Source organism: Coturnix japonica, chromosome Z (genome assembly GCF_001577835.2).
Source record: "Coturnix japonica isolate 7356 chromosome Z, Coturnix japonica 2.1, whole genome shotgun sequence".
NCBI classification, from domain to species: domain Eukaryota; kingdom Metazoa; phylum Chordata; class Aves; order Galliformes; family Phasianidae; genus Coturnix; species Coturnix japonica.
In genome coordinates, this window is record NC_029547.1 from 16,348,120 (window position 1) to 16,420,208 (window position 72,089).

General features: G+C 39.9%; 2 protein-coding genes across 4 annotated transcripts in view; one reads left to right on the forward strand and one right to left on the reverse strand.

Moving 5' to 3' along the window:
* Positions 1-5,005: 5,005 nt before the first annotated feature.
* Positions 5,006-27,715, reverse strand: EMB (embigin). 2 transcript variants are annotated; one of them, XM_015848686.2, is made up of 11 exons: positions 27,153-27,715; positions 23,642-23,725; positions 21,518-21,604; positions 20,296-20,367; positions 17,437-17,608; positions 16,751-16,839; positions 13,305-13,432; positions 11,728-12,010; positions 10,896-10,929; positions 8,738-8,811; positions 5,006-7,305 (listed from the first exon to the last, which is right to left on the reverse strand). In XM_015848686.2, the coding sequence occupies exons 1-10, from the start codon at positions 27,238-27,240 to the stop codon at positions 8,754-8,756; spliced, it is 1,095 nt and encodes a 364-aa protein (XP_015704172.1). In that variant the 5' UTR covers positions 27,241-27,715; the 3' UTR covers positions 5,006-7,305; positions 8,738-8,753. The 2 variants fall into 2 exon arrangements, with proteins under 2 accessions (XP_015704172.1, XP_032297224.1); XM_032441333.1 differs by lacking the exon at positions 27,153-27,715 and adding an exon at positions 26,870-27,026.
* Positions 27,716-62,163: 34,448 nt separating this feature from the next.
* PARP8 (poly(ADP-ribose) polymerase family member 8) overlaps positions 62,164-72,089 on the forward strand; it is a 114,031-nt gene continuing 104,105 nt past the window's right edge. For both annotated transcript variants that reach the window (XM_015848681.2, XM_015848682.2), the window contains exons 1-2: positions 62,164-62,549; positions 63,281-63,335. In XM_015848681.2, the coding sequence (XP_015704167.1) occupies positions 62,459-62,549; positions 63,281-63,335 (146 nt within the window). In that variant the 5' untranslated portion in view covers positions 62,164-62,458. The remainder of the gene's footprint in view (positions 62,550-63,280; positions 63,336-72,089) is intronic.

Here is a 72,089-nt window from a genome sequence, read left to right on the forward strand (position 1 = left end):
TTAAATCTATCCAGTGATATAAAGGGAATCAAGGAGTTCTACAGGTATACCAGAGATAAAAAGAAGGCGAGGGAAAACACGAGCCCTCTCCAGAGGAAAACTGGAGATCTGGTCACAAGGGATATGTAGAAAGCTGAGGTACTCAGTGACTTCTTTGCCTCAGTCTTCTCCAACAAGGGCTCTGGCTACACCATCCAAGCTGCAGGAAGCAAAATTAGGAACAGGGAGCACGAAGATCTGCCCGCTGTAAGTGAAGATCAGGTTTGAGACCATCCAAATAATCCGAAGGTGGACTTGCGCTGGGACTGGACAAGATCCATCCACAGGCAGATGATGCTGTCTCTCTACACTGCTTTCATGAGACCCCACCTGAGTACTGTGTCCAGTTCTGGGGCCCCCAACACAAGAAAGACATCAAACTGTTGGAACGGGTCCAGAGTCCACCTCCCTTATGAGGACAGACTGGGAGAGCTGAGGCTCTTCAGCCTGGAGAAGGCTCTGGAAGGACCTTATAGTGGCCTTCTATTACCTCAAGGCTGCCTACAGGAAAGATGGAGATAGACTTTTTGTCAGGGCAGGTAGTGACAGGACAAGGGGAAGTAGTTTTAAACTACTGTGGGTAGGTTTAGTGGGTAGGTTTAGACTAGATATTAGGAAGAAATTCCTTACTGTGATGGTGGTGAGACAATGGAACAGGTTGCCCAATGAGCTTGTGGATGCTCAGTCCCCGGAAGCATTCAAGGCCAGGCTGGATGGGGGGGCTTTGAGCAACCTGGTCTAGTGGCAGGCATCCCTGCCTATAGCAGGAAGATTGGAACTAAAAGGTCTTAAGGGTCCTTTCCAACCCAAACCATTCTGTAATTCTATGATTTAGACTTTTTATCTTCATATATATATATATATATATATATATATATAAAAACACTGAAAATGTTGAAGTGAATATTGAGTGAGTAAAATACATTGCTTGATAAGGCACGCTGATGCTAGATGGCATTTTTCACTGGGGAAAATTAAAATTGGGAAAACTGTGCCTTAGATTCCTACCTTTAAAAAAATAAAAATAAAATCAGTATTGTTGAACTGCAATTATTGCCGTATTTATGCATTCAAAAATTAAAAGAACCAGAAGTCATAATGTTTTTGCTAGAAGCCCTTTACAGATCACCAGAAGACAGACAGAAGACAGAGCGAGAGCATAGCAGGCACACGGGGATATGCTTCAGGAATACCCACCAGTTTGAACCATCCTTGGATTAGACTTGTCTTGAAGGCAAGGCTTTAATCCATAGTTGATATTGGCAGACCTTTCTTTCTGAATTTACACAATTGCTTCTCACGCTTGTATAAACTTTGACATACATGATGTGCTGCAGTAGTTAGTTCTCAGTTTAACGTCATTTTATGAGAAAACTACAAGATAACAATAGGTACTGTTTTATTAACCTTTGTTATCTACCACTTAACCTTGTTTAAATTGTTCCTCCTGTACGTTCCTAAGAACTCACTGCCACGTTCATAGTTTACTATTTTAGACAGACTTTCTAATTTCACTAAGAACCCTTCATGCCTTCATGAGTACATTGAACAGCGTTGATCTGAGCATCGATCCCTCTCTGTGCTTTTAAATCTGAAGATTATTCCTCATCTTTTCTTGCAAAAGCACTGTTCATCTGTAACAGTTACCAGGTTCAATGGGGCTCTGGGCAGACTGATCTACTAAAGAAAGTGTTCAAATTCACCAGCAAGGTCCACATTTGTCATTCATCTCCCTGTAAATATAATGAGCACCCTCCAGTTCTTTGACACACTGCTTTGTCTATGCCTGTGCTCACAGGTTCTTCTTCTTGCCACCGTGTTACTTCTACCCCTCTGCTTGCTGTCTACTTGTATGTCCTGATGTGCGATGGGTAAACATTAAAGGCAGTATTTTCCACACCTTCTCTGGGGGAAGATATGTCTCTAGGAGGACAACAGCAAAGGCACATTATCCAGCATTCACAGAGGTTATCTGCGGTCATGCAAAAGAAAAGCTAAGAATATCCGGATTCAAAGGAAAGATCAAATGATCTGCTGTTATTTTTTCTTTTCACTCAAGACTCATACAGACTGCAATCAATATCTTAGAAAATAAATTTGAAAAAGCTGATAGACCTTTTCCTAATGTTCTAATTGTTGCAGTGTATAGGATAGGGGGGAAAATTATTAGTCTCATTCACCAAGTCTGACATCTATTTCGTTATCATTAAGTGGAGGCATATTGTCCACAGCAAAACTTTGCAGATGATTTCTGCACAGAACCCAGGAGGAAACTTCCTTTGCTTCCCTTCTTCTCTGTGAATCAATAATTCTCCTTCCTCTCCCTAACCATTTTATTATTAAATATATAAAAACATATGAAATGTGTGCATATATGTGTATATAATGTAAACATAAAATGTATGTATATAAAATGTATATTGTGTATATACAATACATTATATATGTGTATGTAAATTAGAAAATAATGTTATCTTTTATTAGGCCAAATGTACACCTTTTCCATTATGAGCTGGAATAGCATCTGATGCTGTTCTTTCTAAAATGCGCATTAGCAGACAGCTGGCTCTCTGCTCTGCAAAACATCAAAGCTACACAACTACCAAACAGCCACGAGCCATAGAGCTCCTCCAAGGCTGTGGAGTACCAAAGGCAGTTATAGAAAGTGACAGTCATTAATTCACACACAACACTGTTGCCGAGTATGGCTTAGTACAAGTGGAAATACCTGAACAATGTTTAACCACAGTATCTTATTTCCTCATTATGGCATTTGGGGATGCTGTAGACACTTGCACTTTGGGAAGCTAATTTTCCCAAGTTAACTGGACTAACATAAATGCTTTTACGAAGGCTACTGCAAGAGTAATGCCTACTACTTTATGATGTTGGCCTACAACATTAGAGGCAGATGGTGGTGGTACGGCAGTAGAGAATGAAAATTCCCACCAATATTCCATTGCATTTTGTTGCTGTGTGACAGATAGAAGCAGAAGGGCAGTCTGGTAAAATGGCATGCAGGCTCTTGTTCATCACTGGAGAAAACACACAGCTTACAGCGATAAGCATGTTGAACAAGTGTTCTGTAGCTGCAAATTTGCTCTATCAAATAGTGCTATTACGCTGTTTGCATCTGTTGCAGTTTCTGTTGAAATAAATAGGAGGCAGAACTTTCAGAGCAACCTACATATTTACTTCTCCAGCAGCACACTATCAAGCTATTTAGAAATAATATATATATATTCTTGGATAGAAAAAGGCCAGCAGGAACTTTACATACACTCTTCCTGTCTGAATTATTGGCTATGTTTCTTGGGATTCCGTTCTTCAAAGCGTTTCCAATTCTGATTCCTTCATTTCTGTGCCACAGAAGTCAGAAATGAGCATGGGCACCCACTGATGAAGAACACACACCACCTGAGCCTACAGTGAGCCGAGCAAGTCCTGACTGTGCAACTACTTGTGAAGTAATTCCCAAATTCCATAGTATATGCATGGACTTTTTGGCCTTAACTTGGAGCTGAGGATAACAGTGTAGGTGTGCATGTGTCAAGTAAAATTAAGACTAATGCAATCTAAAAATCCTTGACAACTATCCTCAGTCATCACAAAAACAACTGCATTACAGGGATTAAGCTTACATTGCTAGACAGTATTGCAAAGCTATTCTATTTTACTTGTACAGGAAATTATTTCTAAGTCCACTGAATGTAACTGAACAGACAACTTTTATATGGTATTATTTTACATATTTCTTTCAGAATTAAAAAAGACCAACCCCTATAACCATCAGCAGTAGAGAGGAGAGGAATATTAGGATTCATATCCCAAAAGAACTCCCATCTTTGTCTCCTCGGGCTGTTCCTGTAACTTTTAATGCCTTTTACATTTCTGAATCAGATTTTTCAAAACACAGTAAAAAAGCACTTTGCACTGCAAGTCTGAAGCTTCACTCTTCTGTTACCCAGCAGTGAGCTGTTTGCTCAAGCGTCCTCTGATTAGCTATGCTGCACATACCCCACCTGCTCAGGATGCAACAGACTTATTGGTAGCAGACAGCTGTATTTCTGCCACTTAGAACTTCTTGCACACAAGTTCTAGTCTGGGAAAAAAGTATTAAGGATGAACAATAATGGAGTACTCCATCCTCACTCAACTCTGCCTGCCATTTTAGTATCCTGTGTCAGGGAGAAGCAGAGGTGCCAGAAGATTAAAAAAAATGACAAAAAGTATAAAATTTTACTTTGCAGACCCTCTTATCTGTTTTGCCTCAGCCAAACTCTGCAGGCAAACAGGGCCATCAGCAAGGGTAATATGTGTTACTAAGCACTAGTGTGATTAAAGCAAAGATACATTCTTAATGCGTACTACAAAAACATTGTACTGTACCACTTCGAGAGCATATCAGAAAGAAATATAGTGATATAAACAATGTTACGTCTTTTAATTCGGTCAGAGAGCACGAGTTAGTCTTTATTTCCAAGTGATTTGTAGAGATTTTTCTTTATAGGAAGACTGACACCATCTTAAATGCATTCTGACACCTCATCACAGAATCACAGATTGACAGCCTCAGATGCTGAGATTCACCTGCATAACTCTCGACTCCACTTAGGTAGTTTTCCAGAAGACAGAAATAAACACCACTATTTTGTCCTCTTGATCAACACAGGAAACAACAGAGGTTCCTAATCTGCAAATTTAGATGCCTACATTAGAAAGTATTAATCTGTGTCAGATGCAGTATAAGCATTTAGAAAGGAATCACCTGGACATCACTTTCCCTTTGCAATTTCTACCTAGTTGTTTTTTTAAGAGCTTACAAGAGGCAGTTTGGTGCTCAATCAGATGAGGTCAGAAGAACTCTCGAGTGTTTCTTGTGAAATGTGCACAGACAACGAAAAGAGGAAATGAAGTCAAATTTCACTTTACCCGTGTGATAGGGATAAATAAACTCTCAACATTATGCATTCTTTTTCAAGTTTATTTGAGCAATTTCTAAGTACAATAATGCAACTTCATACAACTCATAACTACTCTATTACCTACACAGCAAACACACAGAAGATATTCCATTACATGTATACATCTTTCTGCCCAAGCAAAAAATAAAAAAGTCAAAGAAGCACTGTATAAAATCGGAATATAAAATAAGGCAAGTGTGATAAAAGCATTAGGCTCAGTACTTCCACTAGAAAAATAGATTTCACTGTTAAGTTTCAGAGAAAACTCTTCAACATACTGCACAAGAGAAAGATTAACTTAACCATGCTTAAGACAAACTGCTTCCTTCAAGGCACTGTTACAGAGCTTTTAATGTCAACTTGAAAATAATTCAGCAAGTCAGATGATGTAAATACTGCTCTAATGATGAAAAATACAATCTTTGAAGGAAAGCATGAATGGATGAAAAAAATCACACAAAACATTTTGGCTAAGATGGGACAAACATTACAAGTTTGAAACCTTTTAACATTCAACAAGAGGCTCTATCAGTCATGAACATCTTTAAATTTAGGCAATTTAAAGATGTAATGTGAAGTTCTTCTAATTTTAACTGTTTATCAGTCAGTACTCTCATACTTGGGTTTGGGACTGCTTCGGCTCTTATTTGATGTCTTTGGCAGAGAAAGGAGGAACAGACCTATTTGCCAACTGAAACAGAAGTACCAATTCCCTTGAAGGCACAGCAATTAGAGCACACTGGAGGCAGGTCAAGATCAAACTAACGTATCAGCAGCCAATTTCACCAAAATTACTGCAGTCCTTATAGGAGGAACTCATAATACATCTAAAATACATGCTTATTTCAGGGTTCTCTGGTTCCTGCCTGCTTTTACTGCAGCCCTTTATGACTAACAACAGAAAAAATATTACCCTCCACACAACTCACATACAGGTGGCCAAGACCTCACACCACGGTTTTGAGATTGAGTAGGAATGCTCAAAAAAGGCAGAAGTTGCACGCAAAAAGCAACAGACTTGTGGTACTGTTTCAAAGGACCAATATAAAGTAGTATTAACCTGAAAAAATATACTTTTTATAGCAAAAATAAAAATAAAGCTGTAATAAGAAAGTTGTATAAAAAACCTACAAAAGTTATTTTTTTTCTTTTTAATAATGCATATGAACTCTAAGGCAAAATACAGTAAACACAGTACCTCTGCAGGGAAATCTTTATCAGTGTTCAGCCCTCACATTCTACTGTTTCATGGTTATATTCCTCCCACTGTTTTTATTTGGGCTGTAATTTAGAGATGTCAAACCTGCTAATTGTACACAATAAACAAAGAAGCCAAAAAAAAAAAAAGCACAGATCAGACTGTATTTTGTCCACATAGCCTAGCATTGGCCGTTTTATTTTGTGATATCTTCACTTATAGGAACAGTGAAACGGTTTTAATTCCTTCCCTCTTATTTGTTTCCTTTTTATTTTTTCCAATTACTTTCTTCTGGTTTCAAAAAAAACCAACAACTTGAGGAAATGCAATTCGATTTTGTTTCATTTACTTTGTCTTTTCCTTACATTTTTTATAAGGAAGAAAACCTTCAAAATAATACCAAAGTTTCTAATCTGCACAGCATTCAGCTTGTTGTCTATTCAGAATGTTCAGCCTATTTGGAAATACAACATGGTATCACAGCCATATGGGAGGAAATGCCATGGAAATTAAGTATCCAGAACATACTTTATTTCCTTCTAACTACATGAAGCTAAGCAAAAAGTTAGAATTAAGATATTTTACTGTTCGTTATGAGTGCAAAACAACTGATCTTCTACTTAAATCATGATAAATATTTCCCTTTGAACATTTCTTTGGTTAAAAGTGTCTCTATATCACATTTTCTTTATTTGCCAGTAAAAGGCATTTTCTTTGGTGGAAGTACATTTTTTTAAACTCACAAGTCCGGTTTTATAAGTATTTAAAATTCCATTTTTGATAATGGTCCCTTTCTGTATTACCTACTCGTTCAGTAAATGCAAGATTAATTTTGTCTTAAGTTGGAACTAAATAGTCAATACAACAATATGAAATCTAACCAGCCTTTTAGCAGTAACATGACAAATACAAGTCTTACAGACAGCAAGAGTCAAAATACAGTATATCAGGATATATTATTTGTAAAGACTTTAAGACTTAAACTTTAAGAGCATTTTATTTCTTACAACTATAGAGGAGCTTATATAGGAGCATAGTTGATGTTCGAAAGGCAGAGCTGCATGCTTCTTAGTGATGATTTCCACTTCTGTAGCCTTGGCTTCCCTAATTAAAGAAGAAAACACATCTTTATTAAATCAATTCTATTATTTTTCTGTGTATTATTTTTCCACATTTGTCTGAAATTAAGCTTTGTTCCAACAGTTTATATTTTACAAAATATTTGAGCAGTCCCATTTGAGTAGCTTGAGTACATACTGAAACTCAGTTTGAGAACGTGAACCCTTACTGATTCAGCGAGAGCCATATGCCACAATGACTTCATGAAAATAGGTGCTTAGATCTAAAATAGGCTACAACAAGCATTAGAAACATGCAAGAAACAGAGGAGATGCCATGCTCTTGGAAAGTACTTGTTTTAGATTGTTTTCCAATTAATTCTTCTGTTCATACAAGTTTCACTGCACAGTGTTCTCGCCCTGGTCTTTAAAAGAAAGGGTACTGAGATGTTCTTCCTTCAGACAGATGGCATGAGAAAATAAAGAAACAACAGTACCAGTAGTGACAAACACAAAGAGATTCACACCTCTCATCTTAAAGATGGATCACAGTGACAGATGCGGAGGAATGTTGAGGGGAAGGAGCTACAGTGTGCAGGATTGGTCCTCACTAAAGACCAACCTCTGACAAGCATTTCCAGCTGGCCTAACTAAAGGCTTGTAATGAGACTGCAAAGAGGAGAGAATCCAAAGCTCACTGCAGAGCTTTCACAGGGATACGCAACATGTGCTTTTATCTGACACAAATTTCTTCAACCATCTATGAAACCCTATCTTTCCTAGACTCCTATAATTTACTGTTTCACATCTCTGGTACTTCCAGCGATCTCCATTTTGGATTCTATTCATGCTACCGCACTTGTAACCTTCCTCAATTAGCCTCACTCAGTATCTAATACTACAGCCTGAAAGAACAGGATTCAGATTCATTGAGCATCCTTCTACATCTCAGCACCTACCCTGATATCACAGCGATGCTTCATGATGAGGAACTGAAGAATTAAAGAGGTTAATCTAGTTTCTATTTTAAAGGTGAACAGAACCACAATGACAGCATTCAGTTAGACAGATTCAGACTCACTGTCTTGCTCCTATCAAGTCATTAATGATGATATATTAGCGTCATCAAAACATACAAACATGTTTTCACCAGATTAAAAACAACCAAAAAAAACCAGAATGGGATGTGGGATGACACTGGATATATATATATATATATATACATATATATATATATCCATTTTTTTATTTTTTTATTTTTTTCTGACTAGTAAGAAAGGTCCAGGATTTGGAAGGCACCAGATGGTGGCACTAGTCTTTCACTTCTAGCAATTCTGAGTCATGCAGTGAAACATAAGAANATATATATATATATATATATATATATTTTTACTTTTTTTTAAAATTTTTCTTGTTATGATAGTAGGCTACTCAAGGAAGAAGTAAGCTTTAGTATCTACATTTCATCCTTTACTTACCTTTTTAGGAACCAGACTAAACTCTTCTGTGCCTTGTATTACTGCTTTCCACACCATTGCTTTCATCAAATTTACTGCAAGAAAGAGAGGATAAATTCCCAAATTCAATTCTGAAATGCAGGATGAGCACTGTCATGCCTCCAGAATGCATCTATGATGTATTTGGGTTTCTCACTTTGGCATATAAGGTTGAATGAAAAAGTAATATTAAATATCAGTGTAGTAACCAAAGTGGAAGTAGGATCAACTCAATCGTTCTCAGAATGTACGAAGATCCGTGTATAAGTCATAACAGTGATAATATTCCCAGAACTGATTGCTATGCTATCATTTCATTTAGTTGTTATAATACGCACATAAAGTGAATGCCTGAATAAACAAGATATGAACAATATGCAGGTCAACATCCTCAAAACACGGACTAAAACACTCCTATCACTACTTCTTTTGGAGTACCTACAAATAACTGTTGTGTTCATCACAATCAAAATTTAGCCTAGAACTGAATATAAATAATGTAAAAAAATATTTTTTTAAGCAAAGGAATTATAACTTCATCAGCCAAACTCAGCTATATATTATATATCACTTGACACAACAGACTAGAAGCATTCCCTTAGAGTCATTGGCTCTGGTACACAAATTTATCTTCTGAACAGTTCAAACAGGCAGTGTTAGAATCATTTCTAACTAGTTTGGAAATGCATAGGCAAGAAACAGTTTAATATTCTCCTTACTTATGTTTATCTAACAACGTAGAGAATTGAAGACCACGCACTTAATCAAAATTATGACATCAGAAACATCCCCCATTTCATCAACCATGAACACTTATTACTATAGTACACTGTACTATGTTACAATCCTATTATAAAATATGCTGAAACTGTATTACAAGAATTACAGCTGTGCAAAGGCATTTATTCAATTTCAACCCAAGACATATCCCCAAACACTCAGCATTAAAACAGCATACTGTATTTCCAAGACAAATCCTCACTTCATGGTATAATTGAATTACAGCTTTAAAGCTGTTTTGAGAAGAGGAAAAGCACTAAGATGTATTTTCAGCTGGCAAGAATAACAAACAGGAGGGTGAACACAGCACACAGAAACAAAGAAGGTCACTGCAGCAAGAAACTCAAGAAAGTAAAGGCAGGAAGTACTCAGAAAGATAAGAAGGAAATCAAAATAGGAATATATATGTAAAGGGAAAAGAAACCACTAAGATGCATATTAAACAAAATGGGAAAATTAGAAGGCCAAGTAAATGGGCTTCAGGAGGTGGAGGCAAGGAGTGAGTTTATGTCAACAAGCCTTTAAAAGTGCATCTTTCGAAGGAAAGGTTAACCGGCATGGCTGCATCAACCCTTTGACAGTAGAATGGCAGTAGAATTGTCTGTAGCTGCTCTAACTAACATGGGGAAATGGTTTTAAGTTAAAAGAGGGAAGATTTAGGTTGGATGTTAGGGGAAAGTTCTTTACTAGGAGAGTGGTTAGGTCCTGGAACAGGCTGCCCAGGGAGGTTGTGGATGCCCCGTCCTTGGAGGTGTTCAAGATCAGGTTGGACAGGGCTCTGGGCAACCTGATCTAGTAAAGGCGTATGTTTGGTGGCCCTGCCAGGCAGGGGGGTTGGAACTACATGATCCTTGAGGTCCCTTCCAACCCGGGTCATTCTGTGTGTGATTCTGTGTGTGACTCCAGTGCCCAGGAAGCCCAAAGCCTTAGCACAGCAAGAGGCTGCTCCTGAAGTGAGAATTACCAGCACAGCTGACAGCAACAACTCCAAGCCTCCAGCCTTAAAGTGCATCTTGGACAATTAGGGTTTTGACCACACACAGATTAGAGATATTTATATTAATGTTGACAGAACAAAAATGTAAATGAAAAATTTCCAAAGCCTCTTCTGGAAAGTTTCCACCTGAGCGTTTCTTCTGACAGAATGAGGACAGATGTTATCTTAACAAAAGACAAGTTCCAAACACCAAAGTTAAGTGCCAGTCAGAAAACAGCATCCTGAACTCTAGGATTACAGAGTGTTGGAGAAAGGTAATAAACTATACTTTCGGATTAATTAACTCTGACCAATTATGATACAAAGACAGTATGTATGCGTAAGTAGCAGCATTTAAGTTGGGTATAAAAGTTCCTTACTTACAGTTGTTCACCTTGGTCAAATTCTCTTTCATCTTCTGCATAACAAAAAGAAAATTATGAAAGGTCTTAGCTAACTCTAAGCTTTAGAAAAGTTAGTCACACTTTTAATCGTATCATTAATTTTATGCATTAACAAAAACAAACACTATTAGCTTATTTTTCTTTAAGTCTGTAATTATTCACTTACTCTGCCCAATAGAATTATCTACAAATTTGTCAAGAAATGCACATTTATCAAATTCTATTAATGTGATTTGAATGCATATCATATTACATGCATACAACATTTGTACAGTATACAAATGCATGACCATATGTATAATACAGATATCTATACAAGATGAAACAAGATTTGATATCTAACTTAGCCCATCTATGTCGTGATTGGTGAACCAAATGCGCTAACAAATTGATTTAGTTTCCACATTTTTCCCCTTCTATTCTGTTTCTTGATGGAAGTTTCTCCCATCAGAATTACTACTATTTCCTTCCATTCCTAAGCATTCCTGAAACAGTTGCAGATTTACTGTCCTGAAACCCTCCAGATTTACTTGTGTTTTAATGGGAGGAAAAAGAAAAAATAGATGACTGTACCAAACCTTTTACAGGAAGTTATTTCATACAGAAAATACTTCAGAACTGTATTCAAGAATTGTGGACAAGATATTAAAGTCTGAAGTACTTTCCCCCCACCCCCACCCCCTAACACTGCATTCCTTACCAGAATGCTTAGATCTAAGAGTCACACAGATCTCACATATGAATTAGTACAGGTCATGTCAAACATTCAGCTATAATTTTTAAGTAAATCTAGAAAAGATGAAGAAGCTTACCTGCACGCTTCTCTTTCCGTTTCGAATAAATCTCAATAGTAAAGATAAGAATTATTAAAGTAGCAACTTCAGCCACTATTGCTAGAAATGGTTTAAGTGGCGCCAGGAGCGACAGAATCTTAAGCTTCAGTTTTCCTTTACTCTTTCCTAGTTCAAAAGTAGCTTCACACCAGTATACACCACCATCTTTTTTGGTAAGCTTCAGTATTTTCAGATGGGCTACATGGGCATCTTCACTATTTATTACATACTTATCCAGCCCCAGGGATTCATTAATGACAATCTGAAAATAGAAAATTCACTAGGTTTTATAACTGCAGTGTTTAGTCATATCATTTTCATTATCAACACCTATAAAATATCCCATGTAGAGATGTAAAATAATAAGAGGAGGCATTTAGTCTGCCTTTAAGTGAAGAATTTTCCTTCCCCAGCTACAAGCAGTTTCCTTTGCATTCAATGCATGAAAATACACACTATTAGGTCGCAAGTCACTCTACCTGCTTTAGCCAATTGAAAATGAAAGCTATTTTTGTCTCTACTGACACTCCATTAACAATCCCTTGGAGTCAGGACCCAATATCCATGTTCTGCCACAGCACAAGTATTAGCTTTCAAGCAGACTGAGCTGGGAATGCTGCTATGCTGTACAATAAGCTGAGACATCCTCCTGACCCAACGCTTCCCTCCAGTAACATGGAGGAAACTGATCTATTTGCTTTCTCTTTGCTTACAGTGCTTTCACCAAAAAAAAGGGCTATAACAGAGTGCCTACACTCATACGGTTAATGAGGATCCAGAAAAACTGGTCTTACTGACCTTCCTTCAAGAGACCATGCTGGCTAGGAGACTCAGAAATATTCACAAAGAGGAGAAGCAGGAAAAACAGAAAAAAAGAGGGAAATGCTTTTGTTTTCCCCCAGGTCTCCAAAGCCTTACATACATAAAAATAAATTAAAAAATAAGTAAGCATTTTGCTATGATAAGATTCTTTGCTATCAGATAGTAAGATTTGAGAAATACCAACATAGATGGTTTATTTGCTGTGGGTTTTTTTTGTTTTGGTTTTTTTTTTTTGTTGCTTTGTTGTTTTTTTTTTTAATGTACTTCAAGACTTAACAAATTTAACCGACTCTTATTTGGACTGCAGGAATAAAGCAGAGACTTTCTGAATAATGTTATTTTTCCATGCCAGCATAAACATTAAATCACTGTAATAACAAATATTTAGAAATATTGCGTAAGTGTTGTGTTGGGTTTTTTTGTTGTTTGTTTGGTTCTATTTGAATTCCCCTCTGTGGATGTTCTGCCCCTAGGGGTATTCCAGACCAGGTTGGATGGGGTCCTGGGAAACCAGGTCTAATACCAGATCTGGAGGTTGGTGGCCCTGTCTGTGGCAGGGGAGATAGGAACCTGATGATCCTTGAGGTCTCTTTCAACCCAAGGCATTCTGCAATTCTGTGATTAACTTTGATGCAAATGCAGTTTGTGGAGTCCAAAGCTACACATCATTATACTTTAGAGCATGTCCACACATTTTTGCCATACAGTTTTGCTTGGCCAGACTGGAACCTTACCTGTTCACTTCCATTGGTCATATACCAAGTCCAAGAAATGGGAGTATGACTATGACTTTTACAAACCAGTATAGCTGAGTCACCTTGATAACTGATGACAGGTTTTTCTTTTCTTTCAACTTGCGGTACTAAAGAACAAGCAGGTAGAAGTACATCAAATGAAAGCTACACATTTATACTCCAAAACAATAATATAAGTATTATATATACCTCTAGATAAATATTTCTTGTAGCCTATTCACATTCTTTTTCTTTGACTAACATACATAGTTACATAATTTATGAAATGTTCTAATGAAGAGTAATTTCAGGCTGACATACTCCATATACAATTTCTTGTAGAAAACTACAGGCATCTTGTTCTTAGTTGCTGTACAATCTTCAAAGCTGCCAACTGATACTGAAAACTTGAGTTATATTTGGTACTGATTTCTACCCTTGTTTATCTCCTCCTTCCCTCCTTGACAGCTGTGAGCTACATGCATCATTTGTAATACACCAGAAAATAAGTTTTTCCTGCAGTTTTATTCAATTTGTAAAAGCCCAGTCAGATTCTATCCCAGATGTAATGCTACCAAATAATGCTATCAAGCAAGTCCTGCATACAAATAGCTTTGTTTATTTATTTTGTAATCTGCACATACTACAAACATCGTAGTGTAAGTACGTTCTTAGCTGAAGAAATAGCTTTCGGATGTGTGCCAGCAAAGACTTCTGGTCCAAACGTGTTCAGAACAGGCCCACAAGAAACAAAACCAGAGATCACAACTCTGGGACTATTTGACCCAGCTATTACAGCTGTGTCAGAGTACTTCTACCTTTACCACTAAGAGGTAAAATTTCACTAATATGCGCTACCACTTCCTCTTTAATTTATACAAAAAGACTTCAGATGTGCTGTTCAGTGTCAAAACACAACTCTAAACATACTAGTAAAATGTGACCACCTCAGACATGATGATTAAGGACAAGAATATCCATAATGCATTCTGGCACTCAGCTCTGTAACTGTGGTTAATCCATGAAGATTAAGTTTGCAAGAGAGCAAACTTAGTACTCTGTTTGTTTGTTGTGTTTGGTTTTCTTTTCCTGTAGGCAAATCACCCAGAATCTGGAGACAAAATAAAGCTGCTACAAACAAAAAACTGCAAACTGTTGGAGATCAACAGATGAGTAACCCTGCTAGTATTCATACTGGATTCCCACAATAATTAAAGAACAAAGTTGTTTCACAGCACACACATCTGGACAGCTGTTTAAGGAAGCAAAAAACATGAACAAAGTGCAAGCATAAACTAACATATCCTTTGCTAATATAGCCATTATTTACATGTTAAAAATAGTCAAGTAGAATCATCATCATGTTTAATAACTTTGGTTTCCTATAAAGCTACTCAAAATGTTATGGTTTCCTTGCAGACTTACATGAAAGTTGAGACCTCAAGTCTATGGGGTTATGCCAAGCCAGGAGCACAGTGGCAAGCTACCAAAGTCAAAGCAACGATGGCTTTAGCCATTTCATCTAGATCAATGTGTTACTCATTTCATGCAGTATAAGAATCATTCCCTACTATATTACTGACTGAAAGATTCAAGCATTACTCTTTCCCATTTCCTTCACTCTTGCATTTATCTTAGTAAGTGCTGAGCCAGTAAGTTTTTATGATATCAGAAGTGGCAGCACTTTGAAGTAATTTTCCCCATCTTCTTATAATAAATCAACCAATCCTGTGCACTGTGCTCTGGAAAAGTTACTTTTCTGTTGATTGATTCATTTGTTACCAAAAAAAGTTATTTCATACTTTCAAAACAGTAACACTTCCTCATCCTTTTTTAAAAATCTCAACAGACTTGGATAGCCATTCAACAAGAAAACAATACAAGCACTTCCAGAGATGAAAAACAACAAAAGAAAACTCATCCCCACCAAACTGGCCAGTCGGGAGAGGAAGGAAATGAAAGGAAAATTAAAAACCAAAAGATAGCAATTTTGTCCTCCCACAGTACTGCAAGCTAAGTTCACCCTACCTGAAGGTTTGAAAGCAGATATCAACACAACCATTCATGAATTGCACTCGCAGAAATTCCCTGAAGTTGTATGACCAGATGCCCCTCTGAACAAAGCCAGTTTGAAAACTACAAAGTCATGCCGGCTAGTTCAGCTGAGGTTAGAAGAGAAGAGCTAGGGCTTTTACAACTCCATGTTCATACAGAATCCTTCCTAGTACATATCAGACTGGAGAGCTTTCACTAATCACACGGTTACCACTGAAGTCGAGAAAGCCAACAAGGTAACAGGACACACCAATGAGTCACATCCAGCAGGTATTCCTTTTACTGCACCACTGGGTGCCTGGAGGATCACTCCACCAAACGCGCACAGCAAGAGAAGCACTGAGTACATATTTAAAGGTATAGCATATACATATTCATTTCATTCCAAGGACATGGGAAGAAATCCCAAGAAATAATTAACCTGGCGGTCAATGGATGAAGGCTAATAGTCATTCTTGCTGTAAATTTCCAACCTTTTAAAGGGGGTAGCCCAAACCAGTTCCCACTGATGTTATGTTGAGCTGAGGCATCTGTTTTGCCATCTTAACTTCAACAACAGAACATCTGTTCTACTTTCTTATCTTCACTTGACAAATTTGGTGGACTCCATATTTCATTCTTGAGCTTACATTTGTGCAAATCTCCTGTCCTTCAGCTTCAGCAAACTTTGGAAAACGTGAAGACAGAAGTGGAGGAAGTCCCACTTTAGCACCTTATATTTGTTTCGTTTCAATGTTTTTCCAATCAACTAGATTCCACCTACTACTGCAAAGGGTGAAATCAGAGGAGAAAAAAAAACGTACAAGTGCTCAGCTCCTCATCCACAGTGCTAAATGAAGCAACAACTGTATACTTCAGGGCTGTTCTTTATAGTATATATAATAGGTAACACTGCAGCATTTATTTGCTGTTTCAGAGAAACAAATGAACTTATTTAAGAACATGCCTTCATTCTGCCAATCGCTGCTGCTCTTGTAACACAAAAGTGACAGGCCAAACTTTGAAGTCATTGGCTATGCTTTACAAAAAAAAAAAAAAAATCTCAGACACCATCCAGAGTTTTTTCCACCCACCCACCCACTTTCCTTTAAGAATATGACGAACACTCACTTCTTCTGAACAGATAGCAAAGGAAGACACACACAAAAAAAAAAGTCAGGTACTCCTCCAGGAGGAGGAGCAGAAAAGCAAGCTTACAATTTCGGTTGTTGCAAGTTTTGTTATGGGGACTTTTATTTTTGCTTCTAAACTTTCTCCCTTCATGCTACAGCAATTGCCTGTGACAGAGATTCTCACTTAGCTTGACAGTATTAGCAGCCATTGATTAAAATAAGTTGCAATTTCCATTCTCTCACGGAGCTACTAACAAGGAATTTCATTGGTCAACTTGCCTTGTAGATGAAACACCGCACTGAATTGTTTTTCACCTTTCACAGTACAAGTGTAAGTTCCCAGATCTTTGTTTTCTGAGATGGTCAATCTTCAAAAGGGAAAAAAAAATTAAAAAAAAAAGTCACCATTTTGTTTGCATTTACTAGTGATTGCTAATTAACATTATAAAGAAGCCAGAGGAGAACATATATTGTTGAAACAGTTAGATTCAGTGCAATGCAGAACCATCACAACATTTTAAGAAAACAGAAAAGCACACCAATATCTAGGAAAGCAAACACCATTCTATCCATCTTGCTGCTCACAGCCAATTATACAAAACCAAGCATCTTTACACTTTATGATCCAAAAGTTACTGAATTAGACGGGGCTCCACCACATGAAATGTCCTATGTAGCATATGCTGTATGACATAACTTACATAGTTTGCTCTCATAAAAGCCTTTCCATCAATGGGTTAGTAACAGCTCCAGCACAACACAGCTTAAGAATCTGACAGCAGAGAGGATGCTGAACTCCCAGTGTTTTACAAGGAATTCACATGGATTGCATTTGTGTATATGGAGTAGCAGAAAAGTGACAGAATCGTATTATTAAATCATAAACATCATTAGCCTGAGGCTGTGTATACGTATGTGACAGTACATTAAAATCTGCAAGCAAAACAGTACAGACAACTACTTACTGGATGGCCCAGCTCTTTTCAGTTTTATCGGTGTGTGTGATAGTTTCATCTCCCCTCTTCCAAGTCACCTCAAGAATTTTCATGGCAGAATAATCATCATCCAGTCTGCATATCAGCTCAATTGTAACTGCACTGCTCAAAGAGATGTTTTTTTCCACAGGAACAGATTCACCTAATAGAAGTTGAGAAATAGTACTTTAAGAAAAAGCACCTTATTTCTTCATTCTGTGAAAGTAAGAGATTAAGACATATACTGGATTGCACAAGGATGTAGTGTGTTTTTTGTTATACTTTCCAACAGAAACAAAAACTACAGTATCAGGTATTGAGCTTTTGACAAAATTTAATTATTACTTAGTTACTATATACAGAGATTACAAAAGTATCGTCACTCAATCGTACAGGTAGACTTCCTAAAGGGAACATAGAGAAACATTCATTTTACCAACATCGAGACACACCTATGCTTCAACACAGCTCAACCTAAAACAAAAACACACTGAATGCTTACTTCTCTCAGAAGGTGGGATGGCGAGTCTCTCAGTCTAAATTTCCCTTTCATATCCATAGCAGATAATTTAAAAATCAGAATTTAGTAACATCGGAATGAATAAATCTTTATTGGATTAAAATGCTTTTATAAGTACAAAGTTGTACTACTAATTTCAAAAAGAGGTAAACTTGTAAATACCTACAGATGTTTACAAATCAGCCAGTTACAAATTTTTATGATCCTGTGAAATCATGGGTAATGCTCTGCTAATAAAATCCACAACCTTATCACTGCTGGATCTGGCTTTTCATGCTTCAGCTACTTCACTTGAAACTGAATCATTTTCAAATCAATTTATGGTTACATCCTACAACTGCATGCTCCCCTCCTTGCCCCAGCTTCCTCCTTTGGGCTTGGTCATTACACAAGGCCTTGCTCAGGCATGTAATTAGTACAATAGTCATTACAGTCACGGTCTCACTAGGCAGCAAATAAGCACAGGACTGGTTATGTTCAAGGCCTCGGTAAGACAGGTAATCAACCACAAATCTGTCCCTTATTGAAGGCTGAAAGAACTGACAACATACATCTGACTCAACAGATGAGGGCCACCTGAGCAAGTGACAAAAAAAAAAATAGTATGTCTAAGTCAATCACCTTGCTCCATGAATAGCAAGCAGACCAAGAAACCTCCGAGATCTCCTATACAACAGCTCTTCCCTGGAGCAGCAATGCTTCTCAAGGTTATGCCCACTGCGAAAACCCCTAATGTCTTTATGTCAAGGGATGCCTTGCCGATACAGATTCCCTGTAACTGACTAGCAGTTTGTTTAATCTTTGTTAACTTTGCCAAGATCATATCTTAGACAGACTGCACACATATGATCCCTTAGACATAAACTGTTGACCAAGTCTGGAACTAGAAGTAGATTTAGTCACACCCAGACTTCTCTGAGCATGAGTTTAGAAACCAAAGGGGTCCACTCTAAGCTTTCTGACTCAATGGGAAAGTCTTTTGGTCAAATGTGTTTAATCCTGCCCTATATGCTGTAAACAAAGGGCACCCTGCCATCCGTAATCTTGTTAAATTACTGTCTTCTTTGTCAAAACATCGTATGCCATCAATAATTATTACTCCCATGAATTTTCATTCAGAATCTCATCTCAATCCTAGGCTTACACTGTAGTAGCTGAAAGTCAAAAAACTGTGTGTGGTGAGTTTCACAGCTTTAACCTTTTCTGAGAGGAAACTCTAACTTTCTGTGGTTACATACCTGAAAAGAAGCAAATCCCACTTGAAGCAATACTTGATACTCCCAGAGTACTTAAACTCCAGTGGGCATGGCAGGCGCATGTAAATGCCTGAAGGAAAACATAGTGCCCAGAACTCCAAGTCCTACAAGTACTACAGTTTTGTTAGCCTGGTGTTAGACTGAAAGGTGCAACACCTCCATCTTATACAGCAGAGCCATAGTGACCATAGCTCATTTATTAGAACCATACATTAAACTCAATAAGTGAATTAATCACAAAGTTTAGAGTCAGATTAATCACAGTGGTTAAAAACAGAATGCTATTTTGAGATTAACTGTCTAAAAAGACATCCACACTTACAATGAGTGGAACATTAAAACCTTACGTTGTTGAAGATTAGCCATTAGGAGGGCTGATACGTAGCAGATCTCTACACTAAGAATACTTGTACCAAAACAAGAGACAGAGACCACCTCATTAAGTATCTCACTTTAAATTAGAAGAAAGCAACGCTAGAAGAACAGCAAAAGTGCTATGCAATTGTGTCCTTAACATATCATACTAGCATTTTGCAAAGGAGTTTTAATTGATCTCTTCAAATTCTAAATAAATTAAATTCCAACTAAAACATATTTGGTTGTTTTTTTTCCCCACCCTATTTGTACTAGAAATTGGGTTTAACTTCTTATTTGTCAATTGAGAAACTCACATCTACCTCAAGCTCTAAAAGCTGCAATGCTGAGATGTTGGCTAGCACCAAGAAGCACAGTACCTTACAACATCTATCCAAACTGATTCACCAAAGCAAAGAAACTGTTACTGGAATTGACTTGTGGGAGTAAGAGAGAGCTATTAATTGTTTTACTAGAGTTTTTATTGAAACACTAGAAGTTTTGTTCCCCACTGCAAAATAGTTAGTAGAAAACAACAGTAAATGCAACAAATTCATTCATCTTTTCTTTAACTGAAATCACCACTTACTCTGAACAACTTACTTTATTAATAAGTTGCCATCAGAAACGCTCATAGAAAATACATGGAATTTTTTGAAACTGCATGAAATTAAGGGATTTTCAAAGTAACAAAGCTGGAAGAGAAAATAACATACTCACCATGAAGGACCACCTCATACTCAAGTTTAGAGTTGTTCAAATTCATCTCCTCTGACCCAGTAAGATCTGGACCTAACAAGGTCATGAAAGTAGAAGCGTGTTATAATGCTATAAATGCAATCAAGACATAATACAGTACTGCGATTGTTTCTTACAGTAATCCTCTAAGGAAAAAATAAAACCAAAATGCAGTAAAACTAAACAAGAACCTTACCAAAGCTGAATCCTATAGAGACTACTTTTTTTGTTGTTGTTACCACAATCTTGAGGTAGCAGTATTATATGGCCATCATTAGAGCAATTACAGCAGTTTCAGAATATTGTTTCTAACTGTAATACAATGCTGTAACTTTAAATTTCAAAATACTCCAGAAAAGATATAACTGTCTACTTTCATAGCCTGCTTCAGTGTCTTTTATATACATACTTCTCCTAAAGCTTAGGAATGGGTCTTGAACCTGTATGGGAGTACAACAACATTAAACTGGGCTTGGAAAAGTAATAAGCTTCAGAAAAATAGAAAAAGATGATGACAGAAAAAACATGGTTATTTCTCAAACTGTTGCAATCTGACATTTTAATAGCAATAAAGCTAGACACAGACCATCTACTTCAAATGCTACTCTGCTAGAATCCAAAGACATGACTGCCCTGGGCTCCAGGGATAAGATGGCCAAAAAACCCTCTATTTAGTAGTTCCATGGACAGAATACTGTTAAGAGAACCTTCTTAAATTTCTTCATAGTTTGACACAAGTATCAGGTAGGAAGTTGTGGAAAGAGCCTCTGCTTATGCTTACCATTCTACACTTCAAGAAAAGAGCAATTAAGAAAATTAATAAAGCTGTAGCTTTAACAACAGATGCAGACGAGATAAGGAGACATCACCCTTCTACATCCACACAGATATATTTTGTTGTTATCTGCATACAATTTCCTAGCGAACATGCAGAGTGAAAAGGTACAAGATAACGTACTTGGAAATAAAAGGCCAATTCAATATATTTACAACAATTTTAATTTTTTTCTAGTTTCCCGTTCCTTTGTATACAGCTTTAAACAGAACATAAACGCTGTCCATTTCAAACAGTTTGTCTTGGGAACTGCCACTAATATAAACTTTCCATAACTACTTGTTAAGTTAAAACAAAATCAATGACCAAGAGCAAACACACAGCAGAACTTAAGACTTTATGTATAAGAAGATATCCAATTGCGTTTACCAGGTGTAGATGCATCACGTCCAAGTGTCAAGTGATCTGAAATGCTGCCCCAGGTTGTTGGGCTGATAGTCTGTGGGGTTATGGGCTCTAAAAGGTTTAAAAACAAAGCAGTTACAAACAAAATTATTTTTTTCCCCAATAATTTGAAACTGAAAACAATAGATTTCTTTCCTCCACTGCAAACAAGTTTTAACTCATGTGTTTTAAATACTTGCAAAGCAGTTCTATAATCAGTTATTTTATAATTCATCTTAAGTTACAGGATCAATCACTACGGACTTAATCTGCCTGATCATATAAAACTGTAGGAGAAAATAATCCCAGTTTCTGAAGAAAAGAGACTGCGTTATTTATCCTATGCGTGGGTCTCCTGCAGATGGAAAAAGTCCCAGTGTGTTCCTGTTTAGAGCCAAGAAGAGAAAACTGCTTCAGCTTCAGCCTTCTCTAAGCACTGGGTGGCAGAGTTGACTACTATGCAGTAGAAATCTCATCTCTGAAAGCCTAAACATTCTCAAATTATTTCTCCTCCTCTTTTACTGTCTTGGGGGGGGGGAAAAAAAAAAGTCCTTTTTCTTAAATAAATATATTTGAAAAGAACACCACTCAGCTACACTAACTGCCAGAATCTGGTTCAGATGAAAGAAGTCCCTGCTTCTGGTTTGCATCTCATGGTACCTCAGAGCAAATTAGTAGAGGTACTACATGCCTTCACACTGCTTGCCCATTCTGCAAAGCAAGTTTCGGTTTTGTCATTTTTTTGGTCAACATATCAGCTCACAACATGAGGAATGCCGTGCCACAGGAAATCAGCCTTATGCTTGGCTTGTGCCATCTGCTCTTTTATACCTTCCCTCAAGCTTCAACCAGTTTAGTGGAAAAAATAGACTGATATATTGAGGTGGATGAGGTAGAAGAACTTCAAGACAGTTCATTTAGAAGCTGTTGATACTAGAGTGTGATTGCCAGTCCTGACTATTAAAGCAACAAAACTATGAAACTGTCCACTAGCACTAGAGAGTGTCCTGTTTCCCTACTTAAGTGTGCAAGCAAGCCTCAGTCTCTGCCTCATTTGCAAACAAACAAGTACAAATGCTTATGCCTGACATATGAGACAAAACTAAAAGTCCGGGGAATATTCTTCTGTTTGTGCATGCAAACACTTTGACAGCATGCCACGGTTATTGTGGATCACTTGGGTTTTTGTCAGCACACTACATACACCACCTGATCATCAAAATCCTTCAAGGTGACAGATTCAGAAGGCATCAGTTTGTATGATGGTTGCCAAAACAAACAAATCAAAACCACTAAACAACCTACATATGGAAAATTACTGAATCCAGAAGCTACTGCACTTAGTGTAGATCTCTTGCCTTTTGCTTAAAAGCTCTAGAGTTGAACATCAGATACTAGCATTATCATTTTCAAAGACAGAACATTGATTAGAATAACCTGCCCTAACTTGTCACAAGTTCACATATAAACACAACCTTGGTCAAATTTGATTTGTGTTAATCAGCCTCAGCTTTGCTCACTGCTAAGCCCCTGCTGCTCTGATCTACAAAGAAAGGAGAGATGGGAAGCAGCAAATTATCCATTTCTTCTCCAGTCTGCAACATACTCTCCACTTTCCATCACAATTAGGGACCTAAATACAGCAGATGAAGAGTGGGGAAAACAGAACATTGGTAAACATAACTTTAAAAAGAAAAAAGAAAAAAAAAAAAAGAAAGAAAAACAGATGAAGATAAAACGATGCAGGGACAGGATTACAAACCTCACTAACACAAGAACAAAAACCAGAGTATTCACATGAAAATGATCAGCTATCTGCTAGGACAGAACCTTCTATGATGCTTCTAGTTTGGGAACTGCTTGTTCTCTAGGGAGAGTGCCTGATTTGATTTCACACAACTTGTCATTGGATAGCTTTATCCACCATCCTTGAGATGCTTAGGATACAAACTTTTTGCACTGACTTAAAAATACCTATATTATACACTTGCTGCTTCCTCCTCTGAAGAAAGCTCACCAACTTATTACAGAAATGTAAATACTACATGGTAACTTAAGATCACTAGGGAAAGAGTATTACAGTTTTAAGTGTACTGAAATAAAAGTTACCAGCAGATGACTTCAGTCCAGTGTGCACCTGATTCGAAGCATTCTCTTGAGTATGATTGGCATCCCATGTCATCACCGGCAGACCTAAAAAGGGTTTAAAGAACACTTATTCCCTCATATCTATCAAGTTAATGAAAAGAAAACAAACAGAGCCACCTTCCCTCAGCCTACCAATTTTTTTTTTCTTGACTTTTGAGAAAAACTAGCCTACAAAGTGAAAACTTATTTTTCACTAGTTGTATTTAGCTTATTTTAGGCAAGCGAATTAAAAGAAAGGCAGTATCTTTTACCTGGCTTCTCTAAAAACCCAAATGAGAATTCTGTTCGTTTCTTTTCCTGAAGATAGTCAGCCTACGCTTTGGAATATTTCAGCAGAATAGTTAGTTTTAAACCCTGTAATCAAACCCCATCTTATCTGTGAGTTCGGACCATTCCACCTGGTAATACTGATTCTAGCTGATTATTTTAAAACAGACTGGCAGGTTCAGTAACACCATTAACAAAACCATGAGAACCTTCTGTATGTCCACTCTGTTTTGTGACAGATTTCTGTCTACTATAGCCTTCACGAGCAAAACAAAAGCCATCTGTATCACCCAACACAGCCTTCACCAGGTGCTGTTAACCAGTATTTCTTGTTTCCTTACAAGCCTGATTTGATAAGAAACACACTTATTTATGTTTTAATGAGACAGCCAAAACATCGGGATTTTGCTTTGGCTCCTTGGCTGCGGAGAAGGAACAGCAAGGGCAGAAAGGAGATAAACTGTTCAGTTGAAGCATTCTTCTGTATCACTTCTGATGAGAACTCAAGGTCCACAGATGATTTACTAAAACAGATGCTTGCTGTTTCCTTTGTGTTCCCACATTTGGGTGGCACAGCTTAAAATAAATGCTATCTTAACACGTTTTGGTATTCCAGGACATGGTGTGCAGCAGCAGGATGTGCTCCTCTTTGTACTCTGAGCAGCAATACCTCAGTGCCTTTTAACTGATTTGGCCAGTAGTCACAAAGCTGTGTTTGTAGCCAGAAAGGCACATGCTGTGTTTTGCAGCTGTAAGCAAAGAAATGACAGTGTAATAAGCACAGCAAGACCTTCAAAACAGAAGCAGACACAGAGTTAAAAGTGGAAATGTAAATCAGTTTGAGTGTGTTCAAATCTGCTGAGAACCATGCACCTTAAGCATACTGCTAACTCCTACCACTGAACACCACCACTGACACTCCTGTGCAGTTTCACTACTGGTAGTCTGTGCTTCCTGCAGACAGACTCTCTTGTGGGCACTTCAGTACACAGCTACTGCAGACTGCATCAGAAACATGCCTGGCCTGGACCTGCTCTCAATCTGTCCACCATCCTTCAAACAGTATAGTGAGCTAGTTAAAGAGTATAAATACATACCAGAGCATCAGTGGTTCCTCATAACTGGCATTCTCGTTTCTCACAGTTAATTAGTGCACCAGCCCCACTGCTCTTCACCTAACACAAGGAACTTAAGAAATAGAGGTATCTGCTCAATCTGAGTACATGCTGGCTTATGACCCAGCTGGTAAGAAGACCAAATCTTATCCCCTTCTTAACTCAGGTAGTGAGCACAGGGAAGGCTATTTTGCTCCTGATATCAAGGCTAAAGTTGAAGAAAAGTCCACAAAATTTATATCTGTGCATCATCTTGAGGCATTCTGAAGGTGACATGGATCATCCTAACCTGTGTCAGCTTAGTAGATGTGTTACCTGCACAGTATTTAAAAAGATGATAAATTTAGAAGGCACCAGGCTGTACAGCAGTTCTTATCTCACTGCAAGGAAGCCAAATAGCATGCAACATGTTTCACCTACTAATAGGCTTCTCATCACGGCTTTCCTCTTTGATTCACAAACCAAACAAGAACAGGTAACTATCATTGTTTCTCATCAACACTGCTTCTACCTTTTGGCCAAAAGACAGAAAGAACAGAGTGGTTAAGAACTCATGTTACTTAACCCAAAGTAACTTACTGGAGGCCTGTTGGCACTGACCAGCAGCAGAGGGATACCTAATTTGACTTTCTTCAGCTCAGCCCTGTGCACACAGCACTCCCTGCAGCTGCTTCCACTGCAGGCTTCTGTTTAGAAAGAAGCTTACTGAACATCTCCAAAGCATACTGTCTCTGAGCTTCACCAAATGGCAGTGCCACTGCACCTGCCTTCAAGGTTGCAAGAACTTCCCTTGGGAGCACTTGCATGCCTTTGCAAAGTACTCATCAATAAAAGAGTAGTAGCACACTATCTCCCTGGATTTAAGGCACCGTGAGAATCGCAGTCTCTCTTTGTACTGAACATTTTTTGTACCAAAATGAAAGCATTTAGTACAAGTCTGAAAAGCAATTGCCTTGTTTCATACACAGAGATGGTACTAAAGCTGCTTATTCATTTCTGACTATCTTCCCAAGAAAAAGGTATCACACCCACCATTTTATAAAGACAGCAGATTTAAAGAAACTGCTTCCCAGACAGTTATTTATTATTACTTCTTTATTTTTGGAAGCACGGGATCTCATTTCATTAATTATGTCACATGAGTTCAGAATTGCTTCAGTCACCATTAGGTAAAAGCTACGACAAATAAGCATCACCTGCCCCTGATACAGCTCACAGCCATCAGAGCACTCACAGCCATAAAACTTTTTCCAACACGGAGATACTGTCAAAAAGGTTCTCTGATGTACACACGTGTCTTTAAATACACACCCTGCACAAGCTTTAAGAACTACAAGCTACTTTTTCTGCCCTTTCACATCTTCCTATGGAAATGCCACAAAACGTGCCTGTCACCACAGGGCCGAGCTGCCCACCATGTGCTGCCACAGCGACGCCCTGCTAGCAAACACCAGCACTTCGGCTCTAACATCCCACCGCGCTGCACCGCCCTGCCATGATTTGCAACAACAGCGACCAGTAACAAAACCACAAACAGAAGTGTATTTCTTCAAACGCGACCCGCAACTGAGCTACCAAAAAAGCATCCCAGAACGGCTTTTTTTTTTTTTTTTAAAGTAATTTTAGACGTGACATTTAAAAACACGGTAGAAAAATCCTCCTGGAAACAGCTTTCCAACCCTCCTGGCTATATTTTAACACATTAGATGTAACTAAAACCCACGGGGACTTGCTTTTCAGTAGCCCCTCGTTGTCACGCTATCGGGTACAAACACGGCAGCAGCGCAGCTCCCGGCCCCACACTCACGCGCTGACACAAAGTGGGACACGCAGCGGGCAACAGCCACTGCCCGGGGATGTGGAGCCACAGCCAGGGGCCGACACCACAGCACAGCGCATCCAGGCTGTGATACCAGCGATGCCGAGGGCGCGGCGGCCAGCCCCGATGCCCGCAGGGGATGAGACAGAGCGCAACCCCGCCGCCAAGCCGGCGCCTCTCCCCGGCCGTAGGAGAGCTCCACAGCAGCGCCTGTGGGACGGGCGCTTTGGGGTCCCCGAGCCCGCGCTCCAACCCCATAGAGAGCACTCACCTGTGAGGCTGCAGCCCGGGAGACACAGGCAGAACAGCAGCAGCCTTAACAGCCGCCCCGAATGCCCGCGGCAGAACCCGGCCAGCATAACGCCGCGCTGCCGGACTCTCGCCGCCGAACTCGCTCTGCGCCGCGCCCGGCGGGTTGCGGACAGCCAGGAGGCGGCCGGCCCGGGCCCCACAGAGGGCCGAGGCGGCTGTGAAGGGAGAGCAGCTGCCGTGGTTGCGAGAGGGGACGGCGAACGAAAAGAAAGAAAAAATACCGGCGAGCCGGACAAATGTCAGGCGGCTGCGAGCCACGCCGAGAGGGGAAGGCGAACAAGCAGCGCGTCCCCACGCCGGCTTTATGGGCGGGAGGGTGTAGGTGGGAGCGGTAGGCAGCGGGGGGCTCCTCCCGCCTCGGCCGGTTATCTTCGCGGCCTCAAGGTCCCGCTGCTTCGGGGCCGCCGCCGCCGAAGGGACATCGGCGGTTCCACAGCAACGGCTCCGCTGGAACAAACGGCTCCGTTCAAACGGCTCCGCTGGGAAGGAGCGCGGCCTCCGCTGCCCTTTGCCTGCTGACCTCCTGCACGGCCCTGCTTTGAGGATCAGTGGCTTGCAGGCAGCTGGGTTATTCTGTATGAGAGGCAGGGCTCCCTGTTGAACGTCCGAGCCGGGCTGCAGTGCTGGAGGAGCGTTGTGTCTTACAAGTATTTACAGGGCTTGGATGCCACAATCGGGAGTCTTTAATTGTTTAGGTACTTCGATACCTGTACAGTACTACATGCACGTAAATAAAGGCGCTTATGCATTTATATGTGGTTGTTTATATGTGGTTGTTACTTCCCCCCCCCCCCCCCCCCCCCCCCCCCCAAAAAAAAAAAGAAAAAAAAAAAGTAAAGAAGCGAAATCAGTGTGAATTCTGCACGCGTAGAACCTGACCAGGTGGCATTCTTTGAAAGAAAATCTTCAAGGTGGGGGTTGTGCTGTGTCCTCACTACCAAGACAGTGCAGCTGATGGAGAGCTTGAGGTCACTGTAGTGAAGCTGGTACATCAGCACAGCTCTCCCATGCTGGTGGAGCTATACGAGTTTATGCAGAGCATGTGCAATTCAGATGTACTGTGTGCTGATTTTCCAGCATTACACATCTGAATTTGTACGTATCTGCTGCCATCCATGTCCCCTAACACCGTTTCAGTCCTTCATATTAAAACTGCATGGTAAAACCTCTTAAGAAATAGATCCAATGTCAACAGATTTTTTTTCCTTAAACCCATTTTATGTCGGGGAGGGCTTGGGATTCCTGCTGACTGTACAGGGCCACATGCAGGTAGGAGCCACTTGGGGTGTTGGGATGGAATCTTCAGTGTTCTGTCTCTGATGTAGCTTTGCTCATGTGCAAAGATTAGGGAGTTGTGTGTATGTATATATGTATGTATATATATATATATATATATATATCACAGTTATACCTGTACAGTTAAGCCACTGTTTTTGAAACATAGCAGTTCTCTTGAGCCATTTGACAGACAATAATACCAGGATGCTCTGAGGATGAACCCTCAGATTTGTAAGTCTGATACAACAGAATGGAATGATGGGATGCAGAGAGAATACAGCTCAGACAAGGCTGGTCAGGAATAACAAAGTAATTCTGCTTTAAATGGAAAAACAAACAAACAAACATGTCTGGACCTTGAAATCTCTTTAATTTGGACCACTTAGGCCTAAAGAAAGTTGCTTCTTTCACAAAAAAAAAAAAAAAGAAAGAAAAAAAAAGAAGAGGAAAAAAAGAAAGAAAAAAAGGAAGAAAGAAAAGTCTATGCCTACTATCTTAAGATTTGAAGGAGTTCCAAATGGCTCTTCTTGAAATGACTGGTAATACAGGCAAGTGTGCAGCATCCTTGCTATAGGAGAGAGGAAAAAAAAAAAGATGTTTTAGCTGATTCAGCCATTAGGTGTGCAGCACCTTTTGATGAGACAGGTTTTATCCACCTGAAAGCACCATGGCCATATTAATGTTGGGCAAGTCTACATTTCTGCCAGCTGGCAGAAATGGATTTTTTGGGACAGTCTTGCCCATCGGAAACCAGAAGTTCTGGTAGATCATTTGAGTGATTGTATGGTATGTCCTGTTTAGGACTTTCCTACTAAGCTCTCTTGGATAGAACACCAAAGTAATCCGAGCATGCTGAATGTCTTTGCAGGATTCCTTCTCAACTCCTCTTCAGGGCTTGTACATCCCACTCTTATCTTACCTGCTACATGAGGAGAAAAAAACCAGAGTACTCCTGAGTGAGCTGTTGTTTTCTTACTATCACTTTATGAGGTAAAGAAGCCACAAAGCAACGGAAGAGAAAGCAAGAACAGGAAGCAGAATTTAGAGGAACTGGTGAAGCAAAAAAATGTACCAGCACTGTAGGATTTCATTAATCTAAAGTTTGTTTTACCACTATATGGTGGTACTTGGTGATTCATCAAATACTGATGCTGGATTCCCTGATCAGTGAAAGCACTGGGATAGGAGAATTTAGATGTGATAAGGTCAGTGATAGCAAACAGTGAGAAGACTAAATATTGAGGGCATTAAAAAAGACGAGCTCTGTCTGTCTGTCTTTTGAAACACTGACAGGTGAGTAATTAGGAATTTCAGGAAAAATGTCTCTATTCAAACTTTTAAGTAATAAGTCTAATATATTCCATCCATAGACATGCAGGGCATTTTCCTCTTTCTCTAGCTCATTATTTTCTCCCCCTTCTAGAAAGAAATGTTGACTTTTTCTCTACATGGTCATAAGAGCTGCATTGGAACAAGGATTCATATGTTGAACTACACTTTGCATTCCAGTTAAACATCTGTATTGATAAAGCCTCTTTTAGAAGGGAAACTGCTGATTTATTCATATGGAAGTTTTTTGCTAAAAGTTTTCATGGCAGAAGGAAAATAGATGTAGTTCTGAAAATTGCTGTGATGTTTTAAATATTGGCTGAAGAAAAGTTTGGATTATAATTCATTGTAGTTCTTACAGCACCTTTTGTATTACAATCACTTGCATGTTCTTAAAGCCTACTCATTAGTATTCATTTAGTCTGTTAATAGCTAAAGTAATAAAATAACCAGGAGGCACGAGTGATCCACCTCTTTCCTTGTCTGAAAACATGCTTTGTAAAATCAACTTATATTGTGAAAATATAACTAATGCACATGTGCAAGAAGAATAGGAAAAAGCAATAAACAGTCAAAAGTGACTGCAGACCTCTTGGGGTGGAAGTTATAACTTGTTTCAGGGATGGTGCTTTGTTGCTTTCAGTAGCCAAGGCTAAATCATCAGGACTCAGATTTTTCTTTCAAGGAACTTCAAAAGGGGAGGCAACCTTTGTTTAAAGATAGAAACTTCTTAAAGTGAAAATGCATTAAAGTAAACACTGCCAAATAGGGAAAAAAAAAAAAAAAAAGGCAGAAATAATTTAATTAAGGCCAAGAGATAAATTTGCAAGGCCAGGAACAATGTGTTACTAATCTGAAGAGCACTGACAGAAAGATGTGCAAGTGTAGAAGCTGTGTTGTGTCTAGATGGAATAAACTAAAAGGGCAGAACTCTTGTGTTTCTGAAAGCCAAAGCAATATATTGAATGCTAGTGCAAGACTACAGAACTGAATTTTATTGTCTTCCCCAAACATTTATCTTTGACTTGCACACTCTAAAGGATTTAACTGAACTGACCTCTTGGCTGGATTTTAAATTACCAGCTGATTATGCAATCTGCATACTCTGCAATTGCCTACTCTGCAGTGTCTGTATACTCTTGAATGGCTGCAAGTCCTGTCACCTCCTAGCAGGCAATTTGCAAGATTAAGTATATAATCTCAATTGAAAATTCTGCCCTTTATGAAGTGCTTTAATGTTGCTCACTAGGATTTGAATCTACAGATGAAACAAAAGTTTTGGTTGTTCTTAAATTTTAGTTTGCTTTCAGTATTGATTATTGGCTACGCTGAGCATGCCGTGATACCATTTGTAAGTGTGTCAGTATTAATTTTGTGTAGGGGTGCAGATTAGGCAGTATGGGTCAGGAACAGCTTTGTACACATGCAAGGTACTTTAATCTGCAACTGAAATGTCAGCCAAGTAGTTTTTTGGCTAATAGTTCTTTTGCTTCTGCTCTGCACCCCAAGCCTGAAGAAAATAACCATTTTTATTGTAAGATGTAATGGGAAAAGATTACCTGGTTTAAAATACAACTTAATTGGAAACCTTTTGTAGGGACATCTGAAAGCTTTTGTACAGTTTATTGAAGTGCAAATATAGCTCCCTCTGGTACCAGTGTATGCCACCGTGTCATGGCATAACTCAGCAGACAGCTCAACATCCCACACTAGTTTGCTCACCTGCATTCCTATAATAGGATGTGGGAGAGAACTGAAAAGTACAGTAACTTGAGGGAAGGACAGTTTAATAAGGAAAACAACAACTACAACAACAAAACCGTAAAGAAGAATGAACAGAAATATTGGTGCACAGTGCACCTGCTGATGGATGCTCAGGGACTGCCCTGAGCAACGCAGCCCCCAGCCAGCTCCCCGAACTTTCATAGTTCAGCCTGATGCCATGTAGCATGAGAAATCCTTTGGTCCATTTTGGGTCAGCTCTCCTGGTTCTCTCCCCTGCCAGCTCCTTCTGCACCCCCAGCCCCTTGCTGGCAGCGCCGTGTGAGAATATGAAATGTCCTTGGCTCTGTATAAACACTTCTCAGCAACAGCTAACACATAGGGTGTGATTAACAGCATTCTCATCCTAAATCCACAACATGGCACAGTACCAACTGCTAAGAAGAAAGTTGAATCTATCCCAGCTGAAAGCACTATCACAGGGTTTGTTTTGGAGGCTTTTGCCTCCAAACATGCAGAAAATATTCTAAATGTTTCAAGCAAGACCAGATTTTGAGGAAGGTAATACCTTTCATTACAATAATATACCTGGAATAAGTAAGCCAGCCTCCGATCTGAATACAATTTGAGAGTGGTTATTATGTGTGATTTTTACTATGCTGAAGTTATACAGCTGAAAAAGACTGACAAGTTTTGGAAATATCTTTAAGGTCATGAAGCCATTCTGAATTTTCTTCTTCATGATTCCTGCATTTTTCCAATCCAATAAATGCTTGAGAATAGATTTTTTTGAAAGATAAAAATCATGAAAGGTAAATAATTCTTTTATAAAGTAAACTGTACAGGAAAGCATCCTCTGATGTGCTTCTGAACTTGTTCAGTTATTAGTAGCAGTCAGTAGCAGCACTAAAAAGGCTGATGAAGCTGAGGTCTTATTTACATCGTTGAAATTAGAGTATGTATGGTTCCTGCTCTGGGGAAGAGCTGCAGGAGTTAACACGTCTCTGGCTTTGTGTTTTCCTTCATTGCGTGTTGTTTGTCTAATTCAAGTGACCACTTTTATGGCTTTCTTCCACTGAAGTTTTTTCAGGTAGTCGAAACAAACCCAGCTCCTCTGAATTTAATCATTTATTTTTGCGTCAATCGACTGATTAATTGAAATATGTTTGTAACACTGAAGATGAGACCTGAAAGACAGCATAAAATAAACAGGGAAAGTGGCCTAACGCTCGTCGATTCTATTCCCAATGAAGGGAAGACATTTAAGTCCAACAGCACTCCTTATATTGGTCAATTTTGATAAAATTTAGTAAATCTAATCATAATAGCATCCTTTCACTTTTAAGATTGTTCTTCATTTAATCTTTATCTGTTGTTTTAGAAGAGAGAGCTTCAGCAAAAAAACAAATTGCAGAAAGGTATGTAGTCTAAGCTAATGTCTTTCGTAATTCCAAAACACTGGGAGTCGAGATGGTTATTATTAGTCTAGCTTTTTGATATTTCGTATGTAGTAAAATGATATTTTCAAGCTCTTATTTATAAACATGTAGCATAGAAAATTCCCTGTTAAATGAAAGTTTTGTTTTGTTTTTTTCCTGAATTCAGGGGATTTTAGATGTGGGACCTTCATGGACTTTTATGAAAGAGGTTGGAAAAAGAAAAAAAAAAAGAAAAAAGGATTGCCAAAGGTATGTTATAACCTTCATTTTCTTTAATTACTACAGAATTGTCATAACCAAAAAAGAGGAACTGCGCTGTCATTCCATCACTTCATGTAGTTACAGAGCACTGGTAAGATGTGCCATCATACTGATCAGCACAAAAGGCAATTCTGCAGCCTGTAGCATTAAGAATGCCAGGAGGGACTCTGGATGTCAGTGTTCACTCCTAAAACTTCAGCATCCGTATATGGGTTAGCAGAATCACAACACCCTCCATAGCACAACTGAACCCTGGAATCTGCATACTACAATAATTTACACATACCTCTTGTGCCACACTGTTTCTATTTAAGGGAATATTCATTTTCAGGGTTTTTAACTGTGATAATTTTCATAGCTTTAATTCAGCCATGTGTAACAAATCAGGTGGAGAACTATTTAAATTCTCTCTGAAATGATGCATGCTCAGAACTGAATAATTTCTTACCTTAAGAAAATAAGATTTAAAAAGTATGATGACCCAGAGGGAGACAGTGTCTTTTCTAAGGGAGGAAAGAAAAGCTCCATTCTAGAGTGAAACAGCCTGCAAACATTTCTAGTTCTTTGCACACTGGAGACCTGTCAGAAGTCCACTGTTTTTCAGTATACAGATATTTTCCTTGTAGTAATCAAAAAAGCATAAATCAGTTACACAAAGGAAACAGACCACCAGAGCTCTTACAAGGAATCTTACATTTTCTGCAGTAAGGAAGAGGATCATGAGTCAATTTTAGCATTTCTAGAACTGGTGGAGTATACATTTCCACATAACTACTTTCCCTTGGTGGCTTTTTCAATCTGACTATTCATCAAATTCCTACAGTTCCTCCAAAGTCTACATTGGTACACTCCCTTTACTTCTGCCTTGAAAACATTTTCATCCAGAGCTGCAAACTGCTCTGTGAAGCACTGGGATCCAATGGGATCTGTGAGAGAGGAACTACTGGGCTATTTCGCAGCTGCCTTACATATCCATGTCATCCTATTAATATATAAACTTCTTTTGACCCTGGTGAAAATGGAGTTAAAGTGCCTTTTTCAGCAGAGCTGATGTCACATTAGAAGGGTTCAAAGGTGAACTTCTAAAGGTGACTTTTTAGCAGCAGATTTTATGTGGAAGGCACTTTCCATACAGGATTCATCAGGATTCTGATATAATTTGTGCAATGTTATCAATATTTCTAGGGAAAAATACAGATATATTGCTAGGTGAAAGCAGCCTTAAGCACATTAGTATTAAGGATGTTAACTCAAAAGTAAAAAAGAAATTTAATAGGTAGATTGCGCTTTGTTTTGTTTGATTCTGCAGTTGCTAATATATTTTGACGTATTTCTGCAGCTGTGGGAGGATTAAGCAAAGGAACCTTATCCTAATGGACTTCTACCTCTTAGTACAACAATTAAAAAAATAAAAGATTCTCCATGAGAATACATAGAATAGAAAAAAAAAATAATAGAAAATATGTAAAATATGTAGAATATGCAGAATATACCAGCAGTGAAAGATCTGCAAAGGCAATATAAATGTCTCTTGGTTATGAGAATTACTGGAACAGATATTAAATTGTAGGATTTCAGTTTATGTTGTAAGACTGTATTTTTTGTTTTGTTTTGTTTTGTCATTATTACATTTTGATTAATTCAGTTCCAAGTCAGTACTGCTAAGAGGGCTTTTATTTGCAAGAGAAAGAATTTTTATTTTTATTATTTTTAGTAAATCAGATGGACACAATAAGTAGTAAATTACATCTGGCAATGGTAAGGCTTTAGAAAGCATACTACTAAGGGTTGCATAATTTTTTTTACTGGGAAACAAGGTTTCAGATTATAACATAAAGCAGCCTGCTAATGGGTCATTCTGACTATTCAGATGACGTGCTTCTGGCTGATTTCTCTCACTGGAAACAAGTCTGTCAGGGAAAATGTGATCTATGTATGTGGACCCCATTCCAATATGTCCTCATGTCAGCTTTGTGGGTAATTTTAACTCTGGAGAAATACTAGGCCACTCACCTGAGATAACACTGGGAAAATGTTATGCTTGACTGTTATTTTCTAGCTTCTTTTCCCTTTTACTTTTGATTCCTTGGGATATAACTGGATAAATAGAAAAGGCTGCCAAGGGTGCAATGAACAAGTCAGAGGCATTCTTCACTGACCTATTTTATTACACTTCTTCCTCATAGGAGAGAGCAAGCCATGCCCTTTGTACAGCCAGCATGTTTGGACTTGGCTAGGGAGGAATTTGAGTTGCCACCTCTAACACTTAGCACAGGTTGCAGGGTGTACCCACTGAATAGCTGTGTGAACATGGGGATTTCAAGCAGAAGTTTGAATGCCTTTATACAGTGGCATTATGTTGGAAATCAGAGTCAAATTACCAGTAGCCTGAAAAATTGCTATTGTGCAACAGATTCACTATCTTTTAGGATTTCTGCAAGGAATTTGATTGTAGATCTCCAGGACTTGATGGTTAAAGGTCTTCTGAAATTACAGCTACTGTAGTATATCAATAGGAAAAAGGCTACTGAAGCTGAAACCTCTTACAGTGATAAATTATCTGGATTTTACAGATAGATAATGTCCAGTTTTAGTTTGAAAGTGTCATGTTTGCTACTAATTTGGACTGTCCAGGGATCTTCAAAACAGAACTTTAGTTACAGTTTCTTACTGGGACAGACTTAAATATGCCGGAAAGTTTCATAAAAAGTATTTAAATCTTCTTACAAAGTTGCTACAACAAAGCCTATTAATTCTAAATTACTTAATGGCTTTTTTCTTCTCTTGATAATACAGCTTCGAGGATGATGATGTCTCGCTATTGTAACACATCAAACCAGAGGCAGTGCAGATATTAATTACATTTTTCTAAAGTCATCATTAAATAGTTCGTACTTCACACAGACACTGTGACCTCCATACAGTAAATTAATGGAAATTATTAGGAAAATAGGAGACCAGATTGCAGAAGTTACTGCCTGTAATCTGTGACTAGCAGAGCTGGAAAATACACAGTCCTCTTTTCATATGCCTTTCTTAGTCACTGTTCTACTTACTCTAAATAAAGGAAAAACTGAGTCCTGTATGGCTGCTGACAAACTTCCTGTGTCATCTACTGCAACTGTTAGTGCAGCAAAGTTTATCACTATTTCTGCGGCTTCTCTGAAGTACCATCCCTGAACTAGTTCAGAGGCAGCTCTCATTACAGCACAGTATTTTTCCAGCTGTTGTGTGCTGCAGAGGTTGCTCTGCTTACTGAAATTCCATTGGTCACATCTTCCCTTCTGGGTAGGAAAAAAATAAGTACAATTATTACTTTTTTTCTTTCTTTTCTTTTTCAGTTCCCCCTCATAGACTTTCATTCTTGAAGACATTTTCACACTAGACCATCCTGCTTAGTGATGTCTCAGGTAGAAGTACTGCAGGAACTGAGATCCTTGCAAGGAAAGCCCATGTGTAGACAGACTTGCAGTAAGGAATGTGATACTGTCAGTATAAAACCTTTTTTAATCTCACAGATATACTGAGTGATGGGCTTTCAGTCAGTTTCACACTCTTTTTTGCAAGCTGCAAATCCTACTTTGTTTTCAAGTACTCTCAGGTGTTCTGTTGATGTCTGTAGAGAGGAGGACACTGTTACTATCTACATTTCCCTGAAGTGGGCATTGCTTAACATTCTATCACACACTTGCAAAAACAAAAACAAACCAAGCCAAAACAAAAAACCACCAACAACAACAACCAAAAAAAGAAACAGCAACAACAAAACAAAAAAAAAAACCCACTTGGAGCTTTGCAAAAGAGGAACTTTTCAAAAGAGAACAGGATCTTGTAAGGGCAACCTGAAAGCAACTGAAGCCGGAAACATCACGTTTTCCACTTCTTTGTCTGTATGCCAAGTATGCAGCTTATCTGATTCACAGTATGACTGTCCACATTTAGTCCTGAACAGGCATCCTCTGTAGTTCAAAAATTTAAATGTCTGGGCTTTCCAAAAGGCAAAGTTCAAAAGGGATATGTCTGACAAAAGGGCTGGATTTCACTGGGAACTGATCAGAGTTTTTTTTCAGAAGATTTCTACCAGTGCTATCAAGAAGCATTTTTCTTTTTCAGATAGTCTTTGCACAGCATGTGCTTCTTTCCCACTCCTGCAGTAGAAGCTAGAGAATGTCTATCAACTGCATATTTATTTCTTGCTCTCTGGGTGTTAGATACATGTGATGGCTTTTGCCTCTTTGTATGTATGTGTGAGCATACACATGATTGAATGAAGAAGCACAGTTCTCAATTATATTTTGTACTTGGGAAGAACTGTGAATGTCATCCATCCTTTTAATGCCAGGTTTACATAAGTTTATATAGGTTTTTTTTCTTTATCAGACTTCTTCCTGCATACACCCAGAGAGAAAATTCTGTCTGTACAATACTATCAGATCTTGAGCTACAGTACAGAAATAGCTTACAGGAAAGATGCGTTAGATTCTTCATAGTGTCTCTGCAAAGACAGCAGTTACACTGGCAGTAGGTGCTGATCAAAGAGCAAGTTTGGGATCACACTAACCAGTTGTATGTGGCAGAAACAGTCAAATCTTGCCCAAAGTCCATGAACCAGCATGGATGAACTTGGACCTGAGTGCAGGTTTGGATCTGTATCTGCAATGCAGTGTAGATGTATCCAGTACAGTTTATATAAAACCCTGCTAACAAGGAATATGCAAATCTTGTGCAAAGCAAAACAAGAAAGCTTTATCCAATGCAAAATTAACTTTTTGTATGGTAATGACAAGATTCTCTTCATAGATAGCAGTAGTTTGCCCTGGGGCACAAGTTTGCAGGGAGCAAAACCTTCTCTGTATACCTCTGCCTCTGCAACTTTGCTGCTGATATCAATCAGCTGACGTGGAGACAGTGTAGATGAGTGGTGTCATATATTCTGTTTTGGGGGATGGTGGTCTGTGCTCAGCTGGGAAGTAAGTCAAATTCTGTAATTGTAAATCATCCACTAAACTTATGTTTAAATCGGAGTCTCTGTTTTACAACTTAGTGAGCTCTGTTAAAATAATAAGAGGGAAAAGTACAGATATCTGCAACAATTGATTGGTGATTGAAAGTCATCTATAACAGAAGTAACTTATATCTGTTAATAAAAATCCTCTCCCTTGAAACACAACAGAGAGTATTTTCCATCTCAAATTCATACAGAATCTGCCATTTCCTGAGAGTTCTCACCAATTCTTTTTACAAATATTTATCAACATTCTGACAGTAAATTAGAAAACAAAATTTAGGCTTGAAACACCTTGCAGTTCCTGCTGCTGTTTATGCAGTATGTGCTCTACTGTCAGAGCAGCACATCTTGAGCTGCATGCTGCCTCTCAAGCTGGAGCGATATCCTACTCCTGGCACGCCATCTAGTTTCGTCTGCAGTTATGACTAGAAGTCTACCCGGAATAGATCCACCCCCCTGTGGAGTTTGATCTCCCTCTGGTATTCAACATAAACTGGGGATCTCCAGAATCCCAGCTCTGTGCAAAAGTGGAGCAGCCTGCAGCAAGCCACTGAGCTGCCCTGGCTGGCCTGCAGCCCAGCTGTATTTGGTACAACAGCTGTGAGGAACTAAAGCCCCCATCCCAGGTCCCAGCTCGGTGTGTGCTGCGAACACACTCCTGAATGTTTTTTCCCTTACTCCTAATTGTCTTTGAGTCAGGAGACTAACTCTTGGGACTGCAGTGTCCGACACAATTTTAAACACAGCTAACAAATGGATAGCATTTTTCTATTTTAATAAATAGTTTTATTTGTATTTTTTGGTATAGCCTCCAATCAGTTCTAATTTCCTGCAATGTTTTGTTGTCTTGTTGGACACTTTTTTGTGTCTTTATTGTTTCAGTTTAAAGCCAAAATAGATGAACAGCCTATGCTGGTTTTCCTCCTCCTGAGCTTTCTGTCTCTTCTTTTGGACACATCTAAAAATGAATAATCCATTTGTTTTTAAAGTGCTAAAATTATCTCCTTATAGAGCTGAAGGATAGTGGAAGAATGTTCTGGTGTTAAAAGCTTAGAATGCAATAAGATTTCATAGTGCATTATATAAAGTACTGAATACTTTTATGAAGGTAAGAGCATTCACTCATTACTGAGACTGGCTGGTTTTGAACTGCTGACCTGCAAGATAAAAAGATGGGATCATTCTCTGGAGATACCTAATGTACTGCCTAGTTTTTAATGTAAAAGAAAAATCATTGATCCTTGGAAGAAGATTCTCTGTGTTTAGAGACTTATTTGATTTGGTTATTTATTTATTTTGGAGTGGAGGGCACTGGAGTCAGGTGAGACTAATTGTGGCAAATAAGATCATAGTCATAACAAGAATGTTCATAATAACTTTTTTACTGATTTTATGGAGCTTCTGATGGGTCAGTTTTCTTTGACTCGCATTATATTGCTCTACGGGGTATTACTTGGAACTGTTGAAGCTATTATGTAGTATAAAAGACATTTTTAAAATAAGAACTCTATTGAATAGGTAGTCTAAAAGGAGTTGTGTAGTTTACAGTCAAATCAGAGGTGAAGGCTAGAATAAGAAAACAGCTGTGTGTTTTTATAGGGGTCTTTTATTCTTAGATCTGACTGCAGTTTCCATATTGATTACTTCCACAGTGAGTTCCAATAAAGAAATAGAAATGGCAAAGAGTTTCAAAGAAACAACAGATACTTCACAGTCCTGGAGAGGACTTGCTATTATTGTGAAGAAACACAATCATTGTTGAAAAAGTGTTTTCAGCAAAAGGTGAGAAAGTAGGTGGATTTTCAACTGTCATCAAATAACGTGCCATACCCTTGCATTTATTTCTTTTTTTATCCTGAATCATGGACATTGTAAGGAGTATTGTTCTTTTTGATAGTAATCCATAAGGTGATGAATACTGATCATATGACTAGAAAAAGAAGTGTAAATGTTCTCACATGGTTTGTGTGATCTTTTTGGAGTTGCTTCTGACAGTGCTTGGATCAGTGAAAGTTTTACAAGCCTTATTCATCATCTGTCATAACAGTAAGTTGGACTGTCACTTTGTTTCATGTCCTTAGATATCTGAGAGGATACTGAATAGTGTCTGATAGCAAAGAGTTCTTTCTGTAGCAATCAACATAGAATGAAGAGATGGCCTTGAAAGTGATTCCTTTGCTCCATGATTGCAGTGTTTTACCCTTCTCCCTTCATGGTGACAAAAGCTGTGACTTGAGAAAGTTGTGCCTCAGAGTAAGAATCAAGTCCTTTTTTTCTGTCCTAGCTTGCACAATGTTCTCTCTCTGCTTATAATTCAAATGCTTTTCTAAATTTCATCTCCTTATTTTCTTGGAGCAAGGAAATCCACTTACGTGTACTCCTGCATGAGACAATCTGCTTACCTACCTTCATGCTGAATTGAAAACTGCCTGTTCAGTACTACAGTACTCACTATGCTTTTATGCATACAGTCTGTCATATTTTGTATATTTTCAGGGCTCACACGCCCCCACCCCTCACCAAGGAGCTGTCATTTCTCTTCCCCATCCCTCAGGCTTGTCCTGACATTCTGAAGAGCTCTGTTTTCTTAAAGAAAATACAGATTCCTATCTGACTCAGGTCCAAGAATGAAGACAATGCTCTTATTTTCTAACTATTTGGCATTCTTTGTTGGTTTTTTTTTTCCTCCATTGTTTTCTAGGTATACTTGTACAGGCACTTCAGAATATATTAATTTCCTTAAAGAAGAATGTAAAGCAAATCTGCTTTTGTGTCTTTCACTGTACTGAAAGTACCTAACCAGGCACTGCATGCTAGCTGTCAAGGCAAGAGTTACTGTTTGCCACATCTCACTACATCAACCTTACTACGTTGATAATTAGAACCAGTGTAGAGACCTGTCTATCTCAGGGGCTGACCCTAACCTGAACTGGTTGATGAAGGAGAAATTGTGAAATTGTATCATCTCAATATCCAGAGTGGGATAAAATCCCCTTGCCAAAAGGGCACTGAGAGGAGACACACCTTTCCCAGGGGAGGCCTCCAGCCTAACCCTCTCTTTTCCTGAAACACGCCCTGCCCCTCTGCCATCGCTCTTACTTCTATCACAGCATAATTAAAGATTAATTAGGGCAAAGAGACAGACTGAAAGGGAGCACATATCTGTGTCTATGCAGTCATGCACTCTCTAGGGAATGACTGAAGGTACTTACTTTGTTCAGTAACTGTTCTTGAGAAAGTGTTGGGGGTCCAATTTTTCATTTCATTTTTATTCCAAATTTTCACTTCAGACTGAAAATGTTATTCAGGAGAAATCAAATCGTGTTTGTCCTGTACTGAAAGGTGTCCTGTCATCAGAAGCAGCCCTGGTGGAGGAGAAGGTGTTGATCCCCACCCCTGAAGTGTGCGTGGCACCCCCAGTAAACCAGGCAGCTGTGAGCACAGACTTAAAAATAAGTGTTTCTTTGCAGACCAGAAAGCAGAAGGAAGTGCAGTATGGAGGTGGAGGCTTGCCTTCCACCAATGTGAGACCCATCACATCATGCAGGGCGGAGTCCCTCACTGCTGTTTTGCCCTCTCCCTGGCTCTTCCAGGGATAGGGATTGGCACTCTGACCAGAATCTGCCTCTTTCAGGTACATCTTTATTTCCTGTGTTGAGCTAGCTGGCAGCTGGCCTGGGTGAAGGGATGTTTCTGGGGCAGTCCATGAAGATCTGCAGGTGCTGGCCTGAAAGGAACCTGTATGGTGAGCAGCACAGCCTCCCCACCAGCAGGTAGTGCTACCATCTGTGTGCTAAGCTCTGCTCCAATTCATTACACTGGAGTTTTAACTGATAACCATTTTATTTTAATGCTTCAGATGAAAAAAACAGGAAAAGGGCCTTGTGAAGTAAAATTCCTTTAATGTTACTGGTAGCCACTGAAATCTGGTAAGCACACAGGGACCATGGGTGGTAGGGTGGCCTGGCTAGCTGGGTTAGCAAAGGGCATCTCCCAGGTATAGGATACCTTGCTGAGGGGAATTAGCGTCATGGCTCTTCCTGCACCTTATGGCAGTGTCTGACTTTCTGATCGTTAACTTGGGTCCTACACAGACAGTGGGACTGTCCTCTGGCTATTCCACATGGAACAAATGTCTTAGGACCAGCTCCCTCAGGAAGTGAGCTTGTTCCTAGCAGTACTAAAGGAAACTCCAACACACTGGAGCACTTTCATGGGTTACAGTGGAGTCTGATCTGGAAAGCAGAGCACATCAGTCTGTCAAAACTAAAGGATAATGTGCAGAACTGGCACCCTGTGGCACTGCTGCATTTCCAAGATAAGGTGCCAGCCAAATGGTACTTTCAGGCTGAGTAGTTAATACCTTTCTAACACTTAAATGCAGGACCTCTCGCTTCCTTGGATCATACCATGTTCACATTAGCTAACATTTGATTGTTATGTATCTCCTAAGGGTTACGTGTTCTCTAAAGGATTCTGTAATACTGTATATAAAAAACAAACAAACTACCCTTTCATTGCCTCGAGACCAGAAAACATTTAGTTGTTGTCATTGCAAACCTCCTCGAAACCACAACGTTATATAGTTTAAAGTGTCCATTTTTGTTCTCATTCAGAGATAGATAGATTTTCTATCACTCCAGGATTATTTTATCTAAGGAAAAAAATGGTAAAGGAATAGCATGATAGTTTTTATTTCTTTAATTAAGATTTTGTTCTCTGAAGTAGAGCAATCAATTCTTATTCCTGACATATAATTATCTGAAATAAAATACTCTTACCTATAAGTTTATTGTTTTAATAATTCTTGGAGTAAAAATATATCTGTATATACAATTTTGCACACCTACAACTCTTAAGCTTCTGTAGGAGCTGCATATGCTGTACAAGTCAGCATTTTCTCTGTATTTTTATGCACGCAGTTTGTCATCAGTTTATACCTCTTTAAGGCTTGGCAATTATTTCAACAGCAGTCTCTCCCAGTTGCAGTTTTCCTTTCAAAAAATACTTTTCCTTCCTGAGGCTTGTTAGTAAAAAAAAGAAAGGTGTAGAGGCAGAAGTGTTATAAACCAAAACAGATGGCATTTCAGTTGCAGAGGATATAGTGCAGTTTGAATGCAATGTTAATTGTCTTGGAACCTGGTGCATTTCATATGCTGTGTTGAAAATCAGCCAGACGCTTCCAGGAGGAAGGATTTTCATGCCATTTAGGAAGGTATCAGCAAAGTAACATACAAATTACACAATAGTTGGAGAGGTTGATATGGAGTAATATCAGGACTTTGGGTTAGCTGGTGTTTTTTGAAAACATCCAGTCTTTTCCAATGACTACATTTAAATATTTCAAAAGAGTTAAGGAATTTTCCTCCAAGAAGGTAACAAGGCCAGCTAAAGTGTTACTGTACCATTGCACACAGCTTGGGGAACAAACAGAAGGAGCTGGAAGGCACTGTGCTACTGGAGATCTATGATGTAGTTGCTAATACCAACACCTTGTGGTTTTACCACAACTGGAATGTGGCTGTTGACAGCTACAAGCTGCCCTGAAGGAACAGGTGAGGAAGGAGGGAAGGAGGCGTTTCCATCTATATCTAGGAAGGAATAGAGCATGAAGAGCTATCCCTGAAGAATGGCCATGAGCAATTCAGAAGGCTATGAGTGAGAATTATAGACAGAGGTGAGAAGGGGAGCCTTGTGATTGGTGTCTGATCAAGGACCAGTCAGCCTTACCCCTGTGCCGTGGAAGATCGTGGAGCAGATTCTCCTGGAAGCTGTGCAACCGCACATAGATGAGAGGGAGGTGATAGAACCAGTTTATCTTCACCATGGGCTGGTCTTGACAGACCAGCTTGTTGCTTTTTGTGATGGTATAACTGTGTCAGTGGACAAGGGAAGAGCCACTGATATTATCTATCTGGACTTCAGTAAGGTCTTTGAAACAATCCCCCATTATATCTTCCTCTCCATATTCAAATGATATAACTTTGATGGGTGGACTGTTAGACAAACAAGGAACTGGTCACAATATTGTACCCAGAAAGTGGTGGCCAATGTCTCAATGTCTGGCTGAAGATCAGTATCAAGAGGTGTCCCATAGGATTCAGTACTGGGTTTGATGTTCTTCAGAATGTTGATCGATTTTATCAACAGTGAGATTGAGATCACCCTCGGAAAATCTGTGAATGACACCAGGATGTGGGGTGTGGTCAACAGACCTGAGGGACAGAATGTCCACAGAGGGCAATAGAATCCAGAGAGACCTAGGCAGACTTGAGCAGTGGGCCCAGGTGAACTACAGGAAGTTCAACAAATCCAACTGCAAGGTCTTGCACCTAGGTAACCTCCACTACCAATACAACCTGGGGGATGTAAAGATAGAACACAGCTATGCTGAAAACAGTCTGAAGGTACCAGTGGATGGCAAGCTGGGCATGAGCCAGTGATGTGCCCTTGCAGCCCAGAATGCCAACCATATCCTGGACTGCATCAAAAGAAGTGTGGTAGTGGGTTAAGGGAGCTGATCCTGCCCCTCTGCACTGGGGAGATCTCACCTGAAATACTGCATTCAGATGTCAACTCCTCAGTACAAGAGAGATATGTTCCTATTGGAGCTCATACAGAGGAGGGCCAAGGGATGCAAGGGATGGAACACGTTCCCTTCAAGGACAGGCTGAGAGAACTGGGGCTGTTCAGCCTGGAGAAGAGAAGGCACCAGAGAGACCTGATAATGGCCTTTCAGTATCAAAAGGGGGGCTGAAAGGAAAGGGACAAACTCTTTAGCAGGGTCTGTTGTGACAGGACAAAGGGAAATGGTTTCAAACTCAAAGAAGGGAGATTTAGATTGGATATAAATAAGTAAAAGTGGTGAAGCTCTGGAATGGGTTACCCAGAGTGGTGGTGGATGCCCTGTCTCTTTCATTCTTTAAGGTTTTGCTAAATTGCCTGCAGCAGACCCTGTCAACCTTATATGAAACACAGAAGGTGCCAGCGATAATCTTGCATACTTCTAAATTGGATAAAGTGTTTGCATCTTTTTTTAGGTCTCCCTTGCAGCACCATTAAGTAGAACAGATATCACAACACACTACCGTACAGTTTATATATATGGGCGGCTGTTTATTATCCAGAAGATGACAGTTTAATAGAAACACCTCCTACCTGGTTTTGCTTAAACCACAAGTGTTCATGCTTCCTCTGAAACCCGAAAGTGATTTTTCTCTTCCTCAGAATGGAAAACAACTGTGTATTAATAATCTAATTCAGAAAGAGAAAATCTCTCATATTATGTAAGCATAAGCTAGTACTGCCTTAGAATGAAAGATATCTACAACATGAATGTAATGAATTTGAAACTACATGTGAAAAAAAAATTGTCACAGATATTTACTTGCAATGAGATATTTAACCATAATATTTTTTGAAAGATAATATATTTGTATTTTACTTACGAAACACTGTAATATAAATTGTAATGCTGACCTATAACGTCAAGGTTAAACTATGACTGCGGTAAAAGAGGATCAGAATCCTTATCCTATACAGGGTCCATAGGAGAGAATTGCTTCCATAGTCTCAAAGAACTGATTTTCAGCTCTATGAATATATTCTATATATTCACATGTAACTATATGAATATAACTATATTCATGCCTCTTGATGATGATATCTCAGCTTTTTTGTTTCCCCCTCCTTCCTGATTTTGATGGAAATGCCTTTGCACAACAGTTTAAGCCATCTGTACAACTGCTTGCAGATCTTGGATCCTAGCAGATGAGAGAAAGGGGAACAGTAAAGAGATTAAGAAACTACAGGCAGTGGCAAGCAGAAATGAGAAGGTGGTCAGGGTGCACCAACAGCCCATCTTGAGGCTCTGAGGAAGTTGTGGTTACCTTTTGATTCCTGTCACTTGTTGGACAGGGGAAGTAGGTTTCAGAGCACACTCACATACTTCGTTAGGACAGACAGCTTGCCTGTGAGTATCAGAGAAGCTAAGGGATGTACAGAAGCCTCATTCTCTGCAGTCAGCTGTCCCGCACCTCCTTTGAATGACACAATATTTGCCATGTTCTCCTACAAGCAGCGACGCTCAGTACAGAGACAGTGAGACAAAACATTTTGGAAGAAATTGTTTTGAATTCACTTTCTGCAACAGAATTGTAATCGCTTAGAATAATAATAATAATTTTTTTAAAAGTCTAATGAGATGCAGCTTTTCAGTTAAAACTAAACCTTGCACTTCTGTTGTCCTTATATACTTAGCACACTTCCTTTCCTGCTCACTTCATATTTTATACATCTTACCCAATGCCTTCCCAAGATCTGAGTCCCACCTGTCATTCAGAAGATCCCAAACAAATGGGCAGCTCTAGAAACCAAATAATCTGTATAGCAAAAAGGCAGCTTTCAGATCGCTGAAATTTTGGAAATATACAGCTTCAGATACAGGAGAATGTACAGAGCATCAGCTGTCTAACTGCATAGTTCTGGTTACATACAGTTAGAGGGCAGTGGTACACACCCTACACAGTTCCTTTCTCACTTGTCTGTTTATTATTTGTTATTATCTCAGAGAAACTACAATGGCAAGGTGGGATTTAGCAAATCTTATCACTGTAAATCATTTTTCTGTTTTGTAGTATGAAGTTATAATGCATAAATTCCTTTTATCCCTGTTATTTTTGGAAGTATATCTGAAAGTAAATGCACAAAATCTTTAAAAGAGCTGCAAGGCCACATACTATATTTTGTTCTTTGCACTCACTGGGAGAAACCTGATTCCAACACAGTTATTACCAGAACAAAATATTTCAGGATATGTGGATACATTGAAAAAGAAAAAAAAAGAAAAAAGAAGAAAAAAAAGAAAAAGAGAAAAAAGAAAAAAAAAAAAAAAGCTTAATACAGCATCAGACAAAGAGTAAATACAAGGATATAGGTCTCCACACTCATTTCTTGCTGAAGAATTAGAAATGCTACATTATTTTCTTAAGAAGTAACACAGCCATAGGGTAATACATCATTTTAAAATGTGAAAGGATTTAATGGGCCATATGCTACAAAAGGAAATGAGTTTCTGAACTTGTGATCAAGTGCTTCTATGCCTTTTTTTTTTTTTTTTTTTTTTCTGCTGCATCTTTTTTCAGAATTCTGTTTCTCACCAGTGTTTTTTAAAATAATTTACTAGGTAGTATCCTGCTGCTTATCCCTGAACAGGAGGACAGAAGTAAGTGGTCTGAACAAGGGCTGATTCTGTGGTTCTGTACAGTCAGGAAGCTCACCCCAGCCAAAATGCGGATGTTTATTTAGATAGAAGGGTCACCATGAGAAGGCAACTACTTTACCTGGGGCTGTTCTTATACACAGTTTTGAGACTGCCATTTCTACTACCATGGAACATATGTGCCCTGGTGGCCAAGAAGGCCAATGGGATCCTGGGGTGTGTAAAAAAGAGGCTCCTCACCTGGAGTATCGTGTTCAGTTCTAGGCTCCCCAGTGCAAAAAAAGACAGAGATCTGCTGGAGTGAGTCCAGGAAGATGATAAGGACCTGGAGCATCTCCTCTGTTAGAAAGGGATGAGTGAGCTGGGTCTGTTAAGCCTTGAGAAAAGAAGACTAAGAGGGCATCCTATTAATTTCTATTAATACCTAAGGTGCAGGTGGCAAAGGGATGATGCTTTTCAGTGGTGTGTGGTGATAGGACAAGGGGAAATGGCCACAAACTGAAGCATGGGAAATTTCTCACAAATGTGCATAAGAACTTCTTTACTACAACAGTGACGGAGCACTGGAACAGGCTGCCCAGGGCGGCTGTGGAGTCTTCTTCTCTGGAAATATTCAAGACCCACCTGGATGCCTCCCTGTGCGACCTTGTCTTGGGAACCTGCTTAGCACAGGGGTTGGACTCAATGATCTCTGAAGGTCTCTTCCAGCCCCTACAGCTCTGTGATTTTGAGATATTCTTTCTTGCTCAGTTTGTGTCCTTACCATGTGGCAACTGCACACCCTGCAGATCTGAGCCAACCTCATCATCACTGTGGTGAATGAGGTAATTACATCACAGTATTTGTCCTTCTGTTCTCTAAAACTCTATTTTGTGATGAATTTTTGTGTCTTCCTTACATGATGAGTTTCTTGCAGTAAAGCTCAGCTGGCATTCTTTAGGAACACTGATATGAAGGACAATATTCTGTACTTCAGTAGGTTTATGTTTTAGAACATAAGGTTTGTGTCTCTGGTTTGGACTCGATGATCTCTAGAGGTCCCTTCCAACCCCTACAATTCTGTGGTTCTGTGATTCTTAGGTGAGTGTCACAGTGGTACATAAACAGTTGATCTTTCTATCAAGGAACAAAAATGCTTGCTAAGGGAGGTCTTGAATTATTTATTCTGGTTAATTGTATTGATAGATTCTTTTTTCCCAGCTGAAAATAATATTCTCCTTCACTAAGTAATGTGGTTAGTGCATTAATTCCAGAAATAGGAAAGTTGAACTGAGCTCCGTCCTCTTTAGGAGACTTAGATCTTACGCTTCTAAACAGAGTGCCATAAATACACTACCGTCAGATGAGTGCTCTCACTCTGTGCTTGTAAAGCTGTTTCTCTTTGACTAATCTATAAGTTAGTTTAGGAAAGGCCTGTTTTTTTTTCTATCATGGGACAGTTTATTCAGCACCAGGCCTGCTGGCAACAGATGGGGTTCACCTGCGTCAGAGGGGAAAAAGGATTCTAGCCCAGGAGTTCACAGGGCTTATTGAAATGGCTTTAAACTAGGCTTGAAGGGTGAAGGAGATAAAACCAAGTTTGCTAGAAATCAGCCTAGGGGAATCATTCCAGGGCTAAGGGTGAGACTGATAGCCTAGCTGAGGTGTGTCTACACTAGTGCATGCAGCATGGGAGCTCCAAGCCGCTGTGCAGCAGGAAAAATATGACGGTCACCATCACCAAAACATTGTGGGATCACCCTCACCACTGCAATGCTACAAAAGAATGGCTATAAGATCTTCAGAAAGGATAGGGATAGGCAGCAAAGGAAGGACAGTGGCTCTCCATGTTAGGGAGTGTTCTGATTTTGTAGAGCTCAGCACTGGTAATGATAATGTCAGGTCCCTTTGGGTAAGGATCAGGGGAAGGTCAGTAGGCTGACATCCTGGTAGGAGTTTGTCATAGACCACCCAATCAGGATGAATAGAACAGATAAAGCATTCTGTGACTAACTGGCAGAAGTTAAACAGTCACCATCCCTTGTTCTCATGGAGGACTTCAACTTTCCTGATGTCTGCTGGAAACAAAGCACAGCAGAGAGTAAGTAGTATAGGAGGTTCCTGGAGTGAGTGAAACATAACTTCGTGATGCAGCAGGTAAGAGAGCAGATGAGGACAGCTGTCCCATTAGACCAGCTGTTTACAGACAGAGAAGGAATAGTGAGAGATGTGGTTAGAAGCCATCTTGGGCATATGTCACGGGTTACTTAGATTTACCTATGCCCGTGACAGGGGAAACCACCCCACGCCCCCCCCCCCCGGGGCCCGGAAAGGAGGGGGAAAAGGGGAGTGGGATAAAACAGCAACAATCTAAGGAGGAAAAACTTATTTTACTAAATATGATATCGAAATACAAGATAACACAATATAATATAATTAAGGCTAACAAATCGAACGAAACAGAGAGAGAGAGTCTCCGAAAACCGAGAGGCCTACTGTGAACTCTAGGCGACACGGCTGGAACGCTTCCCACTCCCCGAGAAGTTCGAGAGAAGAAGGAGGGCACTCCAGCCTGGGAACGAGATTATATAGAGTCCTGGTCCCGTGACTTATTGTTACTCCTGTTGTTCTCTGGGATATGTAGTCTTCTTCTGTGGACTGCACATTCAACAGAAGTATCCATACTTGACATGATGTTATGATGTGGAATACTGATAGCAAAATTACAAAATTACAAAACCATGACAGCATAGCAACAATAAAATGACTGAGCAGTACAAGTCTTAGGAGGGTTAAGAGAACTGCCATTATTTAGTCTGGAGAAGAGAAGGCTCAGGAGAGATTTAATTGGTCTCTACGGTGACCTGAAAAGAGGTTGTAGAGAGGTGAGATTCAGTCTTTTCTCCCAGGTAACTAACAGTAGTGATACCTGGCAATAAATTCAGAGGCTTTAGTGATTAATTCAGAGTCTTTAGAATTTCAAACTGAAATTCTATCCAGGGAAAGCTGTTTTTTTTCTAGATAAGCAGGACATCTAAGCAGAGTCTCAACATTCCACAAGCTATGCAGGAGGTACACTGTGCCCTTCTAGGGGGGACAGTATAGGCGCCATAACAAAGTCAAGGTGGTGCTTAGAAATTTAGTCAACAGACGATCTTTTGAAAGGAACTTCTTGATTAAATATGAGTCCTGGCCTTTGTGACACCTGAGCATTTGCCTGGATAACACCTTCTAGTGGAACATCATGACCACCTTGCAAAAACCCCTTGCAAAAACCTCATGTTAATGTTAATGTCATGTGATGTTAACACAGCACATGTCTAGTATTAACTTTTATATGCACAGCATTCTTGGAATATGCGGAAACTTGCAGAAATTACATGAATATTCATGTTCTGTATGTACATCCTTGTTCTTTAGCTCCTGGATGTACATATTAGGAAGAGAGATCCCCAGTGTACCCACTGCTACAATAAAATTATGTCAGCTTTCTAACCTATCATTCAGGTTGTCAAGTTTCATTCCCAGATTTCAGTGACAATAAGAGTGACAATGGCTTTAAGTTGCACCAAGGGATGTTCAGGTCAGATATTAGTAAAAAATTTCTTTGAAAGAGTGCTCAAGCTCTGGAACAGGCTGTCAGGGGAGGTGGTGGAGTCTGTGTCTCTGTAGGTGTTTGAGAAATGTGTAGATGTGACAGGTGACAGGATGAGGGGAAATGGCCTCAAGTTGCACCAGGGTAAGCTTAGGTTGGATATCAGGAAAAACTTCGTTACAGAAAGGGTTGTTAAGCACTGGAATAGGCTCCCTATTCCAGCCATCCCTGGATGTGTTTAAAAACTGTTTGGATGTGATGCTCAGGGATATGATTTAGCAGAGGGTTGTTAGTTAGGGTACTATGGTTAGGCTGTGATTGGACTCCATGATCTTGAAGGTCTTTTTCAACCTGAGTGATTCCATGATTCTACGTGTCACTGACAGACATGATTTAGTGGACATGGTAGTGATGCACTGAAGGTTGGACTTGATGACCTTAAAGGTCTTTTTCAATGTTAATGATTCTATGACTCTAACTATTCACCCCTCATATGCAACTTAAATGCAAGCTCTGTTCCACACAAAACAGGAACAAATTAATTTCTGGTAAGTATCCTAGCCAGTATCTGGGTGAATTTTCTGGAGTGATGTGTTCTTTTTGAAGCTGTTTGAGCTACTACAAAGTATTTCAATACATATGTAAAGCAAAGTGGTGAAGCAAACAATCCACAGCCTCCTCAGGCCTTGTAAGACATTGAATAAAAGAGTGTTTCTTCAAAGTGTAGTTTTGTTGCTTTTTCTTTTTTTTCTAAAATGAAAATTTTTTATTGCAAGCTGAAAAGAACAGGGTTTTTTTTGCTTCATGGACCAGAATTTATTGTCTTCTATGTCGGAGACAAACAAACAAACAAACAAAAAGTTTAGCTTAATGCAATTCAAATATGATTTTCCTTTTTCTTGGACACAACAGCAGAAATTGAATTTTAAAGGACCTCAGAATGCTGAACAGCTTTGTCCTATCACTTCTAGGGATGCATCTGTCACATCTCTGTTATTTAAAATATTTATATGAAACAGCTTCATGAATACAGCCAGACCAATACAATGGGAAAGGCATTACAACAAAGGTGTGATGACAAAAGGACTGGCACAATAGAGAGGTGCTATAAAGGAAGGGAAGAAGATTGCTCACCCATATCAGAAGATTCCAGGTTCCCTTACATGAGGTCTATGAGAGGTGCAGCCAGGTTCCACCCCTTCCTGTCACACAGCTCAATTGCCTTCACCTGCGCTCCCAGGACTGACTGGGTCCTTTTCCTCAGGCACTCAATCAGTGTTTCAGGCCATGACTCAGCAGTTCCCATACAGGCTCCAATTGTTTTTGTAAAATAGATTATTTTGCTGCTGGCAGGCTAGACAATATTGCAGGGAAAAGGAAAACCAGAACTGAACAAGGAGCGGAAAGAGGAAAAAGTTACATATAAGATCTAAAGCCCCCAAACTTATTTATTTATTTATTTATTTAATGTGTATTTCTTCATTGATGTTGTAGTTACGAAGTAACATGGCATCCTTCTTAGCTCAGTTAGAGAACTTACTTAAGAGAGAGGGCATCTTTATCTTACTTTTATCATATAATCGTGTCATGCTGCATGTTTTGTATATCAGAGAAAGAAAATAGAAGAAAATACCACTGTGAGAGCTCACACACATCATTAGTGGGGAAAAGAGGTCCCAGCCTCTTTTCTCACAAGGACAGTTCTGAATATTTTCAATGATGGTAAATTATTTTGGCTTTGTTTACAAGAAGACCTGTTCATAGTATTTACCTAAATAATATTACTAGAAATATATAGGAATAATACTGTTAGAATTATGTTATTAGACTAAGTAGAGCTTCACCAGGCTTACAGACACTGCCTGTTCTTTTATATGCTGCATGTAAATATATGGGTTTTAACAGTCAGAATAAGAATGGATCAGAGACAACTAAGACCTGTGCTTAAAAACTAATTAATTTCTTCACTTTAATTCATAACTTGTCTTGCTCACCCCACTGGGACTACTTTCATGATGAAAGCTTAGATGTGATTTGTAAAAGCAAAATCTGACTGAATTTACAATTTCGGAAAAGGGAATGTACCTTCATAGTAAATTGTTAAAAATTGTGGAGGTCTTTTCTTTTCTTTGTTTTGTTTTGTTTTGTTTTGGGTGTTTTTTTTTTGTTTGTTTTGGTTTTTTTTTTTTGTTTTGTTTTTTTGGTTTTTTGTTGTTTTTTTTTTTTTGTAAGAAGAAGGAATACTGATGTGATCTTCCTCAAAAAATCAACTAAAGTATCCAACTGTGCCTTTTCTTCCCAGTAAAAGCAATTTTACACCTTTTCTCCCAGTTATTTCGGGATGCTTCATAAAGTCCTCACATTTTTTCTCCCCTTCCTTCCCTTACTCAACACCTTCACCAGATGTAGATTTACTTCTGAGGGATTATTTTCTACAGAAGTACTGTACACGTTCTTTTACATTTGACATATTTGCCTTTGATGGGGCATCAGTTTTTCTCTTGCTGCCATTTCTGTTTCATCCATTTCCTGTCTTGTAGACAGTTAGCAGTATGATCATTGGACATCAGAAGCTGATAATGTGCTGAAAAGAATTGACAAAACAACACATAATTCTGGGAGGAATGACATCTAATTGATATGTGGTGAAAAAGTTTTTCTACATTAACTGTACAAAGTGCCTCAAAATACATTTAAAAGGAGTTCATTTGCTTTTCTGAACATACTGATGGTTCTTATTTGTGGCTCCAAAACCAGAGAATCACAGAAACACAGAATTGTAGGGGTTGGAGGGGACCTCCAGAGGTTGAGTCCAACCCCACTGCAAAGCAAGCTCCCTACAGCGGGCTGCACAAGTAGGACACAGTACTTCAGGTGAGGCCTGACCAGGGCAGAGTAGAGGGGGAGAATCACCTCCTTTGACCTGCTCCTTTTAATGCACCCCAGGATCCCTTTGGCCTTCTGTGAAAGAAAAACTGGTTTTCTTTTTTTTTCTCAAAGCTTGCTTTGTGAGGCCTTTTTGGCAATAAGACACTGACTGACAACTGCAAGTTATCTAGGGAGGTGAGTGGTGGTTGTCACCATGCCACAGTACCTCTGCTTAAAAATATAAGTAGAAAAGGGACAAGGAATCTTTTTCAGGGATGCTGCTTGAAGGAGATGACCAGTGCAAAAGGCTGTAATGCTTGTGCATGGCAATGAAGGCACCACTCCCTACTGGCTTATCTGTTGGGCCAAGTATGTCACACTAGCAGAGAGAAAAGAAGTGGAAAAAAAACGAAAACAGAACTGAAACAGGGGATAAAAGGCCCTCACTTAGCTAAGGACTTTGGAGAGGAACTCCCGAAGAAGCCTTTGACAGAAGAGTTCCCTGAGGGGGAAAACCTCTTTGGAAGAACCCCCCAGGGCCTGCTTGCTGTGAAGCATCCTGGCTTTCTCCCATCCTCTGTGGTGACAAGTTCCTGAGATCAGCGGACATGCTATGAACATTGCTGGACGCATGGTGGTGACTCTTGCTCTCTACAATGACTCCTTGCTTTTATTTCCCATCTCTTTTCTATCACCCACCCTCCATTCTCCATCTCCCTAAATGACTAGGATTTGTAATAAACTGGTGGGGCTAACATTTGACCCATTGCGTCTTAATCTCTCCGTCAGGCATACACATACTAAAAGAACCAACTCTCCCTCCTATAAGTTGAAGCAAGACACCTTGGCCACAAGGGCACACTGCTGTCTCATGGCCAACCTGTTGTCTATCAGGTCTCCAGGTCCCCTTCTGCAGGGCTCCTCTCCAGCAGGTCATGGCCCAGCCTCTGCTGGTTCTTTTAGAGCAACAATTTTTTAATGGTTCTAGTCTCTTCAGGAGACAAGACAGACAGCAGACTTTTATTAGTTTAGACCATTAAGTTACTTGGTTTTTAGTTAAGTTTTAGTTTAGTTTCATTTTTAGTTTAGTTTTCAGTAGTGACTTCTGTATTATGGATATAGGGTTAGAGTACCAGGGAAATGAGGCAGAAGGCTGACTTAATCACAAATAATAATGAAAATGGCTTGCAAACAAATTATCTGGATAACTATCAAAATATATGATCAATGGTACTAATACTGTACATGTTTGGTTGTATTTCATGTCAGCTAAAGAAATAAACAAAACCCTACATAATGTATTCTCTTGTACATATTTAATGTTAAATACAATGTTTGAGCTATTATTTATGTAGAATAAAACTTACTCTGGCTCCTGACAGGTTATGCAACTATTTTGCCAGGCATAAATGATGACCTATAAACAGATAAAAAAGCAATCTGCTTTTTTGACCACTGGTGTTCTGCATACAGTACTGTGGGAAAGTGACTAAAAGCAACACCCATGAGGAATTTGAAAGCTAGGCCATTGTGTGCAAGCTGGGGATGCTTTTGGTAAGAGATGCATACACTCATTAATTATTGTAAACGTCACTTTCTTTTATGTTTAGTTCCTTAAGATTAAAGAGTGCTTTGGTTTAGGAAGACTGACTGAACATTGCATTAACCCCTGGTCCCAGTCTTCTGAAGAGACAAAATGCAGGCACCCAAATCTAATTACATCTGTGGGTTTCAACACAGTTGGGCAGCAGTAGCTGAGCAAATGGGTACAAGAAGCAGTGTAAATGGCAACAGCATGAAACTCTGCATGTGCTAATTTTCCCTTTCTTGTCCTCTCATTTTGAGTTAGGTCACAGATCAAAACAGTACACCACAGGTCACAGTGTGAATGAGCCATAGTCTACTGATGGAATTAGTCTAATTTCTACAGGCTAATATCGCAAGGTGTTGAGTTCTTTCTACCCTATCAGTTTCAGCTGAACCGAGAGCACTTTGCAACTCCTTTTAATTTTCAGTTGCAAGTTCTTAGTTAACATCAGGCACAGGTTGGTGACAATTGAGGTTTCTATAGCAAGAGAGCATCAGATGTTGACACAGCAAATCATATTTACTGTTGCAGAAAATGGACTGTATGGAGTATTTTTAGAAAGGTAAGTATTTCACAGTTTGAGTACTCCTGGCATGGCAATTTGCAATTAAGAAATTGCAATCTGGATATAGGCAACAAAGCATTTTTTTAACTATGCGTTTGCTCAGCAATTGAGAAATTTGCCAGGTAATAAGTTCAGCTGTAGTAAATGACAGCAGTTATGCTATGGATTTTGGAAATAGTCTGTGTACCCTAGAGCTATTCAGTAAATATTATTGCCTGTGACTTAATGTGGATTGGGACAGACCTGCTTCTGTGCTGCTGGCTCAGTGAATGAAGGCATTTTTCTAGGCACATTAAAAGGAACGTGGCCAGCAGGTCAAGGGAAGTGATCCCCCCCACCTCTACTCTGCCCTGGTCAGTTTCACCTGGAGTACTGTGTCTACTTTCCAGCTCCCAGGTACAAAAAAAGACAGGGATGTCCTGGAAAGAGTCCAGTGAAGGGCCATAAAAGATGATAAAGGCCCTGGAGCATCTCTTCTGTTGGGAATGTCTGAATGACCTGGGTCTGTTCAGGCTTGAGAAAAGATAGATCAGAGGGGATCTGGTTAGTGTCTATAAATATCTACAGCAGGTGGCAAAGGGATGGGGCCAGACTCTTTTCAGCAGAGTGTGGTGATAGGACAAGGGGAAATGTCCGCAAACTGAAGCGTAGGAAGTTCTGCATAAATGTGCATAAGAGCTTCTTCACAGTAAAGGTGACGGAGCACTGGAAAAGGCTGCCCAGGGTGGCTGTGGAGTCTCCTTCTCTGGAGATATTCAAGACCCGCCTGGATGCCTACCAGTGCAGCCTGTAGGGAGCCTGCTTTGCAGTGGGGTTGGACTTAATAATTCCTGGAGGTCCCTTTGAACCCCTACAATTCTGTGATTCTGTGATTAAAATTTTGGGGAATTTAGAATAGTTGTAATGCTGGAATGGCAGCATGGTGCACTGCTGAGTGAAAAATGGATTTGAAATTCTGCCTCTCCGCTAAGTGCCTATCTGCACCTGAGCCTCTTGGCCCTGATCTGGAAACCAGTTCTTATGCTCAGGCAGGATGGTGTACTTTCAGGACTTCTTGCTGTTTAAGCTTAGGGCATAGATGATTACAGTTAATTGTGTTATTGTCAGTCTATGAGAATAAATTCACAACTCTTATCTCCTTGAGCAATATTCTAGCTTCTGGGCTTACAGAGTAATCAAGAAGAAGGCCTTGTTACTTGCAGCACTGTCAGTGTGTAGGCAGATGTGTCTACAATTCATGGAAACAATGGTGATGCTGGCAAGAGGCAACTTGCTGCAGGAGCTGGCAGGAAGCACAGGGTTCCCTTTCCGGATTTGCTTGTGATTAACATCATAAAATCATGAATAAAAGGCTTACAAATATTCCTGCCTGCATTTATTGTAAAATTTTATATCTGCTGACAAAACTCCATTTTAGTTCTCTTCTTTCAGCTGCTCATGAAGTGACCTGCTAAGAGGGACTCCTTTCCACCTATCCATGAACAGGAGTAAGACTTGAAAAGAGGGAGCAATGACACATTTCAAAGAAAAAAGAATCTTAAAGGTGTAACAGTTAATGGGGAAAGGGAAAAGGAAGAGGAGAAGTGTGGGTATCTGGCAGAAACTGAAAAATGAGATTACATTAGTGAAGGAGGAAAAGCAAGTTAAAACCATCAACAGAAAGACCAATTCTAGGAACTGTAATAAACTGTGGTGCCATTTGGAACTGTGACTGCATTATTTATTTAACATTACTGAGGCCATTTATCATGCCATCAGCGACAGCTTTAGCTATTGTGTGTTTCAGTGACAACTGAAAGGATGAGTACTTGGTCTTCATTAGAAAGTTAGAGGATACTAACAGCAATCCGCACATCTGTGTGTAACATCTGTATATCCTTTTGTTTTGTTCGAGATAGTTCTTGCTGCTGTTTAAAAAGGATTGAAAAAAAAAAAAAAAAGAAGAAGAAGATGAAGAAATAAAAGGTGCAACCATTTTTGAAATTCCATCACTGATCTAAAATATAAGCCTCAGTACTTTGGAACATCTCTGTGATGCTTTCTTACCTCCTCCATTACTATGCCCAAACAAAATATCATGTCCAGCTTTTCATCCACCAGAACCCCCAAGTTCTTCTCCACAGAGCTGCTCTCAAGTTCTTCTTCTTTCAGTCTGTACACACATCTTGGACTGTCCTGGCCCAAATGCATCACCTTGCACTTGGCCTTGTTGAATCTTACTAGATTCATAAGAGCCCATGCTTCAGACCTCTCCAGGTGCCTCCAGATGGCATCCCTTTCTTGTATTTTATCAACTGGATCAGATTGGTGTCATCTGCAAACTTGCTGAGGGTGCAGTCCCCTCAGTCCCACTACCCAGCTCACTGACAAAGATGCTGAAGATTACTGTTCCCAAGACAGATCCCCTGTGGGATTTGTCATTGCCCTTTACCTGGACACAGAGCCGCTGACCACAGTCTTCTGATTGTTACCATCCAAACCATTCCTTATCCACTGAAGAGTCAACTCTTCCAATCCATATCCCTATCCTCTTAGGCTAGAGGAGAAGGTCTAAAGCTTTTGGTGTAATAGATAGGTGACAGTTTAAGATACTGTTTTATAACGTAATATAGGACATTACTTCTGTTTTTATTTTAAATAATGTCAGTTATTTTAACTGGCATTATTTTTTTTCTTAAAAAAGCTATGGCTTTTTATCAATGGACCTGTGCTAAGCTGCCCCAGACATTTATACAGATAGGTACAACATGATAGTGCCTTTTTCATCCAAGTCATGGCACACTCAGAGTGTTGACCTAATAAGCAAATCTATTGATATTCATTTAACAACTTTATAATATCACCATGATTTGAGTGCTTTGGATACCTATGGACTGTGGCCATGTAGTGTATAAGTGTCTAGTTGGAAGAACAGCTGAAGGTAATATAGAAGACAGCTGACTTGAAATGTGTCTAAAACAGGAATAGGCTTAAAGGGAAGTAACTGTAAACTCAGCATTTACTTACATATTACCTTGCATCAAAATTTGAGGTTGAAACTGCTGATATCAGAGTTATGGTGAAAATTACACCAAAGTTTGAAACAAAACAGTTGTTTTTTTCCAGGATTCTGTGCCACCCACTGATTCTGAAATGACTGTCATTCTGAGGAAGCTTACTGGAAGGCCAGCATTGTACGTTTGTATTGTAAGAGTCAGATGGTATTGATCCTTTACATGTTTCACCTCTCAGAAGTCATTGAGCTCTGCCCTATTGGTGATTGGCAAATTGTGATTGAAATTGGAGAAAAAGCTGAAATTTATGTAGAACGGTTCTGGCTGGTGTGTGTAAATGCGGGTGTAGGATTTGTGGGTTTGTTGTTTTGTTCTGTTTTGTTTTGGAAGGCTGATGGTGGTTTTGTGATCTGGAGGATTTTGGATTATTTTCAGTATTCCCTCTCTTTTCTCTTTTGAACACTCTCCTATATTACAAATACAGTACAGCTGCTAGATTATCATACTGCTTTGCATACTGCATACATGGCTAAGTCTTAGTATTTTTATTTTTTCTTAAGACTTATAATACGTGATTAAATGTAAGAAGAACATGATTAGGAAAAAAATAACAACATTTAAAGAAATACTTTGGGGCAGGACAAGGTACCCTAATGCTTACTGATCCATTTCCAACAGCTTTAGTAATAAGTGTGAAGTTGTGTGGGGGGGGAGGGGGGGGGGCATAATAATTTATAATATATATTTACCTCTGTAAACACTATCAGCCTCCTTGGAATACAGATATAACATTTTCTTATGTTTCTTTTGATTGAGGTAATCAGTTCAGTCCTCACTGGGCTGAGCTGAACTTGAGATGGATCTGAAAACGACAAGAATTGATTTTCAAGACTGAAAAAGTGATTAGATGTACACTGAATTCCCTTAAGCCAAAATCATTACTTTGCAAACCAACCAACTGTCCTATTGTTCATGAAACTACTTGTGCAGTTCTTTAGGGAGTTTCTTCATGAGGGTGGTATAACATACACCGTTGTAGGGATTACAGCACACTTACAGGTATCGCTGCAATAGAAGTTAAGCAGATGGTCAACAGCCTGACAAACTTTACAAATTTAAGGATATATTCTAACTGAAAAAATTCACTCTGATTTTTCAACATGTTCAGTTTTCAGTAGTCACATCAATAGAACAATCACAGTGCACAACACAGCTTCTCATCGCAAGAAGCAACCGTCTCTGCAATAGCAGTACTGGAGTCACCAGGTAAACTGTGGGCCAAATTGGTTAAGAATCTAGGAATTTTAAAGCAATTTCCAATAAATAATAAACATTTAGCTAACTATATCTCCAGCCTTCTTGTTCTATTCAGTTGATGCACTGAAGCCAGCCACCAGCCTTGTTAATTTTCCAGGAGATTGGAGCATTTTTTTTGTGGATGACTTTTTAATGCACTGTTTCCAAGCCTATGAAAATAGTCTGAGGCTTAAAAAGGCAGTCAGGAATTATGTTAATTGATATGACTCTGAGAATAACCCTGCAGTCAGAATCAGCTTTAAGCGGAACTGCCAGCATAAATACCCTGTAAAGATCCAATAACCCTTCCCTCCTTCCACATCCGAGTGGGAGGGATAACAGAGACCTTTCTCTGCAAGGTTCAGGACCAAAAACCCACCCAAACAAATGAAGTTCTGATTAAATTTCTTAATTAAGGGGAAGGCAGCAAATATGGCTGCCGATGTACCAGCTTGCCATCATAACCAAAATGGGCATACATGGCTGTCAGGTAACAGAGAAAAGCTGAAACAGTCAATATACAGGAAAAACTCCAGAAAAGCACTGCTCGCTGACCACGCTGGCTGAACCTGACAGAATGACAAAGCCTCACTGTATTACACTGACAAGTTCTGTATCCTACCTTGGAAAAGACTTGCTGCAGTAACAGAGAATTTACTGAACAGCATTGAGAAGTAGTCTGGAAATCTCCCTTCAAAGATAAATCATTTTCTTAGAGGCGGAGAGTTGTGTCACATGGTGCCTCTTTATGCTCTTTAAACACTACCTGCATTCTCTCTCAGTTTCCCTTCTCCTTCCTCCATAAGATATCTCAGGAAGACAAGCATGTGTGGAATCTTTTTATTCTTATTGTAGTCTTTTCACTTAAGAATAAATAGCAAAATTATTACCGTGCTTGTCTCCTGTGCTTGACATCAACATGATACATGATTCATACAAAATAACTAGGTAAAATAACTGGGTTCAATAACGAACACAGAAGCTGCGTGGAGGTGGGTGGATACATAGAAGCAATTCGTTTATCGATATTCATTTGAATTTCGTAATCAAATCTGTTTCCCCAGTGTCGACATGCATTTATTCATTCATTATGCAGCTCGCACTATGGCTCATGACCAACGCTGGGTTTGGCAGACCTGACCATTCCCCGCGCTGTACTGCAGCTACTACCTGCCTCGCATTAGTGCGGGCCGCCGGGCACCGTACAGCTAGCCGGAGTCCTTCCTTGAAGCCCTTAGGTCTGACAGGCACCGCCCGCTTCCTGCCCGTAGCCGGCCCGGCAGCCGCCCGAGCGTTTGCCATTTGCATTCCTCCGCCTATCGGGAGGAGGCGGAAGACTGTGCCCCCACCCCCAGCCCCCCCCCCCCAGGCGGGGTGGGAAGAGGGGACGGCTGACGGCGGCCGTGGCTATTGAATCCTCCGCCGGGCTGCCCCGGCGCGGCTCCGCGCATCCACCTCGCATCCACCGGCGGGGGCCGTACGTGTCGGGTCGGCGGCGAGGGGAGGGTCTGCGGATCGTCGTTGCTGCGGCAGCGCCGGCCCCGCCGCGCCGCCAGGGACCGGGTGCGGGCGCAGCCGCTACCGGGCTCTGCGCGCTACTGCTTCGCGGCGATCGCCGCTGCCGGCGGGAGGGGCAGGGATGTGAGCGGCCGGGCCGGCTTGGCCCCCCCCTCCCTTTTTTATTTTTTTATCAGGAGGAAAAAAAGAAAAAGAAAAAAAAAAAAAGAAAAAGAAACCGAAAGAAAAAAAAACCAAAAAAAACCCACCCAAACCAGCCGACCAACCCAAAAAAACCCTGAGGGCGGGGGGGGGGGGGGGGGGGGGGGGGGGGCGGATCCCGTGTCGCCGCCGCCACCCTCCACTGGATCTATTGTCAGGGAAGGAGGAAATTGCCATCCGCCGGCAGCGGCGGCACATCTGGGCGGGCACATCTGGGCATGCAACATCGGCTGCCGGCGCCCGCCTGCTCCGTCCTCCTGCCGGCCGCGCGGATCGCTGCGGGGCGCGGAGAGGCTGCCGCTCGCCCGCCGCCGGATCCATCTTCGGGACCGAACGTAGAACCGGGGGGCGGGGGGGGGTTGGGGATAAAGGCTGCTTTTTTCTTCTTCCCCTGGGATCTATTCCATGGGGATGTGTTCAAGACAAGAGAGGATTCAGAAGGATATTGACGTTGTGATCCAAAAGTGCAAGGCGGAGAAGGACTGCCTGTTTGCAGGTGAGTTTCCCCCACGGGCGCCGGTTCGGCAGTTAACGAGGCTGCCGCTGCCCGACCCAGACCCGCGGTGCCGCGCTGCGGGCCGGGCCGTGCCCTTCGCTACCGCCCCCGGCAGCGGGGCCGCCGTGCGTCTGCCCGGAGCCCCCTTCCTCCTTCTCCTCCTCTTCCTCCTCCTCTCCTTCCGAGGGCATGTGAGGGCAGAGGAGACCAGGAGCCGGCTGGGAAGGGAGGGGGGGGGGGGGGGGGGAATAGGGGGCATCCCGGGCCGGGCAGCGTGGCAGCGGCCGCACGCCGAGCCGTGCGGTGTGCGGCTGTGCGTGTGCCCGTGCCTGCCTGGCGCAGCCCGCAGATGCTGGACCAGCCGCTCCCCTGCGGCTCTTCGCCCCGCGCGGCTGCTGGGGTCCCGTCGGTGCGTGCGTTCAGCCTTGCGGGGCGGGGGACGCGGCCGGACCCCTCCCTGCCCCAGCGGCGGGGCTCGGCCGGCTGCCGTCGCCGGGAGCGGGTCCGGCGGGTTGCCTGTTGCCTTTACCGACATGGAAATCCCTGCCGTTGCCATAGCACCGGGCACTTGTTGCGAGGGGCTGGGGGAGCTGCTGCCTTCCGGCTGGTGCACGCCGACCCCCGTCCCCAGTCAGTTCCCCGTGTAGGTGTGCGAAACCCCGGCGATTTCAGCCCAAGTATGGAACCAGCGGGAAGCCAAGCGTTAATAACGCGGCCCTTTGTGTTTTCAGATTTCAGGTACTCAGACTCCACCTTTACCTTCACCTACATTGGAGGCTCCAAAAGGTACCTTGTTTTTAGTCGTTACACCCCTGTTACCCACTCGCAGCAGTTGTTTCAGCCCCTTTTTCTGCCTTGCTTTGTGCAAGGAGGATCAATCAGTAAATCATCCGCGTTCGCACAGACGTACACTGAGGAGGAGGTGTGGAGGGAGGTGACCAGAGCGGTGATCCTCTCCTGAGCGCTGCTCAGAGGCGCTTCGCTGCTTCTGTTTGTTCATTTGTGTGCATAAGCTTAATTTCTGCCATATGTGAGATTTAACTGCAGGGTGTCAGCATATGAGATACAGAGTTAATTCATCCTAAAAGAAAATAATAATAGTAATAATAAAATAAATGAAGTACGGATTTAAATAAAAGACAGACTGTATCTCACATCAGCACCTCATTCTCTTGCATTTGAGAGCCATATTTGGTCCCACGACAGAAGCAGGGCTGCCTGCAGTTGACCAAATTAAACTGAGAGCTCAGTGAAGCATCAGTATAGCTTACAAGGTTATAACATTGCTTTAACTGAGTGCCAGTTTAAATATTATTGCTAAACAGCTCCGAGCTTTTGGTTGTAAACCGGATTAGATTTTATTATTTTTTGCCATTTATTGTCTTCCTTTGTTTTCAAAAGGAAATGTTAATTGCATTGTCCAAAGCCCACACTGGTCAAACACACATAATTTTGGTCGCCCTAGCTCTGAGTTGCCATTTCCTTGATAGGGTATTTACAGTATATACTAGCTTGTTATCTGTTCAGTTTTATTAGACTTGGCAATGTCTTGACTTTTTCTTTCTTAATTATTATTATTATTATTATTATTTTCCTTCTTTTTTTATTTTTTATTTTTCTCAGCTTATTTCGAGGGGCTGTTCCTCCTTCCCAGGGTATGTCAGGTTACAGTGCTCTGGAGCTGCTCTTTGCAAGGGAGCCCTGGGTGCCCCCACAGCCTCCGTTCTGCTATATGCAAACTTCAAGCACTGGCTTCAGGATGGGCACCCAGATAGTCTCGAGGCTGGTAGGCTGCTCAGAAAATGCATTTCCAGCCACAGTGCCCTGTCTTCTCCAACTGGAGGAAGAACAGCATATGTCATTTTCAGTGGAACAGAGGAGTAGATCCCTTACCAGAGAATCAGATGTGCTTTCAGGTTGTCTGAAGTATACTCTTTAATTTGGGGTTTTAATATGCATTTTCTTTTGTTCTTGTTTTAGAAGACGATATACAGTAAAAATGAACTTACAGAAAATATGGTTGTTTAGTTAAAATAATTGAATTTGAAAGTTACTTTGCACTGTTTTCTAAACCACATACTGCCGCAAGAAACCAGGAAGTTAAACCTGCCTATTGTTTCTGTTTCCCAAGCTGAATAAAATAAAAGGCCTAAGGGCATAGCTGGTGGAAAACAAACCGGTTTGTAAATGCTGGAACAGAATGTTTTCACCTCTGTGAGGGGAGATGGAAGATAGCCATGCATCCCACATCTCTGAGTTTTATCTGGGGTCAGGATTTATGTAGGAAGCTGTTGACTGAAAGGTAGTCTCAGGGTCTTGAAAATTCCACTGAAAAGAGAAACTGTAGCTAAGCTTAGAGAAAGTGGTGAAAGTGGGTTGTTACAGGGAGGATACCCAGTTTTCACTTTCCTTTTGGCATTTAAAGACATTTTAAAAAGCATCCTTAGGGCTAAGAGTTTCATGTTCTCTGGTTGTTTGTATTTTGATGTAGGAAGGTGTTCTGCACACAGCTTGCTGAGAGACCAGGCTGTGGCAGTGAGCTCTCCTGCGAGGTACATAAACTGGAAACTCCAGGTCCTCACAGTTAAGAGTGCAACTGTTGTTCTCACATCAGAGAGAGACAGTGGTTTCTTAGGGGAGCTGCTTGCCAAGCCACACTTGGTCTGTGCCATGTGTGGCATCAGGGCAGGCCTCCAGTGTCAGCTTGGGGAGGACCTGCAGTCAGTGGTGGATAACTGCTTAAGGATTTTTTTCATGCATTTGGCTGTGACTGTTTTTCCTACTGACATTGCTGCAGCTGTGGAATTCCTGAGTGGTGATGCTGTTTTTGGAATGTTGCACTCAGGAATTGTCCCCAGATGACAAAAATTATTTCCTTGTGATCAAAGGCTGAGGGGCATCTGATAGGCCTCGTTCTACTGCTTCATATACTCAGTGTTTGATGACTTTGTTCTTCGGACTGACCTGAACAAGTCATAGGTAAAGGTTGTATTATGAATTTTCAAAACAAGAAGTAGGTTCATGCAAGTAAGTGTTGAAATTGTATTTTTGGGACATTACGGTACTTTGGCACTTTCCTGCTTTGTTTGGAATTATGTCTTTTCCATGCTTTATTTCCTCTGGATGTTCCTTTAAGTCAGTGTGTAGTATCGCTTTGGGTTCAATGTTCATATACAAAGGTTGCTCCAAAAGTAATGCCTGCTATTAATTTCCATGAAACTACAACAAATACAAAGAGCACAATAACACTGCTATTCCCAGCTACCATTTTTTAATTGAGTCACCACAATTAGTCATTTTCACCAGTGATGAACAAGAGCCTGAATACCACTCTTGTCCATCAGAAGCGGTGGACCTCATGTTGCTGTCAGTGCTGCTGAAATGCACTACTCACTGCTTCACTGCTCTCACATCCACTGTTTGGTCTCCATAAGTGTTCAGCAAGTGCTGGTGAATGTCAGTGGGTGCCATTTTTTCCACATGGAGGAATTCAGTGACACACCTTTGCTTGATACACACTTCCATGTTGGATGTCATTGTGTCAGGCTGCCCCTCTGCTGTACTCTCTCCATGGCAACAACATGTAATATTGGAATATTGGTGGGAAGGTTCGACCTTGACTGCCTTACCACCAACATCTGTCTCTGATGTTGTGGGCCAACATCATAAAATGGGAGGCATTACTTTTGGAGCAGACCTTACATGGAAGCAGAAACCCTGAAGTACATATTTTCTGTCCAAGAAGGAAGATTGTCTTGTGCCTTGTGTGTAGGCAGATTGTAATGCTCCTGAGTGACATCACTAGAGGCCTTTTCCCCATTCAGTTGTTAACTCTTCTGCACATTAAGTCCTTTTGTCTGCGATCTTAACTTGTTCAGAGTCAGTTTCTTGGTAACTGGTATACTAATACAGCCATGGAACTCACTGAACAGTATTATTTTTTCAGTTATGTGGAGGAGTTGACAATTGTGTATGTTCTTTAATTTCTTGGCCCCTTCCTTTGTTAGTCCTTTTCAGATTCATAGGTGATACAAAACCACCTTGCAGATCACGTAATGTAGATAGGTCTGATGTGAAGTATATTTATCATAGCTTCAGTGGATTGGATCTCTCCTAAAGGAGAGTCTTGAACCAAACCTGAAGGGCATGACAGCTATCATTCAGGTTCCAGGGAATCCAAGTACAAACTGTTATTATTTTATTCACTGCATAGATCTGGTCTAATACTTGATCTTTAGGTCATATTAAGCTGTCAAGTTTTGTAAATAACATATGTAGGTGATCACTGGATTGGCATAAATACACCTAGAGGAGATTTTACATTTGTACTTAGACAGGGAAAATATCTCTTAAGTACAAATGTATTGTATGAATTATCAGGAAAAATCTTTTACCTGTGTAGTTCATTTAATCCTTTTGGATCGTACTTCATGTTCAGACATTACTTCTTCCTTTTTTCCTTCTCTTTTAATGCATTGTTTTCACACCTCCAAATTATTAGTTGTTAGACACTGTGAACGTGCTTCCTGGATTGTGAAGGTTACAATCAGTAATTTATTAGTGGACCACATAATGTGGGCACTGAATAGGAAGCAAAATGTTTATTACTTTGATAATGTTTAATTTCACTGCCAGAAAGCTGTAAGTAGGGTGAAAGATACCTCTTAAGGTGAGGTGTACGTTTGGGTACTGTGACTGTGCAAGATTTACTCTTTAACTACAGCTGGCGAGATATCAGAAATGACTGGATTCTTTATGCTTTTTACTGCAGGATCTAAACAGGATATTAAAGTGTGGACACACTGAGGTGCTTTCTTTTCTTTAAGAATCTCTTGTTTCCTTTGTCCTACTGTCAGCCCCTCAGTGAAGCATTCCTTCTCCACAAGCCCAGCAGACTTAGCAGAATTGCAGATCTGTCATCTTTCAAATAAAAATGTGTGATGTCCTGAAACTGTTTTCACTTTATGTGTTATTTGACATGGTTTACATAAAAACAGTGCTTGGCTATGCTGAAGAAAAAAAATATTTTTTTCATTTTTTTAGTGTTTTTCTCACCACCACCTCCTTGCCCTTTTTATTATTATTATTGAGGCTAACCAAGGACATCATATCAGTTCTGAAATATCTCTTTATTCAAATATGTACTTAGCTTCCACTGGCAGTGAGAGAGAGTGACAGTAAGCTGTTTATGAAAACAGATTTTTCGTTGCAGCATATACTGTAAAGAAACTAGATAAGACATAGGAGACCTAAGCACAAGAACTAATTTTGTCAGAAAAATTCCCATCTCCAGTTTGCACAGTGCACTGCTGTGGTCTGCTTTTTGTACATGAGCAGAGTGGTCATACTAATGGTAATTCTGCAGTGGCAAGGGAAGCTGAATTTTGGCCTGAAATAATTGTTTTTATTTGTTTAGAACTGTAAACTTGTGTTATTTCCATTTTGAGCACTGTTTTTTTTTTCTTTTGTGCTTTCTATTCAGGGATTTATATGTAGCATTTAGTACTGCAGCATCAAAGACTCTCCTGTAAACCCAATGAGTTAATTCCCACATTGTGTATGAGTGAAATATTTCACAGCTGTGGCACTGAAAGAGTAACTGAATTCCTTGTGGCTAGCTATAGCCAGTGACTAAAACCACTTATCTGAAGTCCTAGCATATTTTATGCACTACATGTTTGAACCACTCAGCAATAAATAGGTTCAGATGACTGTATTTTTTCCCTTTTAGTCGCACGCCTTTTCATTATTATTACTTTTTGGCTTACATCCTGCTGGTAACTAACATGAGCTCAATACGACTAAATCAAAGATTCAGTTTAGTGAATAGTTTTGAAATTCTGGTGTCACTCTGGTAATGTTGAAAGTACAAAAAAAACCAAAAACCAAACAAACTAAAAACAACAGCCCAGTGAAGAAAGTGATTTCAGCCTAACTGATTTATGTTTTTACCTCATAATTTACAATCCATTTATGTACTATTGAAAAAAAAAAAAAAAAAGTAAAAAGAAAAAAAGAAATGGAAAATATTTTTTAAACCATAATATTAAATTGTTTTATTATTTTTGGATAAGTTAGTTTTAGCCTAGCTCCAGTGTCTAGTTCAGCATTTATCCACTTAAGGAAGGGAGCTCTGCTAGGGAAGAGACTGTGGACTGCTCCTTTTAGAAGCACTGGTGGCTGAACGTATGACTTAGGACAAAAAAATAGTTCTGATGGAATCCATTGTTCTGAGTGATATTAGTTTAGCTGGAATCATTTTCATAAAGGCTTTTGGAGGGGTTGGTGCAGGTACGGCTCATCTGCTATTGATGGCTGCACTTAACTGTGATCTGGTTATTAAATATGTATAATTACATTCCTAAAATCTGTCTCTACTATAGCAAGATTGGTATGAAAACCAGACAAATAACTTGTCTTTAACGCTGTTTATTACTTTTTCTAAATAGCTGGAAGGTTGTACAATGTCTTTGAATTTTAACTTCATCAAATATGACTTAACATTTTTGCTGGGACTGTAGCATGGGATACGAGTTAGGATTCTAATTTAGATATAGCATGGCATGCCTTGAGATTTTCATTTCTTCATTAAAAATTCCATAGATGAATTAATGTTGAATACTGCCTTGAGTACTTTTGTAAAACAATTTTCTATCAGGTATTAATGAAGTTTCAGTTTTAAAATCTCCCTTTAGGACAAGCATTTTCCATCCTTTGAATTCCAGCTAACCTACCTATTTTGGTACTGATACTGGCTGTGTAGCATATATATGGAATCTATCAGTATGTTCCTATAGATACTACTTTGTATGGTTTCCACAGGAGATTCAGTAGATGTGTTTTAACAAATGATTCATCCTAAAAAGACATCTAGTAGAATAACGTAGTAAAAATGTCATTAAATGAAGCACTGAAGATTTGTGAAAAATCCATTGAACTCACAGTTTCATTGAGCTCGTCTTCATTTGGTGGTCATGTTTCTGACAGGTCTTTCTTGCTTTACTGTTAGAAAATCAGCAGAGTCTGAAACAAACCCAATCACTGCATATGGTAAAAATGATTTTCTTCAGGGAGATTGCAGTCCTGCAGAGATTCGTTTCTAGTCTGGTGGAGCTGGGCTCTCCCATCTCTGCTACGTACTGTAGTGATACGAAATACAGTGCATTCAGATTGTGATTGTCTGTCTTTCTGTCATGAAAATGTGTTTTCAGGCACATAAATGTATGGGCTAATTTTCAAAAGTGCTGAACTCCCACACCATGTGGTGGTCTCAGTGTTATTGTACACTGCTTTGCACTTTTTAAAAAAAGCATCAGGTTCTTTATGCAGCTGTGCTTGCATGCACCGGCGCTTAAATGTTGCACCAGCAAAGAGCTGGGAAAAGAGCTTGAATGCATTTACAGAAGATGTTTTCAGAAACTACTTCTTTCTTTTCACTACATACCTTGACGCAATTAGTACCTAAAAGACTCGCAGGACTATTGTTACAGTAACCATTAATGTCTTGGTGTGATAGGGCAAATAAATTGAAAAGTGGAGTTCTCTGTAACAGCAACAATTCAGATCATTTTGTCTGTATTAGGATTAATGACATTTCTGATTTCTCTATTAGTCCATAATAATTTCCCTTATTTTTCATCAGTCATAAATAAGGAGCTGAAGATAACTGTTGGCCTCATTTGATTTCCATGGATTACTTATTGCACAGAATATTAATTCTTATTTGAATCGGAGTCAAATCACTGAATCAAAACATCTACTTTAATAAGCTTTAATAAGAGGGAAAGAAAATTCTAAACTGCTGCTATAGTCCAGCTTAGTTAAAGTTAGAAGTAAGAAAGGAATTAAATAAATCTAGAAAAAGTCCAATTTGCAGTTCCACCTTGGCTTTAAATAAATCTCACTTAAGAGTACAGTCTTTAAGATTTAATGTCCTCTGTGATATAGGAGCGAAGATTTTTACAGATGCTTCATTGAACTGGCTTCATCTGAGAAAAGGATCTCCTTTAAACAGAGTAAAATTGTCTCATAAAGATAAACCTGCTATTCTTTGCGGCAGTAGCTGGAAAAAATCTCACTCACTCACTCACTCAAAAAAAAAAAAAAAAAAAAAAAAAAAAAAAAAAAAAAAGGGACTAAACAAGGTACAAAAATACATCTCCTTCCCTTGCCTTCCCCAGACAGCCTTCTGCATGCTCAAGATCTAAATGCCAGATTGCACCCAGTCTATTTCTATGGGAATAAGAACAGGAAAGAGCCTTGCATAGGGATTGTGAACAATTGTTGCTTTATGAGTCAGACTTCTCCTGGGAGGATCTGTTATCTCCAGGGAGCTTTATATCAGACACTGTGTTCACCTGCTAGAAGGTCTAAGCAACATCATATACACTTTTGGCATTATCTAATCCAGTGGGGTTAAGTCACAGTTTTGCACATGCTCACATAAGGCACCGAGGAGAAAACAGTCGTGGGTAAGGGTTGGAGGCTGAGCATCTTTCCAGGACTGATTTGAAGGCAAAATACCTGTTTAAGCCCAGTAGACAAGCTTTGGCTCCTCTCAGGTGTTTCAGGAAACCACAGCCTGTCCCAGCAATTAGTGCTGAGCTGAATCCTTTTGATGGAGTCCTTCCATGGGGGAACATGGCTTAGCAGGAGCCTGTCTGAAGCAAATAACTGGGGACAAAGAGGAAGCTCAAAGAAACCAGCCACCCCTCTAGATGTCTCCTTCCAAATTCAAGGCAGTGATCAGAAATAAAAGGAGAAACAGCATGTCTCCTGTATAGTGAGATGTGCTGTTTGCCAAAAGAGTGTGCAAAGAATGGTGATAGACCATCTGTAAAAAGAATTATGCAATTAAAGAAGATCCTTTTGAACTGTGTACAAGTCTACGTTTTATCTCATGTATTACAGCTTGTCATCTTGAAATCCTGTTGCTTTAAATGAATGTTCCATTTTATGTTTATAGATAAGAATACTTTAAGAGCAAAACTAAATGGTGGGGTAACTCAGCACTGCTCCACTGTCTTGTTTCTACCCATTTAAGGTATCTGTGACAGACATTTGCTCTCAAGTAGAAAAAGCAGCTTATGGGTCAGATATGGTATTCCAGGTCATTAGGTTCTCTACAAATGATGTAACATTTTAGTTGACTGGTTTGTTTTTGTTTTTGTTCTTCTCATTACTGCTCATTCTTTTTCTATAATGCTGGAAAAACAAGACATCTTTGATGGATAATTCTCACCCAATAATAATAAGGTAGAAAATATGATAGGAAAATAATTAGGGTGCTCTTCTGTCAAATTAGGACCCATGGCAACACTGCCTGTACCAGGCATCTCTTCCTTGTCATAAAGTACTCCCTGATGGTTGACTGCTTGAACTTTGTTACAACTGGGTAAAGGTAGAGTAATTCCTCTCCTGTGAAGGGGCTTTCTTGGTTACACGGTAATACTGCCGAATTTTTAACTTGATCCTGACATTAACCCTAGTGAACAGCAAGGCAAGTCATTTTTGCCCTGATGGAGTCAGGAAGACCAGAGA

Bases quoted from the DNA above. Each gene is read 5' to 3' on its own strand.
- EMB (XM_015848686.2), bottom strand. From the start codon at position 27,240: ATGCTGGCCGGGTTCTGCCGCGGGCATTCGGGGCGGCTGTTAAGGCTG. The intron at 20,368-21,517 runs GTAAACGCAATT...TGACCTTGTTAG, and splicing joins ACGTGATGCATCTACACCTG to GTCCAGATCTTACTGGGTCA. The intron at 16,840-17,436 runs GTAAGTAGTTGT...TCCCTTTTGAAG, and splicing joins GAAAAGAGCTGGGCCATCCA to ATTGACCATCTCAGAAAACA.